The 64,908-nt window shown below is 37.2% G+C and overlaps 1 long non-coding RNA gene across 1 annotated transcript; it reads left to right on the forward strand.

Annotated features, from left to right (window-relative positions):
- Positions 1-2,908: 2,908 nt before the first annotated feature.
- On the forward strand, positions 2,909-24,569 carry LOC123000921 (uncharacterized). The gene is made up of 5 exons (XR_008960615.1): positions 2,909-4,007; positions 10,977-11,231; positions 20,173-20,325; positions 22,910-22,969; positions 24,235-24,569. It is a non-coding gene; the product is annotated as an uncharacterized LOC123000921 (long non-coding RNA).
- Positions 24,570-64,908: the final 40,339 nt, after the last annotated feature.

A 64,908-nucleotide genomic window follows, 5' to 3' on the forward strand; every position in this document is an offset into this window, starting at 1 on the left:
GCTAGATCATATCATTGCTATTTTTAGTGTTTTGTGGAACTGAAATCTTCTACTGTGGATATATATTTGTGTGTTAATTAAATGGGAGAATTCCCATAACTAATGTAATTTGAATAAATGGAAGTATATTGATGTCAATAGTAACTATTTGTGTTTATGGATACATGTTTGTATGTGTGTGTGTGTGTGTGTGTATGTACTCCCAGAGAGCTTTAAATGCTCATATTGGTGGCTTTTTTCCTAATTCTGAATGTACATAGGAATCCATGTGAATATTTTTCCTTAATACAGATACTTTAGTAGTAGTCCAGTATATTAATTTTCTTGATTCTGCTTCATTTTTGGAAAACGCTAATAATTTACTTGTCTTGGTAACTTACCGAAGAGATCAAATACCCCTCTACAGAATTAAAATAAGGAAAACTGTTACCATATGAATTGAGTCCATTCTGTCCATCCTAATGACAGAATCTCTTTATATATTCCTTCACTCCTATTTTCTTGTCTGTCATCTGCACTTATTAATTTCTCTGCTTGTTAAGCCCTACAGTCCATCCTGTATGACATTTTGGGGGCCTGTCATTCATCTGGAATATGGAGTGGTCTATTCAGCAGATCTCTTCAAGTTGCAGGAAAAGCCGAATACAATTTTTAGTCACAGTTGAGAGTCAGTCTCAGCAAATAGCCCTCTTTGACTAGATGTTGACTATTTTGGAAAATTAAAATCTTTAAGACTTCATGAAAGCAGCCTTTGTCAAACAGCACTGTTTATCTGTGGTCTTTCAGAATAGCAAGCTACAGGCTTCTTTTAGAATAACACTTTATTGAGAAAAAGCCCTTGGGGTGAAAAAAGGGGAAAATGTATAAAACTCTTTAATGATAGCAATAAATTTGGATGAAATTTGAAGAGAAATACAAACAAGTAGTGAAAAGAGTCGAAAACTACATGTAGGCATGCTTTAAAATGCAAGGTACAATACAGCTTAATTATTCTAATAAAAGGAATTAGAAAAATTGGAAAGATGAGTATACATGCTAGGGATGTGTGGACTTTATAAATCTAAACTTTTCCTGACAGCTTTTTTTAAGAATTAAATTATATTTTTGTATCATTGTTAAATGATTAAAATATACTCATGTGGGGAGCACCTGGATGGCTCAGTCAGTTAAGCCGTTGCCTTCCCCTCTGGTCTTGATCTCTGGGTCCTGGGACCTTACTGTAGGGCTCCCTGCTCAGCAGGGAGCTTGCTTCTCCCTCTCCCTCTGCGGCTCCCTCTGCTTGTGCCCTCTTGCTTGCTCGCAAGCTCTCTCTCTCTCTCAAATAAATAAAATCTTAAAAAAAGAAAGAAAGAAAGAAAAGAAAACACTTCATGTGAAAAGTAGCTTCTTTGCTGATTTTTGAGGTGGTGGTGTTTGTTTCTTTAATAAATCAAGTAACTGATTATTTTGGCATGCTGTTGTGTCTCTGCTGAAAAATGGTTAACTAAGAAATCTGAATCTTTGTAATCTTTTGAAAATTAGGAATTTTGGCCTATTTAACAATACAAAACACACAAGTAATCAACTTAAAGAAGTTTTAACAGATGAAATGGAAACATCATGCATGCCATAAATAACAAAAAAAATATGGTTTCTTTCAAATCGTCCTTACCGCAAAGTAAACACAGTTGGCCCTTGAACAATGCAGAGGTTATGGGCACCTAGACCACCCTCCCACCCCCATTCCCCACACAGTGGAAAATACATGTGTAACTTTTGACTCTCCCCAAATTTATTAATAGCCTACTGTTGACTGGAAGCCTTACTGATAATATGAAGTCTAACGTATCCTTTTTGTTATATGTATTATGTACTGTATCCTTACAATAGGTGAGCTAGAGAAAATAAAATGTTACTAAGAGAGTCTTAAGGAGAAGAAAATACATTTACAGTACTGTATGGAAAAAAAAACCTCACAAAGTGTATGCATGCAGTTAAAACCATGTGGTTCAAGGGTCAACTATATTAGATTACAAAAAAAGAATTAAGGGATAAAAAAGGAGAGAAAAATTTCATGTAGATTTGTGATGAGGAATGAACTTCTCTGTGCTTAATTTTACGATAATTTAAGAAGTATTTTTAAAAGACATTTTTCTTAACACTGATTTAAGTTCAGTAATTTTTAAAAATGCAATGTGAAATGGTAGAAAGAATCCTTAAAGAAATCACATTGTTATATATTAAGTTTGCATCTACACAGGAGAATTTTGCATTTGAAAAAGCTCAATAACTTCCAAGTGAGAAATGGACAAGTTACAGTGTGATTTTTTTTTTTTTTTGCTGAGCATTAGTGATTAGATAATTGAGTAATTGAAAATATATACATATTTGAGACATGAGATTATCTTATTAAACTTTGTTTTACTAAATTATTTTCATCTGTTTACATAATCTATAAATCTTGCCAAATTGTGACATCACAGCCCCATCTTGTGGTCAATGTAGATAACTAGTAGGGTCTAAATTTGAAACAAAAAGCAGGAACCTTAATATTTTTTTAATTTATGTTTTTAAAATTTTTCTTAAAGGCTAATATGAATAAAAATGATAACACTGGATGATTTGGGGGGAATTTCTTATTTATTTGGTAACATGATACAATATTTTAAAAGAAAGAATTAGATACCTTATTCTGAAATAAGGGATAACTAACATTATTTTCATTTAGTACTGAGGAAATAATTTGTTTTCTATTTTTTTAAAGATTTTATTTATTTATTTGACAGAAAGTGAGTGCACGTGTGAGAGAGAGTGTGCATGAACAGGGGAAGGGGGTGGAAGAGAAGGAGGGGGAGGGGCAGAGGGAGAAGCAGATTACCTTGGGGATTCCAGGTGGGCTCCAGGCAGGGGCTCCAGGCCAGGGCTAGATCTCAGGACCCTGGGATCATGACCTGAGCCAAAAGCGTACGCTTAACCCAGGCGCCCCTATTTGTTTTCTATTCTTTAACCTACTTTGTAAACTGCTAATCTATGTTCACTAGGGAATATGGGCCTAGACTAATGATAGAATCAGTGTAGAAGTGGTTAGACTCAACTACAACTGATACAGTAGTTGGTTTTGAGTAAATAAAATAACTTACATTAGGACAGTTCCTGAGAGTTTAATTGTAAAAATAAATATATTTTTAAAAACTTCGTGGTAGGCAAAGATAAATCACAATGATTTTTTCCTTCATAATCAGCCAAGGGGTAGTAAGTACATCAACGAGGACAGGATTCCTACGGTACAAAAATTAGGTGATTCGGACAAACTATGAAAGTTAATAATCTCTGTTTTGGCTTTTTGAGGATTAACGAAATGTGTTCCTGCTAAAGCTGTTGACAGGAGGTGTACTAAAATAGTGCTAATTTGCTCCAGCTTTCCTGTATTCAAATGTCGGCCACACATCCTCTCAATCGCCTTTCCTTCCATTGGGTCACCCTGTGCCCTGGCTGCTTGACTGAATTCAGGTGCTCCCCCTCTAACTCTAGAGTGACTCTATTAATTTTCACATTGTCCCAAGACAGCTTCCCTGTTGATCTTCTGTGAGCTAAGAAAAGAGGAAATTTAAAAAACATATTCATGTATTACTGGAACCTACATGACTTGGTGCCTGTGATAGCAAGTCTCCAACGGTGGTCATCAATGAGCCATGACTTCAGAATTCATACCTTTGTCCTGTTCCCTCCCACGTTGAATCCGGGTGGGTGTTCTGTGAAGCAGCTTAGCATGTTGCAAGGTGAGTCACGAGAGACCTTCTGGCTTTGATGTCTTGGAATATTCATTCTTAGGACACTCCTCTAGAATCCAGGTGCCATTCTGTGGCATGCCCGGGCCACGTGGCGAGGCCTTGTACAAGCATTCTCAAGCTATAGCTGGGCTGCTGTATGATTTGGCACCACGTGAGTGAATTATTTGGATACAATGAACCCAGTCTAATCTTCAGATGGCTGTTGTCTCCATGGTTGACTTCCTGCTGCAACCACATGTGAGTTCCCAAGAAAAATCCACCCGTTAAGCCCGGTCAACCCACAGAACCATGAGAAACATAGATAACCTTGTTTTAAGACACTGAGTTCTGTGTAGTTTGTTACACAGCTGTGGACAACTGAAACAGGGATGCCTATACTGTCTCTCCAGTTGGGCCTGCTTTTCTGAGCACTTAACATATTGCATTGTTTATTTACCTTTCATTTTCCTCAATAAGGCCATAAGCAATTTGAGGAAAGGGATTGGGCCTTATTTAGTCTTTTCTGTTTTAGACCCTAGCATACATTCTGGCATATAGTATGCACTTATGTGTGAATAAGTAATGGAGAGTTGGTTTTATGTCAGATCTTATTGTATTTGAATCAAAAGGATCCCCGAAGGGAATAAGAGTTTTGAATTTAACAGATAGACCAAAAATAAAAATAAATCTGTTTCCAATAATGTGTACTTCGGTTTTGATGTGTGAGGTAAAGACTTGAGAAAGACTGTACAGTTCATCCTTGAATAAAGTGGTATGTAGGTGGCCTCAAGTTGGGTAGAATGATATACTACAATGTTGTCAAAATAAACTGATATTGTTATTCTCAGCATTTTATGCTGAAGGACTGAGACAGGGAGTGATCAATTTATGAGTAACTGCTTTAGTTGCCATATGTGTATTAGACTTTCAATAAGTATTTTGAATTGCATGAATTCGGTTTTACCTATCTTAAAACAGTTTTCAACAAAATGCCTTAAAAAGCATTATGCTTATATAGTGACTAAAAACTCTGTATTTTATCATCCCACTTTAAACTGAAAAATATAAAATAGGAAAATGGAAAACAGTGCATTTTGAAACTTCAAGGACAGCGTGGCCTTGATGTGCATTTTCCTTGGAACTACCATTGTTACCATGGCTACACATTGCACTGCTGTTGGGTGTGGCTCGTTGATTTTGACCAAGCATCTTTTTAACATCTATTCAGTGTGCTCCTAGAAATGTGATGAATAATAGAATTAAAACTTCATAATTTCAGAAGTATGGACCCCTATGAATCCGATCAAAAAAATGAATTGTTTAGGAGAGTTGTGATGGAGATGTCAGAAAAATCCAGAACTTAGAAACTTCTTGAGTGCATATAACTAATAGTTTGAATAAAGCAGACTTGGGGAGCAGTATTTTTATACAAATATGGAAGAGAGATTTTTAACTATTTAAAATTGTTTAAGGATTGGGATGCCTGGGTGACTCAGGGGGTTAAGCTTCTGCCTTCGGCTCAGGTCATGATCCCAGAGCCCTGGGATTGAGTCCAGCATCAGCCTCCTTGCTCGGCAGGGAGCCTGCTTCTCTGTCTACCTGCACTTCCCCTGCTTGTTTGTGTTCTCTCTCTCTCTCTGACAAATAAATAAATGAAATATTTTTAAAAATTGGTTAAGGATTTGGCAGATCTGAGACATTTAAAATGTAACAAGTAGTGAATTCAAGTGTGTAAAGACTTGGGAGAGAGCAATGAGATTCAGGAGTTATAATCAATCTAATTATATTTCAAAACAAGAATGTGACAAAGGACATAAACCCACATCTAATTTGCCATGGATTAGAAGGGGCACGTCTACTAATTTGGGACATTTGTTTTGACCTTAAGATGTCAGATTATTCTATTATTTTTAGAAACTATGTTGTGTGCACTGTTTTTCAGTTTCATCCTTCAACAGACTTTCTTGCAAATATTCAGTCCAATGTTACACTATTTTTTTTGAGGTTTAAATGAGTACAGGACAAGAAGTGCAGAGTATGTACTTGTCTATGTGACATGATTAATTGGTATCCACTCTCACATGCATGTAGCCCAGAATCTAAATCTTCAATGATGGTTTACTTTTGTGACAGTTTCGTGTGCTTTACACAGCGTATACATATGCTCCCAGATTTTCCACTCGTAGGTGGAACCATGTGACTGCTTTTGGCCAGTGGCTTATGAGCAGAAGTGATGTGGATCACTCCCAAAGCCAACCATTTAAGAGCCCGCAGTAGTGACCCTTGAAGCATATATATTGAGATGTCTGGGTCCTGAGTCACTATTTGGTAGGAAGCTTGTCTTAACAGGTGCCAGGCCCACAACAGATGCATGTGAGACAGAAATTAAGTTTTATATGTTAAGGTTTCAAGGCTTTCAAGATAGCTTATTTTTACCGGACTAATAAAACCAATCACATGTTTGAGAAAATGATACATATTTTGTTTGAAGAAGATGGATTGAGGTATGTATTGATTTTACAACAATAAAAACCTAGAGTTATTATAGGGTTTGGTGATTTAATTTGCTCATCTGACAATAGAATCTCAGGATTGGAAATAGTCTTAAAAGTTAGGTAGTCCAATCTCTGCCCTCCTCCCACCCTAAATAAATCCCTTTCAAGCTTCTTTGATTGATTATTATCCAGACTATACTTGAAAATTTCACTTAGTGAATGTTTGTTAGGTATTGTTACATGCCCATTATGGTACCTGAAATTACAGACGTGACTTCAATATCATCTTTGCATTACAATTCAGTGATGGGCTCGTCACCGAATCCTGACACAGAGACAGCAAAACGTTTTCTTAACTGTACTAAAATCTGTCTTTTTAAATTTCTGCTTTAAAGTTTATATTTGTGCATTTGGGAACGATAGGGAAAAAATGCCTTTTAATATGAGCTTATCTTTCAAATATTTAAAGCGGTAATCACCAACATTCCCTCTCTCACCTCCACCCCCTTCGCCTCACCATAATATCTTTTCCACACTTAAAAGATCATATTCTCCACTAGTCCTTATATGACCACCTTTGGACTTCCCTCCTGCTCAGTGTGGCTTGCTGATTTTACAAAGTGTTAATATTCCACTTGGAATGATCTGTCAATATGTCCACGGATGTTTGATCACTCTGGCCTGCCTTCAGCAAGAATCCTGTTAGGTTGGTGTAGCCAGAATTCCCCCTTTCCCTGATGTTGCCTCTTAGGAATTTTCCATCAGCTGTCCTCCACCCCGCTCCTCAGGTATAAACTCCCACTGCCCATGCTGTGTTCCATGTTAAGCCCAATCTCTGCCCCTCATTGCAACATCCCACTGCAGTGGTCCCTATACTCATTGCAATGGTCCTGAATAAAGTGTGCCTTACTGTACTTTGATAGTGTCAAATAATTTGTCTTTAACAAAGATGTTATTTCTATCATTACACAATACTTACAACCTATGCTTAGCTTACTGCGTGAGAATTTTCAGCTAATTAATGGAACCGTGTTAAATGAAAAATGTCTAATCAATCTTCAAATGGCAATCTAATGAAATCTCAAGTTTTCTATATTGGAAGACAAAAATAACCAACTTCTCTCTAGCTTACTACATCCAGAGACCTGACCAGGGCTAAGGCAGCCATGTTGGACCTCATGTGGTCACACAAAAAAATAGTTCACGGTTATGGACAGCCTTGGTTCCAGCCAAGTTCCTGCAGTAATTGTTTCCAAAACACTAGAACACAGTTTGAGAAATTTCCTGAAACTTCAAGGTGTTCTCTCAGGTTATTAATACAACGAGAAAGAAACGATTATTTAGTTAACCTCCTTCCCATGTTGATGACAGATCACTTGGCCTCTACTTGAGGATTTTGTAGGTTGCTCATCTGTGGATGAAATGCTTTTGTTTTTTGTTTTGTTTTGTTTTTAAGATTTTATTTATTTATTTGACAGAGAGAGAGAGAGACAGCCAGTGAGAGAAGGAACATAGGCAGGGGGAGTGGGAGAGGAAGAAGCAGGCTCCCAGCAGAGGAGCCTGATGTGGGGCTCGATCCCAGGACTCCGGGATTGTGTCCTGAGCCGAAGGCAGATGCCTAACGACTGAGCCGCCCAGGCACCCCTGAAATGCATTTGTTATCAGAATTTTCCGTATATCGAGCTGATACAAGTTACCCTCTTAACTTCTTCCTGTTGGCTCTAGTTCTGCTTTCTGGAGGAACATAGACTAAGTTGAATGTCTTTTCCATGTGTTAGCAATGCAAATGGATTGTAATTTTCCTAAGTCTGCTCTCCAAAGTAAACATTTTAGGTTTTTGCAACCATCTCATCATCCTGTCCTCTGTGACTCCCTGCTTCTTTCTCCTTTGTCAACATCACACGTTCAGTGTGTCATCGGAGTAGGACATAGACTATTGCAGTGGTTCTGATCGTCTCCTTTGGCCTAGTCACTGTACTTCTAGAAAGAACACCTAAGATGTTATTAGTATTTATAGGGGTCATACCACAATGACTTAAAAGAAAATACCAGATAAGTGGTTTTCAAACCAGGCTGCAAATTAAAATCACCTGGTGAAGCTTTTTAAAAATACTGAGGCATGGGGCACCTGAGTGGCTCAATTGCTCAAGCATCCGACTCTTGATTTCAGCTCAGGGCATGATCTCAGGGCCCTGAGATCAAGCCTGGCATCCAGCTCCGCACTCAGCGGGGAGTCTGCTGAAAGAGATTCTCTCTCCCTCTGCCTCTTTCCTCCACTCTCCCTGTCTTTCTCAGTCTCTCTCCAAAATAAATAAATTTAGGGACGCCTGGGTGGCGCAGTCCTTAAGCGTCTGCCTTCGGCTCAGGGCGTAATCCCAGCGTTCTGCGATAGAGCCCCACATCAGGCTCCTCCGCTGGAAGCCTGTATCTTCCTCTCCCACTCCCCCTGCTTGTGTTCCCTCTCTCGCTAGCTGTCTCTCTGTCAAATTAATAAGTAAAATCTTAAATAAATAAATAAATACATAAATTTTAAAAAATAAAATAAAAAATACTGATGCCTAATGTTCTGGCCCTAACGAAATAAACCAGAATCTCTGGAGGGAAGGCCCACATACAGGTATTCTTTTTTAAAGTGCTTCGGTGATTCTAATACGTAACAAAATGTGTTTTGCTCTTAAATGAGGTTTCTCTCAACTTGTATGTAAATGCAATTTTTTAATTTGAATGTAAATATCAGATTTTGTTCTGTTCCAGTGTAATTATCTCTAATAATAGGATCCCCAGAATATCCAAATGTAATTTTATAAGGTCAATTTTCAACTAAATTACAATATTTAAAATTGCTATTGATGTCCATAAAGTGTTTAGAAAAATTTGGAAAGGATTTCGAAAAAGCATAAAGATTAATTCATTTCAATTTAATATTTCTTATTCTATTGAATTTCTGCACAACATAATTTGGACTGTATATAAAAGCATCCTGCCATCATAGTATGAATAAACTTGGATGATTATCAATAGCAAATGACATGGCCCAGTAAGCATGGGATAAAAGAATGGTTTTCCAAATTCAAGGTCTTTCCAAATAAAACAAGCATTAATGCTATGCTAGTTGGCTCTCTTTTTATTTAAAACACTGGGCTGTAAGGCATATCCAAATTAAACTACGTTTTAGTCCTTTGACTTTTGATATCTTTCAGCCGTTAAAAGGAACGTTCTTTCAGAAAGTTTGGCAGCAGAAAGCTTTCAGTCTGGCACATCTGAAATTAATCACATTGAGTAAGAGTTAAGAAGAACAACTGTAATTACTTTAATTTGCATCTCTGAGGCATTTGGCAAAGGCATTTTTTTTTCAAAGTTGTTAAGATTGCCTGAATATTGCAGTGTAGTGAATGAGAATTTCACAAAAGTCAATGTTATCAGTCCTTTATTTAAAAGGCCAGGAGCAGCCCTCAGGTAGTAACACCCATTATTCTTGGTATATTGAGTACATTATTGATGATGACCAACGTGTACAATTTTGAAGGCGTTAGTTCATAGGCTAAGGCATCATACAGGGATATTTATAGTATCTGTCATACCTATCTGTAAAATGAATTACAGATAGTCTGAAGGAATAGTGTTTTGTTTTGGGTTTTGGTTTTATCCAAAGGAATAGTGTTAATACCATTAAATTGAAGATACGAAAGGTCAGAAAACATTTGTAGGAAGTAGTAAGAAGTTTACGGTAATTGCACATAAAACTTATCATTAAGCGCCCTTGATAGCCAAGTCAAAAGAAGAAACATAGTGCTTATCTATGTAGTGGCCTCTTTATACTGCCATAAAGGCATTCCTCTCTCCCCAGCATCTGTTTTCTTTCTTCCTTTCTTTTCCTTCTTTCTTTCTTTCCTTCTTTCCTTCCTTCTTTCTTTCTTTCCTTCCTTCCTCCTTCCTTCCTTCCTTTTTTTTTTTTTTTAAAGATTTTATTTATTTATGTGACAGAGAGATAGCCAGCGAGAGAGGGAACACAGCAGGCGAGTGAGAGAGGAAGAAGCAGGCTCCCAGCGGAGGAGCCCGATGTGGGACTCGATCCCGGAACGCCGGGATCACGCCCTGAGCCGAAGGCAGACGCTTTAACGACTGCGCTACCCAGGCGCCCCCCTCTTCCTTTCTTTCTTTCTTTCCTTCTTTCTTTCTTTCCTTCTTTCTTTCTTTCTTTCTTTCTTTCTTTCTTTCTTTCTTTCTTTCTTCTTTCTTTCTTCTTTCTTTCTTTCTTTCTTTCTTTCTTTCTTTCTTTCTTTCTTTCTTTCTTTCTTTCTTCTTTTTCTATCCCTGTATTTATTAGGCCTTCACCTAGAGACTCAGTCTTGCTTGATTTTAACTCAATTCTAATCCTGTCTCTGCTTTAGGGGTCCCCAAGTAGATCAAGTAACAAGTTAACATTGATGCTTATTTTCCTTTGACTTTATTCAGATCTGTTAACCAAGTTTTATTTTGAGCCTGTGGAGAAATCATACACTCCATTTGCTAGAACTGGATTTGTCTTGTTCCTTTTGTCTGAATACCTTCCCAGATATCTTGATTCTCATTGCTATTACCCTAAGACTGGGATCCTGTCAGGACTAGGGGTCAATTTGTGCTTTAGAAAGATAGCAGTTAGCCTTTGCCACACAAAAGACTCATGGATCTGTGAGTCCCCTGGGCTCAGTTTAATGGGATTTTCTCTACAAATATTTTATTTCCCTCCCAGGCCTAGTGGGCTAATCCCAGCATGTGTTCCTCATGGCATGGATAGAAGCATAAGAAGGCAAAAGGAAACCACAGAAGGCCTTTCGGGGTCTAGGTTTTGAACTGGCACATCATCACTTCTACCTTATACTTTTGCCAAAGCAAGTCACGTGGCTGAACCCCGACTGAGGGTTGGAGAAATATGTGTGGAACCTTTAGGAGAAAAACTGCAAAGTTACATGGCAGAGACTGTTGAAGCAGGAAGGATTGTTGAAAGGTATAACGCGCTATTTCAATACAATAAAAATTGTGATTTCAATGTTTACAATGAATTACTGTATTCCCAAATCACTATTTTGACAGTAGAGTGCTGGTTCATTTATCAATTCATTTCTTTCGACAAATGTTTAAGGGCCCAGTGCAAATGCATCCGCTTTTTCTTCGGACTCACCACATAAAAGTCACATAATCTTAGGCAACTCACTTAAAGGTTTGTTGCTGTTGTTGTTGTTTTAACCTTTTCTGGTTTTGATGTATAGTTCTGTACATTTTAGCATATGTGTAAATTCCTGTAACCACCACCATAATCAGCATATAAAATAGCAGCAACACACCAAACAATTCCTTTTAGTTACACTTTTGTACTTAAAATCTCCCCCTGCTTCAAAATACTGACACCAAATAATCTCTTCTCCTTCCACATACTTTTTGCCTTTTCTAGATTGTCATATAAGTGGAATCATTCAGCGTGTGACTTTTGGAAACTGGCTTCTTTCCCTCAGTGTAATGCCTTTGGGATTCATCAATAGTGTTGTGTATATAAATAGTTCCTTTTTATTGCTGAGTAGTAATCTGTATGGATGAATTACAGTTTTCTTTTTTTTTTTTTTAAAGATTTTATTTATTTATTTGACAGAGATAGAGACAGCCAGTGAGAGAGGGAACACAAGCAGGGGGAGTGGGAGAGGAAGAAGCAGGCTCATAGCGGAAGAGCCTGATGTGGGGCTCGATCCCATAACACCGGGATCACGCCCTGAGCCGAAGGCAGACGCTTAACCGCTGTGCCACCCAGGCGCCCCGAATTACAGTTTTCTAACCCATTTACTTATTGAATGTCATTTGGGTTGTTTCTAGTTTTAGGTGACTATGAATAAAACTATAAATATTCATGTACATGTTTTGCATAACCACAAGTTTACATTTCTCTAGAGTAATAGCTAAGAGTAGGATAGCTATATTATGTGGTAAGTATGTAATACATTTATGGTCAGAGTACATGATTTGTATGATTACCATTCTTTTGACTCTGTTAAGGTTTGTGTTACGACACATGATGCGGTCTCTCATGGTGAATGTTCCGTGTACACATGAAAAGAATGAGTATTCTGCTATTGGTGGGTATTCTATTGGTCCAATTGTTTGATGGTGTCATTCAGTTCTATACCTTATGATTTTTTATCTACTAATTCTATTGATTACTGAGAAAGGAGTGTTGAAATCTCCAAGTACAATTGTGGAATTACATGTTTCTTTTGTCAGTTATATCCATTGTTGCTTCATGTATTTTGAAGCTCAATTGCTAGTCGCATATACTTAGTATTGTTGTTTCCTGATGTATTGACCCTTTTATCATGATGTAATGTCTCATTATTTCTGGTCATTTTCCTGTCTTCGAAGTTTACTTTGATAATAATATAATCATTCCAGTTTTCCTCTGATTAGTATATTAGTATATTATAGCTTTTGCCATCCTTTTTTGTCTCATATCATTATATTTAAAGTGGGTTTCTTATAGACCACATGTATTTGTTTCCCTCTTCTCAATCTGACAACTCTGTCTTTTAATTAGTATGTTTAAACTATTTATCTTTAAAGTAGCTATTGATATGTTTAGAGTTAGGTCTACCATTTTATTGTCTGTTTTCTGTTGTCCTCTTTTTCATTCCACTGTTTATGCCTTCTTTTGGGTTAATTAAATATGTTAAGTATCCCATTTTAATATTCATTAACTTTATGCTTATTCTACAACCCACCAGAAAATGTTATAATTTTTACTTTCAACTATTAAAAAAATGTACAGTCTACTTATACAGATTTTTACCATTTGTGTTGCTCTTCTTTTATTCCCAAATCTGTTTCCCTCTGGTATCTTTTTTCTTTCACCTAAAGAAACTCCTTTTGCAATTCTTTCATAGAAGGTTTTTGCTGGTGATGAATCCCCTTAGTTTTCATTCATTTTATAATGTCTTTATTTTATTTTGTGAATGAAAGTTATTTTTACTAGATAGAGATGTCTAGATTGACAGATCTTTTAGTACAATATCATTTTTGCTTCACTGCTGTCTTTGTGATGACAGATCTACAATCATTTAAATAGTTACTTTTCTGTATGTAATGCATTGTTTTTCTCTAACTGCTTTTAAGATTTTTATTTGTCTTTGATTTTCATTAGTTTGATTTTGATGTGTATGGGCATGAATTTTTTTTTTTTGTTTCTTTCTTTTTTGTGTGTGTGTGTGTGTGTATACTGTTTGGGGTTTACTGAGCTTCTTATATCTGTAAGTTTATATCTTTACCCACATTTGGAAAGTTTTCAGGCATGATTTCTCCAAATTTATTTTTTTCTGCACAATTGTCTTTCTTTTCTTTTTCTGGATCTCTAATGACACAAATGTTAGACTTTTTGATGTTGTCCTCAGGTCTTAAGACCGTTCGTTTTTTCTTTAAACTTTTTCCTCTCTATTGTTCAAACTGGGTAATTCTATTGATCTATCTCCAGTTTCATTAACTTTTTCCTCTATTGTCTCCATTCTGCTGTGTAGTTCATCTAGTGATTTTTTTTTAAATTTTAGTGATTGTATTTTTCAGTTCTAAAATTTCTGTTTGGTTCTCCTTTAAAATTTCTATTTCTCTATCTCTCCATTTGTTTTAAGAATGTTGCTACATTTTTGAGCATTTTATGATAACTTCTTTAAAGTCTTTGATAATTTACCATCTGGTTCACATTAATTGATGTCTGTTGATTTCTTTTCCATTGGTAAATTGTCAGATTTTCTTGATTCTTTTATAAGTTAAATAATTTGGGGTTGGATGCTAGGTATTTTGAATATTAAGTTATGAGGGTCTAGGTATTGATCAAATTCTATGGAGAATGTTTTGTTGTTTTGTTTTGTTTTGTTTTGTTTCGTTTCGTTTTGTTTTAGTAGGCAGTTGAGGCAGTTAGGTACTGGCTGCAATGTCTGAAATGCTTATGTGGCCTGTAGTTCAAATGTCCTATACTGTTTAGAGCTTTTGTTATGTTACTAAGCATTCTCCTGCCTGTGTCTCACCTGGGAGCCAGTCTGAGGCCTGGGTGGTTGTCTACCTCCTACTTCAGTCCTCAAGGCTTTTGGTATACTGTTTAGGGTCAGATCCACTACTCAGCTCAGGAGTAAGCCAAAGGGTTCATATAAAATGTTTTGGGGTCCTTTTCTTTCTCTACTGTCTTCCCTAGACTGTCTGGCTTCCAGGATTCCTCCTTCCTTGTCCCCTGCTAGTCTCCTTATACTGCATACATGTCCTGAGTCTGCTTCTGCTTCCAGATGCAAGTGGCAGGAGGATGGAAAGGGAAAAGGAAGATTTTCCTCCATGGTCCTCGAATCACACAGTTTCTCTGATTAGAGAGAAGGATTCTTCTCCCTTCAAGTATCTATCACATGGTTGCAGCTTCAGGAGTGGGGTTTGCTGGAGGTAAAGCTGAGAAAGAAAGAAAAAAGACCATGAATTTCCCCACATTCTGTCCTCCTGTTAGAGGTTCCACTTTCCAGTACTAAGACCAAAAAAAAAAAAAAAAAAAAAAAAAAAAAATTCTCTTGGAGCTCTTTTTGTTCATGCCTGCTACACTATTCTGGGACTTGTGCTGACTCAAAGACAAAAAAGATATGAGTGGAAAAAGAACAAAACAAAGAAACTTTCCATTGATTTCTTCTACTTTGAGTTCTGGTTTTCTTCCCCAAGTCAGCTGCTCCCATTTACTTAGAGTTATCGTCGAGCATTCAGTCCATGAATTCTGGGAGGGACTTTTGGTCATATTCAGATGGTGAGAGAGAGTGGAGTTGCTTACTTCATCTTCACCAGAACTGGAACCCTCACTTAAGTTTCATAAACTTTAGTTATTTCACCTTCAAAGTGGGTGTGATTAATACTTGCCCTTTGTAACTCCCAAGATATTTACAGAAATAAAATGAAATGGCAAATTTGAAAGTGTTTTGTAAACTGTAAAGTACCTTGGAATTGTGATGATGGTGATATATTGACTTTTGAATACTTGTAGGCAATTTGAAAACATTTTATCCTGTTTCAACTTTATCACTTTTGGCTATTCCCTAAACATACATGGCCATGTTAATAAATATTACAGTGCTGGAAAAATTGGGAACCCATGTTAAACAAAGGTAAACAGGTTTCCCTACAGCAGGACTTCCTAGAGTCTCTGAGAGGTCACTGTACATTTTGTACTCACAAGAAATAATTGAATTGAATAGATTTAGGGATTTGTCTATCAGCTATTTTCCTTGCTATAGGCCTTTTAAACAGAAATACATGTAGAACTATATTATAAGCCCATTCTAGAAAACTCTTATCTATAGTATCTTTAACATTGAATAAGAGCATTGTAAGTTTTGGCCAGATCTTTACTCCTTTTAATTACCCGTCAAATGGAAAGCCTTTCTCAGTGACAGACATGTGGCTATAGAAAGAAAAGATATTTGGGTGGAACGTGATGCTTTAAAGAAGCACAGATACAAAATAAAATAATGTATGTTTGGCTCTCTTTCTGAAGTTCCATTCAAGGTTTTATTTTTCAAACCATGGTTTATTATGTGAGAATAATTAGAAGGCCCTCTTAGACTCGGGGGCTGCCATGAAAAATCAGGCTGCGTACTTGTACTGTTTGTTATACTAGAGATAAAGCCCAGGTGTTTAGGAAAGTTTTATCTGAATCATTATTTACAACTCCTGCTTCTTTCAGTTAAGAAATAATTTTAAGACTTTAGGAACATAACACAATAGTAGATTGTATGTACGTAACCTCATTTTCCTTGTTGGACTCCTACTTGTTTCCTATCTTTAATGGTCAAAACTGGACACAATTCAAAATCAATTTTCTCTTTCACTTTAGGTTTTTGTGTAAATAAGTTTATGTAAACAAAAAAATGCAAGCAGAATCAATATTTATTAAAAGAGAAAATGAAGACAGTATAGCTTTACACAAAGAGGAATTTGATATTTTGAAGGTAAAGCCTGGATGTTAATTGATGAATCTATTTAAAGTCTCAAATTCACTACAAAAAGATCTAATTCTAGAAAAGGGTCATTAAAATACCAATCTATTGATTTATATGTATACTTTTAAAAGTAGTAAGAAGAGGAACTTACATTTACTAAAGACCTGAACTTTGATCAAGAATCATCTTTTTAAAAGGTAATCATTATGCATTTTATCACATTATAATCCAGCTCTAATTATGGCCCTAGTTCACCACTACTTCTTCCTAGAGAAATTTATCAGTCCCATATGCTCGTAGTCCGTGCCACGCAGACAATCCTGAGGTTCTCCATGCATGCATTTTGAGAGTACAGACTACCCTGACTTGCTAGTTTACAAGCCTAGGATAAATAAAGCATAGAGAACAGTAATTCAAACTTACCACAGTAACAGCAAAGTCACATTTGGGGTCAAGTCTAGCTATATCCAGCATCTGACCAACATCTGGCTTGTGTAATTGAGAGATCAACTGTACTCTCTAAGGAACAGCATCTGATGGACCCTAGCGTAAGGCAGTCTGCAAACAAACCAGTTTATTTTTATTTAAACAATGTACGTATCTCATCTTTTTCTTAATAAGAGTCAAAACTTTTGTGAGAGACTATATTACAAAAGGCTAATGCACTCCGTATTTGTACAAAAGTATTTCATTTATAGATTGTAAGTTTTGGTGCCTCTTTTGTATTGTCATCAAGCATTCCAGAATGTCAGTTTATGGGCAGGTGTAAGCTTTGGCTGTCTATGAGCCATTCGGATTTCTCATCTCCTGTCACTATCACAGATGGAAAGTGGAAATATTCAATTTCTCAACCTTCCCTCGGTGGAACACCACATCAACCTAGACTACTGGTCTCTGGAGGAAAAACATATTGTGGAAAAATGGAATTTAAAAAGATTGTGGACATGCCCTGGATTCCAGTAAAATTGTATCTCTATTTATTATGGAACAAAATATATGGGGTTTTAGTGTCTGAGGATTAAAGTAAGCAAGAAAAGATTGTTCTTTGGGTGGTCAATATAGCAATTGTTTTAAACAAAATCATTTCATATCTCTTTTCAAAATCTCGTTTAGTTTTAGTTTGAAACTGTTGTTCAAAAGGTAATCATCTGTGATAAGAGACCCAAGCTGTTTCAGAAAGCCCCTGCATCAGAAAGCAAGCCATGAAGAGTCGCAGGATGTTACACTCACTCTTCAGGGCAGCTGAGGAAAAGTGCTAGTGTACTTCAAGTCTAGCTTATTTCAGAGGCTTCCTGAGGAATCAGAAATCTGAGTGAGGCTAAGGGGGACTGTGCCCTCTCCAGAAAACAGCAGGAAAAGGGCACCTGGGTGGCTCAGTCAGTTAAGCGGCTGCCTTCAGCTCAGGTCATGATCCCAGGACCTTGGGATCAAGCCCCGCATCAGGTTCCCTGCTCAACCAGGAGCCTGCTTCTCCCTCTCCCGTCACCCGCACCACCCACCCTTGTGCTCTCTGGCTCTCTGTCAAATAAGAAATTAAATCTGAAAGGAAGAAAGGAAGGAAGGAAGGAAGGAAGGAAGGAAGAAAGAAAGAAAGAAAGAAAGAAAGAAAGAAAGAAGAAAGAGAGAGAGAGAGAGAGAAAGAGAGAAAGAAAGAGAGAAAAAGAAAGAGCAGGAAAATCTCAAGAGACAACAGCTGAAGAGACAGACAACAGTTGTCCTCTCATGCCTTGTGAAGACGGAGAGAAAATACAGCCAGCTAAGACCCAGGAAGTGGCCTCTCACCAGACACTGAATCTGCTACCACCCTGATATCCGGCTTCCCTCTTTCAGGACTGTGAGAAATACCTGTTTGTTGTTTATAAGCCACCCAGTCGTTAGTATTTTGTTAGATCAGCCCAAATGGATGAAGACACTGCGGGGAGTGTACTTGGTGGGTTTTTACATAGACAGTGACTGAGTAATCCTAATTATTTTCTGTCAATTTCTGCCAATTGGGAAGGGAAGGCAGGGGAGTTGTAGATTAGAAATACCAATGGAGGCAGAACTTCTGATGTGTAACAAAAATATGTCGTTCTGGGATGCCTGGACGGCTGTCTTGGTCTCAGGTCATGATCCTAGGGTCCTGGGATCGAGTCCCCCATCAGGCTCCTTGCTCAGCTGGGAGCCTGCTTCTCCCTCTGCCTGCTGCTCCTCTTGCTTGTGCTCTCTCTCGAGATCTCTCTCACAAATAAATGAATAAATATATTTTTTTAAAAGCGTGGCTTTAACTTGTTCCTCGGGGCCTCTGTTGCTGAAGGAGGGATTCTGCTTGGACCTCTCTGAAGCTGTGTTTAGCTGCAGTCACCCCTCGGCCTGTCAGAGTTTGGTTTTCCTACACAGCTAAGATGTACAAAGTACAAGCTGATGAAAACCACATAATAGTTTAATCAAAATTCACTGAGAGGTTTGTGAGTTAAATTGATACCTGAGGTAGTGATACTAAGTGAAGAAAACAACACATTTACTTACTGGGTATTTATGTTTAATTTGGTGGTTGGTAGAGATAATCGCATTTAGTTAATTGAATACAATGGTTTTTTGGTAATAAAAATATTTAATTGAGGTAAAGTTAATATACAGAGAAATCCATAGATTTAGATATAGAATTCGTAGAGTTTGGATATTTGCATATACCCATATAATCAAGATATAAAACATTGTCATCACCCTAGAAATTCTTCCTAGTCAATCGCTGAGTACTGCCAGCTACTGAGTCCTATTCTACTGTATGAATACACCATGATTTCTTTATTCACAACTGATGGACATTTGATTATTTTCAGTTTTTAACTACTAAGAATAAAGCTGCTATAAACATTCTTGTACACATTGTTTTGTGGAGATATATTTTTCATTCTTCTAGGGTAAATACCTAGAAATGGAATTTCTATATCACAGAACAGGTGCACGTTCAATTGTATAAGAAATTGCCAGACTACCTTTCAAACTCATTTACCAATTTATACTCCAGCAATGTATGAGAGTTCCACTTGTTCCATATCCTTCCTAATATTTGGTGGTATTAGTCTTTCTTATTTTAGTCATTCTGGTGGGTATGTAATGCTTTCTCATTATGACTTTAATTTGCATTTCTCCAATGACTAAGGGTGTTAAACATCTTTTCATGTGTTCTTTGGCCATTGGTATTTCTTCCTTTGTGAAATGCCTGTAAAAGCTTTTTGCCCATTTTTAAATTAGGTTATTTTCTTCTTGTTGAGTTAGAGCTGCTTATGTGTAGAGGAAATATTTTCTCTCAGCCCATAACTTTCCTATTCAACTTATTAATGAATAGAATACAATGGTCAGAAATCTGACATTTTAATGAGCAGAAATCTAAAGTTTGATAAAGTTTATTGCATTAATTTTTAATACTTCAATAATCAATACTTAAAAATAGTCTATTTTAAATAGTTTAGAATAGTTAATTTTAGATTCTGTCTAGAAAATTTTTGCTTACCCCTAGTTTGTGAAAATATTCTCTTACGCTTTCTTCTAGAAACTCTATAATTTTAGTTTTTACATTTAGGTCTGTGATCCATCTCAAACTGATTTTTCTGTATGGTGTGGAGTATGGGTTGTCCCCCAGACAATACTGAGACAATACCCATCCTTTTTTTTTTTTTTTTTTTTGAACTACTAATTTTTAAGAAAGAGAATTTCTGGGTTGGTGTAGTCAACCTAATATAATGCTCATTAGATCGCTTGCTGGAGTGGGGTCTCAGATGAGCGCGTAGCCATCCTAGAGCCCAGCAGCCGCTCGGTGCCGGCCAGTGAACGCAGTGCCAGAAAGCGGGCCCCTTGTGGTTCAATATTATCCTTTTTGTTATTTTTTAAAAAGCAGAAATCCAAATATAAGTAAAAGTCTCTCATTATTTATTAGTTGGCAATTAATTTTCTTTTCTCACTTTCTAGGCCAACACTGAAAGAGGTCAGATCTAGATTGTGACGGCAGTTTGCAAGCTCCTGTCTAGACGCGGCGGTGACTGAAGACTGAAGGCAGTTGTCTCTACTTCCTCATAGAGACGAAGTGATCAGGCTACAGGTGGACTCTGCAAGCAGAGCCTAGTAAGTATCTCTTGGATAAAAGGCCGTAGACACTTAGACCTTGAATAAGTGAAATTTGTCAAGTAAAATTCCCCAACGCTTTGCACAGTGCAAAAGAATTGTTTTGTCTTGTTGATATTGTTTCAGAGTACGCTTTTCTGGAGTGAACGTTTCCTCATTCCCTATTCACATTGTTTCTTATTAAACAAATGAAATCATAGAATCATTGGTGGTGGCTCAGAAATCACCAAAAATGCCCAAGGCTCTTTTCAAATCATAAAACTAGAAATTCATTTGTACATTTATTAATCAAATATCAATTATTTATGGAATGCCTCCCCTGTACCAAGCACACTTTCAGGACAGGAATTTAGCAGTTAAAAAACAAACAACAAACCCCAGGTCCCCATCCTCATGTAGTTTAATTTCAGGTTGTGATTAAGCCAGGACAACTACATTGATTCTGATTAATATATACCAACTGGTCGTCTACACCTCCACTTAGATCTCTCCTGGGCATCTCAAACCTACCACACCCAACACTGAATTCTTGATTTCCCTCTAACTTTGGCCCCACCATGGACTTCTCTATTTCCACACAGTGGTAACTCTACTCTGCTAGTTGCTCAGATAAAAACTATGGTGTAATTCTTGACTCCTCTCTTTCCCTCACATCTTGTGTCCCAAACATCTGCAAATACTTTTGACTTTACCTTCAAAATATGTTCCAAGAACATCCACTTCCTACTGCTTCCAACACTACATAGCAGTCTAAGCTACCACCAGCTCTTGCCAAGACTACTGACTGCAATCATCTTCCAAATATTCTTTCTTCCCCACCCTGGTCTCTTACACTCTTTTCTCCAAACGGCAGTAGTAATTCTCTGTTCAAAACTCTATAGCTTCCACTCTAGGTAAAATAAAACCCGAAGTGTACATGAGGACTGGCAATGACCTAATGATGGTGCCATCCGCCCCTTACTCATCTGCCCCTTACGCTCTCTATTCTGCCCTCACCCTTATTTTCTCCTCTGGCCTCTTGCGCCTTTTCTTGTCCTAGATTATGCTCAGCTCCTGTGTTAGGGTCTCTGTGGGTATTGTTCTGTTGTCTGGAATCCTCTTCCTCAGAAATCCATATGACTTGCTCCTTCATTTTCATGTCTCTGCTACTCTGCTGGCTTATCAGAGAAGCCTTCCCTAGTTACCATGAACTATATGTTTCTTCTTGCTCCAATTACACTATATCTTGTTACCTTGCCTTGTTCCTTTTCATGGCATTTACCACTCTCTGACGTGTATTTATTTGTTAATTTAACAGCTTCCATTGAAATATAACCCAGGAGAATGAGAACTTGTTTGTTTTGTTCACTACTAAGAGTACCTAGAATAGCCCTTGGCATATAGTGGACACTCAATAAACCACTCTTTGAATAAAGGAATATATAATTGCATTACAGTATTGTAAGTTTTAAGATAAGGGAAGTCCAGTATGCTAGTAAAGCACAAAGAAACATCAAGGGAAGCTTTCAAAGGAAGTAATATCTAAGCTGAGTTGTGAAGAATGATAAATTAGACAGTTTAGGTCAGGAGGAGAGACTGAACGAAGTGGAGTGGGGAAAAATAGTTCAAAGGATACTGAAGACTTGCTAAGGGCAATCACATAAACCGTGTAAGCCATGTATGTCTTAGACTTTACCTTAAGAGCAATGGGGAATTACACAGGTGTTTTAGCAGATGAGTGTGGTCCACATTACATTTTTTAAAGGTCGATCTCCCTACAGAAATGAATTAGTTGTAGGGGGTTTTAAAAAAATGAACAAGCCGATCCCAGTTAAGAAGATATGGCAATAGGTGATGGATAGTAAGGAGGGCATGTATTGCATGGTGCACTGGGTGTTATACGCAACTAATGAATCATCGAGCCTTACATCGGAAACCAGGGATGTACTGTATGGTGACTAACATAATATAATAAAAAATCATTAAAAAAAAAAAGTATGTTTTGAGACATAAAAAAAAAAAAAGAAGATATGGCAATAATCCAGGAAGCACATCATGATGTCCTTCAACGTGAGTATGTAAAAAGTTTGGCAGATTACAATCAAATGGGAATGCTGAATAAAACAAAAATGCATAATTGGTTGGATACAGGGAAAAGGATGAGAGAGAAGAGCCAGTACTTAAAACCAGATTTTTTTGTCTTGGGCAATTGAGGGGATGGTTCTGTCTCCTGGGACAAAAGCATGTTTGTATTCAGGAGAAGGTAATGAGCTCATTTGAATATGCTGAATTTGAGGTAACTTTAAGACAGTTAGATATATGGGCCTAAGTTCAGGAGAGAGGCTTTGCCTAAAAAAAAGATGGATGGGGGAATCTTCAGGATAAAGGTAGTATTTCCCATCATGTGGGTAGATGAAAATCCCCCTCCCCCTTCTAACCCCAAGAAGATTATTAGAGCATAAGATAAAGCAGTCTCCAGGTTCAGGAGTAATGACACAATCCAAGGAATTGTGGATGAAGGGGTCAAGTTTCTCAATGATATACCAACTGGGGTGAGGGCCCCATGTTTATAGTTATCCTAGGAGTTTCTATCCCTCCCACACAGGCTGACCGCAGGCCACCTCAATAGGAAAGCAAAGCAGAAGAAAAAGACTTCACCACAGAGGTATGATAAAAGGTATTCTGAATTTTGTAACAACCTTTCTGGAAATGAATTTGAATACCAGAAAGTTGTGTCTTTACTAATACTGGTAGAGAAAAAGAATTCAAACCTTGACCTTTATTTTCCTCCCTTCCTCAATTTTAATGGTAAATATTACACCTACATTTCCTCCCACTTAAAATGTTTGTTTTGTTGACTAAAACTGTCAACAATAGCAGACAACTCTGAAGATTTGGATAAAAAAATACAAAATACAGGAACTATGTCTTATTAAATTCTTTTGGTTGAATGCTCATGAAAGAATTTCCCATTTATGTGTAGCTCTGTATTGCTTTTATTGAAATCTCCAGGTCTGTGAAGGAGCCTTCTAATGACAATAACCACATCAGGTCCCCAGAGGAAATAGTGCTCTGGGTTCCAGGGATCACCAAGTCTTTTCCAGTATCATAAGATATTTCCCTCCTCAAATCTCTCACACATTAAAATGGTAAACATCTTTGGTATAAAAGCAGATATGATATAAATATTTATAATTCACAGTACTCCTGATTCCTAAAATAATCATGAATATTAATATGAGAATTTCTACAAGTCTACTAAGTTTCTGTGCAGAGCCAATTTTAGAGTGAAAAAGACAGACACATGTGGTGCTGAGTGATTGTAGGAGTGGGTTCTGACAGTGAAGGGGCTATCAGCTGTAGACACTTATTTTACATAATTACTTTTCAAATACTGCCTTAAAATTTCTTTTTCCTGTATATCATTGAAGGTGTATTGAAGGATCCCTTTCCTAAAAAATACCTTTTCAGTCATATTTATAATTTAATAAAAATAATATCATTCCCTAATAGTGTTAACTTCCTATTCATTCTGAGCACACAACTTTTCCCTCTCATCTTTTGTCATCTTTCCGTTCCCTTTGGCCTTTTATAATCATCATTTTATACACCATCGTTATGCTTCAGACTACTTAGAATTTTGTTTCTTTCATGGAATCTTTGTCTCCAAGGTTTACCTGCATAAATTAAGTCGGAGTACCTAAAAACAGAACAAAATGAAACTAAAACCTTTGTTAAATACTTATTCCTGAAACAGCTTTTGTATTCACCTCAGCACCAACACATTGGAAATGTTTAGTAGAAAGAAAAGACATAGATTCCAAAACATTAGGCCCAGCATGGAGTGAAGGTTTCAACTGCACTGACCCCAACTCTTAGATCCTCCATAAAACATCAGTGTTTAACCTTCTTTTCCAACTTGCCTCCCAGATTGAGAGATTTACTTGATGGACCAGAGCAACATTGGCTGTGGAGCTGGAGTTTATCTGGAAACTTTTCAACCAAACTGCTAAATTGAGGGAAGCACACAAGCAAGGCCACTGCCAAGCTCTGAAGAAACATAAGAATTTCAGTGTGAATTTGTGAAAATATCTGAATCTGCACAAACCAGGCAAGCATTGAGCTGGGGAAAAAGAAACCCTGCGTCCTAAGATGATCTCTGCTCTTCCAGTAACTAACTGTGTGAAATTGACCAAGCCCTTCCCTTCTTGTGGACCAAGCTCTTTGTCTCCTTGTCTTGGAAGTGCTGCTTGGGATCGGAACTGGTAGCCCATAGTTGTGATTTATTTGATTCACATAGTGCTCTTCCTTCCTCTCTCCCTCCCGCCCGCCCTTCCTTCCTTCTTACTTTTAATCAAAGATTCTTGAGCATTTATTTTTTGTTAAAGATTTATTATTTAGTTAGTTAGTTGTTTATTTATTTATTGAGTGTGAGGGAGGGGCGGAAAGAGAGGGAGAGAGAATCTCAAGCACACTCCCCTCTGAGTGTGGAGTCCAAGACAGGTTTCACTCTTACGACCCTGAGATCAGGACCTTAGTGGAAATCAAGAGTTGGATGCTTAACCAACTGAGGCACCCTGGTGCCCCAAAGATTCTTGAGCATTTAAACACTCCTCATAACAACAAGGAGATACCTCTACTCACGTATGAGATTGGCCAAAATCCAAAACACTGACACCACCAAATGCTGGTGAGGATGTGGAGGCACAGGAACTCTCGTTCATTGCTGGTAGGATGCAAAATTGTACAGCCAATTTGGAAGACAGTTTGGTGGTTTCTTACAAAACCTAATATACTCTTACCATACCATCCAGCAGTTGGCCTCCTTGGTTTTTACCCAAAGGAATTAAAGACTTATGTCCACACAAAAACCTACACACAGATGTTTAAGTAGCTTTATTTATAATTGCCCACATTTGGAAGCAATGAAGATGTCCTTCAGTAGGTGAATGGATAAACTGCAGTCCATTCCAGACAATGGAATATTATTCAGTGCTAAACGAAATGAGCTATGAAGCCATGAAAAGACATGGAGGATGGAAACACATATTACTAAATGAAAGAAACTGATCTGAAAAGGCTACATACTGCATGGTTAGGGACTTAGATGTCATTCTGGAAAAGGTACAACTATGGAGACAATAAAAAGATCAGTGGTTGTCAGGGTTGGAGGGAGGAAATGAAGAATGAATAAGCAAAGAGTAGAGGATGTGTAGGGCAGTGAAATTTCTCTGTATGATACTCTACAGTATGTTGTTATCCATTCGTCCAAACCCACAGAATGCACAGCACCAAGAGCGAACCTCGGTGGAAACTGTGGGCTCTGGGGGCTAATGATGACTTAGTGTCAGTTTATCAGTTGTAACAAATGTACCACTCTGGTGGGAAATGCTGGTGGTGGGGGAGGCTAGGTGTACGTGGGGGAGGAGGGCACACAGGATGCTTACTTTCCACTCCATTTCTGATCAGTTGCCATTTATTTAAGATTGCTCCAAAAAGTCAAGTTTATTAATTTAAAAAAGTTGTTGGTGGGCATTTGGAATTGAGAAGTCATTTGATGCATTGGAAATAACATGACATTTGGAATTAGACAAATATGATTTGAAGCTGTACGTGTGTGGGGGTGTATGGGAAATCTCTGTACCTTCTGTTCAATTTTGTCATGAACAGAAAACTGCTCAAAAAGCAGTCAATTAAAATAAATAAGCAAATACAAAAAGAAAACTAGGCTATTTTACATATAAATCTGTGTTTCCAGTTTCTCATGAGAGATTAGAAGATTGGCCATGCAGAGCCTGGGTTCTCACATGGCAAGACCAGCTGGGGCTTAAGTGGTGCCGCCTGGCCCTCTTCCCCGGGCTCACCTTTGCTGCTCACCACACTCGCCGCCGGGCCCTCTTCGGACACTCACATCCCTGACCTCAGTACATACGTTGGTTTGTGACCTAAGGGATTTTAGGTTTGTGATCTCTCTGATGCTTTCCTTTCATCTCAGAGAGTCTATAATTCTCAATGGCAAACCAACAATTACATCTTATTTATATTGCCATTTCAGCAGCCTGGCAAATAAGCTGGAAAACCTTAGTACAAGACCAGACTTAACTAACATAACCAGAAATTTGTTCTCCTCCAGATTTTCCTTGTAGGTGGCAGACTTTCTATACCATGTATCTTTCCACATCTTTTGGAGACACTGACTTTCTCTTTAACCACCATATCCTCATAACAAGATGATGTAATTTTAAAAAAAATGACCTCTTGTTCTCCGTTAGAACTGATTCTTTTTTTGAACTACAAAGCATGCAACTTTAAAACTCAAAATGCCATTGCTTGAAAATTTAACCAACTCCAGCTCAGGTAATTCCTCAAATGATCTCATTCATCTTCTAGAGAAATAATAGATCAAGAGGCTTTTTCCTTATTCCATCCCCATTTCCCATCTACTCCTCTTCCTTTACTCCCAGTTTTCCACCCACTACACACTTCTTCCTTTTGTTCCTTGTTCTTCCTTTCATCCCCATAATGTCGCCCCATTTTCCATGCCCCTTCTCCTCCCTCAGCACTGTCTGCCTCTCCCCTCTCCATTCTGCCTTCTCCTCTCCCTGAGTGAGGGAGGAGAACCAGGAAATAGAGGTAAGGCAGGCACCTGGAGCCTGTTTCCAAGTGGTGTTCCATGTTTCCTGTTAAGTTCAGGGCCATTGGTATATTTAATTTGTTTTGCTTTTTTTTTAAACCAGACAATGCATCCCACAACATTTTTATATCTAATTGAAATTGGAGTTATATCAAGTATTATTGAACATGAAAGGTTTTCTGTTAACGTTTTTCGAATACTTCTTATAGAAGGAATCTGCACAACCATGATATAAAGTTGGTCTCTGGAGGCAGGATTAGTGTTTGGGATCGTGAATATTGTGGGAACTTTTTTTTTTTTTTGAAGATTTTATTTATTTATTTGACAGAGATAGAGACAGCCAGTGAGAGAGGGAACACAAGCAGGGGGAGTGGGAAAGGAAGAAGCAGGCTCATAGCGGAGGAGCCTGATGTGGGGCTCGATCCCAAGGCAGACGCTTAACCGCTGTGCCACCCAGGCGCCCCTTGTGGGAACTTTTAAAATAAATGTGTCTGAGGCTCAAACCCTTTAACTGGTTTTTCTTTGTTTCTGAATGGTGATACTCTGAAGCATTGTGAAAATTGTCTATTTCCTCTTGTGAGATAGATGACTATTTTCAGTGTTCCTCTTTATTATTATGCAATACTTACCTTGTGATATCTGGCTATAATCCATTCCCTCTCCCCTTTATAATTCAGTCCTTTGCTGATCTTTGAAATAGATGTGTCTTTTTCAAAGCTAACAGGACCTGAATTTTTCTATTATTTCTAATTTACTGCCTTGTTTCCTTCTCTGGCAATGTGCTCTCTTCCTGAACAAAATTTTTGATTACAGTTGATTAATCTTCATTACTGTTCTGACATCAATAATTGTCTTTAATAAGAAATTTATATTAAAATTGGTTAAGTTTCTGATAGGGTATTGAGTTCCTCCATACAAGCCAGATCTTCAAGATCTTGAAAGGCTGTTTTCTAATATTTAGTCTTTTTCTTTTGAACAAAATTGAGTCTCATTTTATTCTCATTTATGTATGCCATAACTGACTTTAGCTTTCTACTTGTGGAAAGTCAGCTGTAAAATTAACTAGTCTGACCCCTGACAAGTCCCACTCTGCTTAAGCGTTTTGTTAGGGAGACCAGTTTAAGGGGCTGTTCCAGAATACCTTCCAGGCCAGCTTGACGAGTTTTGCAGCAGCTCCTGTAAATTGTTCCATCCCCAAACAAAAGGATCAGCTAAATTAATTACTTTTACATCAGGCACTTACTAAAAGAAAAGAGGCTTATGTATTTGGGTGTTATAAACAAACAAGAAAGTGCCATTAACTAGACTCTTTTCATTGTCTTTATCCCAGCATACATTAATTTTAGGGGGCAGGCATTCTTTTCCTTGTAACAAGTATTGATTTCTGCAGCTGCTGAAAGTGATGCCCTCTTGCCATGGCTCAGGGACATAGAGTTACATTTTCATGTCTCAGGGAGATAAGCAGAGTAGGTTTGGATCCCTGAGCAACATCTAATTAGGGGCAATGTAATGTCACCCAAAGCAACCCTGGACTCTAACTCAGGGTCATGCATTCCATCTTGCTCCAACAAAGACTACACCCATCAAAAAACCCCCAACTTTTCACAAGACTCTCTCCCCCAAGCAGAAAACATGATTTTTCCTTGCCTCCTTTCTTGATAAGGTACAAGTCTAATTACACTGACTCAGAGCTTTACCTCATAGAAGGAGACACGTTAAATAAATCTTACTAGGTCTCCTAATCAGTACAAAGATATCTGATTTGTAGAACATTTTATGAGAAAAAAATGTATAAATAATTTTAATAATTTAAAAAGGCAATATCAGGGAGTGGCAAGAGCTCAGGCTGTGGAATCGGACAACTTTGATTTGAGTATTGGGTTTATCTTCGTTGTTGTTGGGTTTTGTTGTTGTTGTTGTTTTTGGCAGGGGGTGGTGGTGGTGAACGTGTGCATGTGCCCTCGAGAGAGGATGGGGAAGGGCAGAGGAAGAGAGAGATAGAGAATCTCAAGCAGGTTAGTGCAGAGCCTCGGGCTTCATCTCAGGACGGTGAGATCAGGACCTGACCCAAAACCAAGAGTCGAACTCAACCAAATGGGCCACCCAGGAGCCCCTCTCTGTGGTTTTAATATGGGTATACCTACTTAACATGTGTAATCTTGAGTAAGGAACCTATCCTTTGTGGACTTGAGTTTCCAAACTTTTAAAATATGTATAATAATACATTCATATTTCATAGGTTTGCTGTAGTGATTAGTTGTGTTAATTCATGTGAAGGACTTAGAACAATGCCTTAGCATTAATTAAATACTAACTCTTGTTATTTCAAACCACTCTGTGGTTTAGCTTACATTTCCTTTCTGTATGTTTTAATATTGTCCTTTTAGATGGCTAATGCCTACTAATATTTTGAATGTATCTAGGGTGAGTGCTGCAAGTAACATACTGTGTATTTCTTTTGCCTCAGAAGACTTGCTCAGCTCCTTTCTGTGATTGGAGCATAATTAAATAACTGCAACCTTTCCCTTCCCCATTGTTGCTTATAGCTAGTATTTGAATTACCTAAACATATGGGATGTTGAAGAGGATGCATACGGGGGACCAAGATGACTGGAGCCTGTTAAGCCCAAGGAAGGCTATTTTTAAAAAAATATTTTTTATTATTTATTTGTCAGAGAGAGAGCACAAGCAGGGGGAGCAGCAGGCAGAGGGAGAAGCAGGCTCCCTGCTGAGCAAGGAGCCTGATGTGGGGTCTCAATTCCACAATGCTGGGATCATGACCTGAGGCAAAGTCAGACGCTTAACCAGCTGAGCCACCCAGGCGCCCCTCGAGGAAGGCTTTTGTAGAGTAATTGGCTGAAGTTTTATATCCCGGTACACCAAGAACACTCAGGAAAAAGATATGATTTCCAGAAAGGACTTCTGAGAACACTGTGACCTGAAGATGAAGGTCTTGGACTCATTTCTCCAGCTTCTCTTGCAAAAGGCTCCTACCACTTTTTTTGGAATGCAGATTTGTAAAGGTGATGAGAAGGTATTTAGTCAATTATGTTCAACTGTGAGTGTGGATTTTTATAATAAAGCTTTGGTTAAAGTTTGTGCTCTTGTGAGTTGCATTTGAGATGGTGAATCTGTTGCTTACTTTCATTAAGTTCTTTAAAATTTCCCAAGCTAGATTGAGCTCTCTGTTCCCTACTCTGAAGGAAGTTATGCCACTGAGTAGTGACTGCAATAATGGTACTATATCTAGTAAAATAAAATTACTTAATATATGTAAAAGAGCATGATAAATTTTAAAATCTAAGCTGACAATTATGGATACTGTTTATTAATGAGCTGCCTTTATACAATGGCTTCTCTGCACCAATATATGTGCTAAGGGAGGGACTTTGCCCAGGTTATTTCTTATCTATACCCTCAAACCTGCAAAATAGAAATGAAAACACTATTTTACAGATGAGAAAACGGAGACTCACAGAGGTTGAAACAACTTATCCTGAACTTCCTTGTAATTATTTTACAATCATTTAGGGATATTCTTTTCAAGTACTATGTATGAAAGTGACTGCTGTTAGACCACTTTTTCCACGATCATCTGCATATGCATAAAACATTTCCTTGATATTGTAATTTCAAAAAAAGAGAGTGTGATGGTTTTTTAAATCTTTTAAATTTTTATGGTTTTTATTTTTAAAATATCATTGTCCCACCCCCTCCCATTTTCTTTTTCTCGATCCAGCTTGATCCCATCTGATGACTCACTGGTTCTTTTTAGCCTACTTAACCTGGACTCTCTCACTTACACAAATTCAGTCCAGAAGTCCAGTAGAGTTCCTCACAGAATCGGGCTTATTTCTCTCAGGCACCCTAGACTACAAAACTGGTAAGCACTTTTATTCTTATCCTAATTGGTGGGAAATATCCTTGATTTTTAAGCTCACCACACCTCCCAGAAATCCATCAGGGTTTATAAATTGTTAGCTTAGAAAATACCTGATACCCAGTAAGCAAATCACCTTGGAATGTCCCTGTAATTACTGGCCAGATGCAGTGAAATAGCTGATTCGTCATGATGTTGCTCCTTTCTCTGAAATGATTGCCCGCCCACAAGACCACACAGTCATCTAAAGTTGGGAAATCTCTCCAAGGAAGAACTGATCTATGGAAGGAGGAGTTCAAATCTGATATGATCACTTAGTGATGCTGCTGTTCAGATTTCTGAGACTGACTGCTTATTTTAAAACTTGTGCTATAGGAGTATGATTTTCCTATCTCTTTTTAAAATATCCGAAATACCATATTATGGCTTTTAGTCCATAGGAGGGCAATGTTGAGCTGCAGGAAAATCCTTCCAGTTTTGTGCAAAATAACATATAGAACTGATTAATTTAAAAATTAATGAATTGAAACAAATTAACTAATTTAAACATACTGCAAGATGACAGTTATTTAATAATATCACCACGTCGAATACCAACTGGCTTCATGTTTGTCATACTGGTGGTTAATTTGTAAATTGATGTAAATTATCCTTGTCACTTAAAGCCAAATGATTGCTGTCCCTTTGGAGAAGCCGGGGCTCTCCTTTGTGTAGCTCTCTTTTTTTATTTTAGATAGTGGAAATTCTTAAATTCTTTACAAGTAGAATAATATCCGTTTTTATTTTTATGCATGGTCTGCTGATGATGGCTGTGCTTCAAGAGATAAGAATTCTTGTAAGTTCAAATTTCTCATAGAGACCTTTCCCTGGTTGAGAATTTGAGGTTGCCTTTAAATGCCAACCTAAGGCTCTCAGAGCAAAGAGTTAACCAAATGTAATATTTAAAGTGAGCTAGAAAGAACAAGACAAAATTAAATTTCGCCCAAATTTTAAGGTATAAAATTTGGTCATATATCAGAATTATTTCCATCAGAGGAGTCATGGACGAATACAATGCATTGTCATTTCAACCTGTGTTGAAAGCAAGTCTATTTCAAATTTTTAAAGCAAGCATTGTGAAGAGAATTTCAATATAATTATATATTTGTGTGGGAAAGTAACAAATTTTATGTTGCTGTGAAGCTTTATCTGACTCTCCTACATTGAAAAAGCAATTTCTCTTGCCCCTGAATGGCTGTATGTCCCATTTACCAGAGCGTAGTGATAGCGGTCTGCTTGTTGCCGCCTTAAGGCATCATCAGGCTGCAGGAGGGTCCTGCATCTTGCTGGTGATTTAGTTCCTGAGTCCAAGGAAGCAATTAACAGAGGCAGCAAACCATTAGATCAGTAATAATAGTCAACATTTATTAAACGCTTGCTATATATCAAACACTGTCATCTAATATCTAACATTTAATACCATCATTTATTTATTTAACCCTCATGAAAATGCTGTAAGTTCTATTATTAACATCATTTACCAGAGGAGGAAGCTGAGTTGCAGAGTGAGTAAGTTGCTTGTTTAAGGGCAGAAAGCTTCTTAAGAGACACAACCAGGCACATTCCAGGGCGCTTGCTCCTCATCACCAGTTCCAGGTTAAAAATAGAGTGGGTCAGAGGTGCCTGGGTGGCTCAGTTGGTTAACCGTCTGCCTTTGGCTCAGGTCATGATCTCAGGGTCCTGGGATCGAGTCCTACATCTGGCTCCCTGCTCAGTGGGGAGCCTGCTTCTCACTCTGCCTTTCCTCCTTGCTCATGCTCTCTCTCTTTCAAATAACTAAATAAAATTTTAAAAAATAGAGGGGTCAAAGACTAGGAGAGGTGATACATACAGCCTTTCAGAGGAAAGGGGGAAACATATGAATATTAGAAAACATTTAAAATAACCTCATTATCTTTTGTTTAATGTGGTACTTCTTTAGATTTGGGTAGATGGGAAGGGGCAAGGGTGCCAATGAGGAATGTCATCATAACATTTACTCTTTCAGTCTACCTGTATGTCTTCACATTTATGATGGCAGAATTGTGTTCTTTTTATATCATAATAATATGATAAATGAATGATGATTTCCTGGAGGGGAGAAATTGCATTTTACAATCCTCTGTGTCTTCCATTACACCTAATTCAATAGCGTAATATGGGCATATGGTAGATTTGGGAAAATAAATAATTGATGACCAAAAATATTATGTAGGGCTAAAGGCAGATATCTGTAATGTCAAATGCAGAAATCATCGACTCACAATCTTTAATCCATAGTTTAGATCTGAGTAATATCTTTGGGAGATTTATTCTTCTTATTTACAACAAGGAAGAATTGTTTGGGTCTGAACTAATGTCTGGATGGTTCACTTTAACCTTACCAGAGAAAGTAGATTTTATATAATAATCGGTAGGTATGTTTTTCTATCTAGTTTTTTTACTTTAAAAGATGACCTCTGATTTGCCATTCTGAACTTTAAGACATATGGTAATTTGAACCTAATGCGATTTTCTAAATGGACATGGTTGGGATATATGCAGAGAACTATTTGACTAAGTGCTTTTAATTTCTCATCTAGAAGTAAGTAGCACTATATAATTCCCGCAAAATTGTAGCCAAACACTGAATGTTCACTGTAGGGCATATATTTTTTCACTTTATGAGATTTAGAACATTATGTTAACTAGTATTTTTCAAGTAATTATACACAGGGAGGAGTGACTAGTTTAGTATAGTAAAGAAACCCTTCACAGGGAGGGGAATATTAGTGCACCTCTGGGATGTGTGTGTGTGTGTGTGTGTGTGTGTGTGTGTGCATGTGTGTGCATGGTAATTGGAAAGGAAAATAAATGGAGAACACCACAAAGTAAGGGATATGGATTTTATAGACAGAGGATAAGTAAAGAGAAAAAATTTAGAGACTAATCAGGGAAGGCACAGCCAAAGAGGACTGGATGGATTAAAGCAATTTGCACAGTAATTTTCCCATTTCCCTGTTCATCTTTGGCCCATTAATAAAGGGTTCTAATTGAATATGTGCAATGATAGGGCCCATAGGTCATTTCAATGACTCTGCAGCTGTGTGAATACACAGTACAGGTAATGCTGTCACTGGGCTGGCCCTGCATCACATGGGGATATAGGAGTATGTTTGCACATCCCACTCCATCCCACCCAACAGTAGGCACCCAGGCTTCCCTGGAAACCTCTCATACTCAGGTTTCTCTCTAACACATGAAGAACTATGAGAAAAGTGCCAAAATTAAGAGAGAAAGAGAGAGAGAGAGAAGGCAAAGGGAAAAATAAAGGAAAGATAGTAAAAACATTTTTAGTTTGAAATTTGAACTTGGTTATATGAGAACAAATGGGGATTAAATCTATGTATAAAATCCTAACCCATATCACATTCCTGGCTTGCACACTGTATGTATGTTATAAATCAGTTAATAGGGACTTTGAGTGGAATCATTTCCATCATCCAATTTATTCCGAATCATGGATTGAAACTCATTCCTTTACATAGAAATAAGTAAATTTCTTATTCAAATATGATTAAATCCAGGACCACTCAAAGCTGAAGGGGTCAAGCCTAATTGAAACTATTACCAGTGTCATTTTGAAGACCAGGAAATCTCACCTGACTGAAGGCTCACGTACTGTCTTCAGGAAGGAAGCCTTCCTTACTTGACATGGTCACCCTCTGAGAAAGCTGGTCAGGAAAAATTGCTAGGAGTTGTTCAGGATGTGAAAGACCCAAATCTTGACTCAGCTCTCTCACAATTAAAAGATGAAGACATTTTTTTTTAAGTGGTTACAATCTTTTTTATATCTAAACAAAATTTTTATTTTAGAAAACTTTTAGATTTACTGAAAAGTTTCAAAGACAGCACACAGAGTTTCCATCTGTAGTACACTGAGTTTCCCTATGATTACTATCTTTTACTACTATTACAGATTGGTCACAACTAATGGACTAATATTGATATATTATTATTAGCTCAAGTCCATACTTTTATTTTTTATTAGTTTTTCTTTAATGTTCTTTTTCTGTTCCCAAGTCCCCGCTAGAATACCAGATTATATTTTGTCTTTATGTCTCCTGAGGCTCCTCTGGGCTGTGGCAGTTCCTCAGACTTTCCTTGCTTTTTTATGACCTTGACAGTTTTGCAGGGTGCTAATTAGATATTTTGTAGAATGCCCCTCAGTTTGGGGTTGTCTGATGTTTCTCAGGTGAAGTGGGTTATGTTTTTTTTGGGAGAAGACTACAGAGGCAAATTGTCATTCTCAACATTATACATGAAAGGTATATACGATCCACGTGATGTGAACCATCATCACCTAGAAAAGATAGCAAAGGTGATGTTGTTCATTATCTGTCCCTTCTGCCCGGTCAGAGAAATACCATTGTCTCTTCTACCCCATAGCCGCCCTAACCATGTCTGGATAGTTTCCCTGGCCTTTTGCTGGAATTTGGTAGGTATATCAGTAAGCTCAGTGGAAGTATATTCTCTCATCATGAACGTTTCCGGAATTGGGGGCTGCCCTGTTGGCTGGAGTTGCTGTTGCTGTGCTTTTGCTTTCCTTTACACTAACGGCAGATGGCACGTGGCGTTTGGTCTGTTTCACTGTCAATCACCACAGTATCTTCCTCTTCATCCCATTCCCAGGGATTTCACCTGTGAACCTCCCAGTCAAGTTTAGTCGCAAGCGCCTCAATCCATGGCAGTTTGCGCCCTCCCCGCTTTAAAACTGCCGGGCTGAACTCTCCAATTTATCACCCTGCTCTCCCACCTTGTCTGCCAGCCCTGAAGCTAGCACAGTAGCGAACACTAGCCTATTCTCTAACCCCAGCTCTTCTTCTAGCTCTCTAGGTAGACCTTCACCCTCGGCAAGCCTTTGCTGTCCTGCTGAACGGCACACAGCTGACGCCGGCCCCCGGCGCAACCACGTTTCTTCGCTCTGCGCAGTGCGTCGGCGCAGTGCCGTCTGCGCAGTGCGTCGGCGCAGTGCCGTCTGCGCAGTGGCACAAACAAGCGCATTAGACCAGCCCGCGTTTGCCTGGCGTCCTCACGGTAAGGCTTGCCTCTCCTCACCCGGAGGTCCTGGGCTGACTCGGCATTTCCCCTACGATGCCTCTTTCCCAGGGACCATTTCTTTGGTTGCCTGGCTGGCTGTCAATTGTTTGTCCACAACCTGGGGGGGGCCTCCGAGGTATAACCTGAACCCCCCCTCCCCGGAAGGCCAGGGAGAGACGGAAGAGAGAAGACCACTCCAGACTGGTAGGTGGCAGGTTAAAAAGCAAGGGGACTTATTTACTTGTCTTGGGTGGCTGCAGCATGGGTAGATCTCTGTAGCAACGCTAGATCTGAAAAGCTCGTACAGAGGCCTTAACTGTTTTCAGCCATGTGTACTGTTCAGATGGTCGAGCACCACATCATTATCTCAAGGCCGTGTCCTTGGGGCTGCTTGTGGGAGTGGGGGAGGCAAGTAGAATGCATATTCCAAGGACAGGGGAGGGAGGGACAAGGAGCCTCTGATTGCTGGAGTCCAGCTCTGGGGTGAACTGGTGGTCACATCCTCTGGGTGACCACCCCCCCCCCCCCCCGCCCACGTTATGATGCAACTCCAAACTTTGGTGGGTTAAAACGTTAGAAGTTTTTATCTGATTCAGACTACATGTCTGCAGTGCCGGTGAAGGGGCTCTTAGTCAACTAAGCAGCCAGGAAGACACAGGCCCCTTTACAATGTCTGTTTCTGTGGTAACAGCAGCTGGGAAGTAAAACTCACAGACACTTAAAGCCTCTTCTGGGAAGTGACATTTGCTGCGTCTCCTCATAATTTCTATAATTCTCCTCATAATTGACCAAATCAAAGGAAGCCTCTTGGCCACACTTAAACTTAAAAGAGAGTGTGGGAGTGCTGTCCAACCAAGCCCCAAAAAGGATGGAAAGATAGACTTCCAGGCAAATATGATTATCTACCACAATAGTATGTGTTAACATTTTTTCCAATAGAAATATAATGGAATTTACATATGTGATTTAAAATTACCTAGTATCAACATTAGAAAAGCATGGAGTAGGTTAAATTAATATTAATAATATACTTTATCAACCCCCAATATGCAAAATATTATCATTTGACATTAGTGTAAAATATTGATGAGATATTTTCCTTTCATCTTTTTTCATCCTAAGTCTCTGAAATCTGGTGTGTATTTTGTAAGAGAGGAAGAGAGAATCCCAAGACAGCTCCATACCAAGCACAGAGCCAAATGTTGGGCTTGATCCCACAACCCTGAGATCAAGACCTGAGCCGAAATCAAGAGTCAGATGCTTAACTGACTGAGCCACTCAGGCGCCCTGGTGTGTATTTTATATGTAGAGTACATCTTCAGTTTGAACTAGTCACATTTCAGGTGCTCAGTAAATACGTGGGGCTAGAGATTGCCGTTTTGGACAGCATCTGTGCACATAAATACTATGTCTGCTACACAGTAGGTATTCTACAAATGTGTATAAAATGTTGAATAATTGTCAGCCATAAGTATTCTTTTAAACAGTTTTACTTTTTTTTTTTTTTTGTATCATACTAATAGTGCTACCTCTTGGTTTTTGTCTTCTCCAATTCTTGTGTTTCTTTAGGGCAATCCTAAATTTCAGGGATATTTGTGAAAATTAGATTTCAAAACTTTCTTCAGAAAGTCATTACAAGTGTCTAATTTTTACATATCCCTGTGCGTTTGCTGTAGGTGTCTTATATCTATATGATTTTTTATATCTATATGATTTATATCTATGTGATTTCTTGTTCTATTCTCTGAATAACATTTTTGTGTGTTTAGGGACCACAGGGCTTTTCAGCATTATATCAAAATTTAAGCCGAGCTAATGAAGTTTAAACATAGGGCCTCCACGCAAATTGATGTTAAAATGTGAGGATTAAACGCAGAGGTGATATCTAGGAGAGTATGAATGCCGAATTGTAGCTCTAAGGGCTGGATTTATGTCTACAATTGTTTAGTAAAATTGTGTAATATGAAATAGTTCTCTATTGCCACGACACCCTCCTTTTTATCTTTCATTTTCCAAAATGTAAACAGTCTGCCTATTCTTTGTATATGTTTATTTGAGAAAGTTTGACACAGCATTTTAAACAAATACAAACATACTGAGTGAAAAATTAAAGTTCTGAAGTGCTGTGGGCCACACATAAGGAATATACTTGAGAAATCTACTTATTAGATAGACCTATGGTTCACCATATTCAGCATTGTCTCATAGTGCCAGATATGTGGTCAGAGATTTGATAACTAATAACTACTTATACAATAACCACTCCAGAAAGTTTCTGAAGGACACACTTCCAGAAATCTTCTTTATATTAAAAAGGGTTTAACTTAATGTAGTGCTCTTTCCTTTTGAGTTATGAAAAAGAAAATAAAGGCCCAGTGGTCTGGCACATAATGTCTTCCTGTTACTACATGCAATTTATAAGAAAGAGTTTGTTTTATTGTGATTCTGACTGACAATATTAAATAAAGGAAAAAAATGATCTTGGTGTTGGAGCAGCTGTGAGAATATAGGTCTTGCTTCTGTGCATACAGGGGTAAAATTGCTGAGGGCCCCCAGCTGCCGGGCTCTGAATTCCATCCCCTCTTTTGTGCTCTTCCCACACTTCCCACAGGCTCTTTGCACCCAATAACAGCATGGTAGGGATGGGTACTGAAGCAGAAAGATTTTTGGGCGTAACAGGACTCCTCTGATAGTCTGCTTTGGTGTGAGGACCCCTTGATAGGTTTGCTGAGTTTTCCTCAGACCCTTCCACCCAAATTTTCTCGTCTATATTTTCACTTGGAGTCAGACTTCTTTGCGCTCCGGTTGCTCTCCCAGGCTTGTCTGGCTACCTTCCTATTTTATCTCACACAGTCATTTCCTTGAATAAAATTCTTACATATTTAATCCAGTCTTGGCGTCTGCTTCTTGGAGGACCTGGGCTAATATAAGTGCTTTGGAATCACTTAGCTTTTTGGCTTTCGAATGAGGATATGCTGTTAGCAGGGTGGTGGAGGCTGAGCAGTGTGAGGAGAGTGCCCTGTGGGTGCCACTGGCCTCAGCCTGGTATGAGGTGTTGGAAGAAGAGCAGGGCGAGAAGAGCATTGGCAAAGGAGAGCAGTGGTGGCTGCAGGGGTTCAACATCACGTGTCAAAATCCAAGTGAGGGAGGAGAGGCATTAGGGATGAAGGGCAATGGAAGCATTGGGGCATTTGTTGCATACAGGGTGAATTGAACCAAATATAAGAATAATGAGAGCCAGGTTTGCCATTGCCAGAAATGAGAGTTGCAAATATGGGAAGAGTTGCAAATATGAAAAATATAAAACCTGTGGTTTGGGGTTCGAATGGTATCAGTGAAAACTGATGGTTTTTAATGTGAAAGTAACTGTTATATATATATAATGCATACTTCCCAGTTCTATCTGGAAATACCAATAATAATGAGCATACCTATCACCCAGATGTTGATTTCTATCAAACATTATTCCTGAAAAGAACTGGAATTTCATGAGGAAATAAATGACTGCTTCTGGGACTGGAAAGGGAAAGCATAAGATGAGCTTGGAACATTATTTTGTGTCAGAAAATAAGGAAGTCTCAAAGGATAATGGGGGTCATCATGGCAAAAGGACACAGGAGATAACTTCAAGAGGTTCCCACTGACCAAACTGGGACAAAATTGATAATAATAGATCATAATCAATGGAATAAAATAAGAATCCATGGGTCCACACTAATATAAATAGATTTTCCTTCATATAATGTCGACTAATAAGTATAGAATAATAGAAGTAGAAAAATCACAAACAGCAATCATGACAAATAATTAAGAAATAATTTCTTAATAAGAAATATCACTGGATGCTAAAACATTGAAAAAAAGGAAAAAATTGTCACAGGCGTATACTCAAACTTGATTTTCCCATTTGCTCTGGAGAAATGAGAAAGTGCATTCATCAGGTTAGGTTCATTGGGTTGGGTCAGCCAAATTTTCCCAATGACGGTGTCTACAGCTGCCCAGAGATTTTTGTTCTTTCTCTAAGTGAAGAAGTTAATATATCAGGAACTCTCCCATATTTGTAGAAAAAACTCCAACTCTATGTGACTAAACATCTTCCAGGCTTAAATTTAAAATCTTAAAAATTATTGGGAATTGATTCATGCAACAGAAAAATATTTTTAATGCTTTTTGCATTTTTGTTATTTTGAATGCTAAAATCCGTTAGGTAACAGATTTGAAAACAACTGGAAAACACAGTTTTTTAAAAACCTCAACTAAGTTTTCTCTCATTTCCTTCCCTACTTTCATGGGCATATATTACAAGAGGAAAGAGGAAGGAGAGAGTGCACAGGAGGAGCAGGTGGGGGAAGACGGGGAGAAGGCAGAAGTAGCAAAAGAGGCAAGAAAATGAGCAGAAAAGGAAGAGGCAAGGGAGTGGAAGAGGTGGGGGGAGGAGGAGGAGGAAGAAAGAAAGAAAGAAAAGGAAAAAACAGTTAAAGGGTGCTTCATGCGCAAGAATGAAACTGACGCTTACTAGGGCCAGGCACTGTTTCAGATGCTTTTTATATTGTTTAGCAAGTGAGAAAAAAGCTAAGAGTAATTAGGAATCTTGCTCAACAGCTAGTAGATTGTCTGTTTTCTTTACAGCTTTATCCTAAGTGATGCTGGTAAATAGTTAAATTAGCTGTATAACTAGTGAAATAAAGGGTAGAAATGTTCCACCAGATATCAGCATCTGGGTGCTTTAATGCTTTCTTTCAATATAGTTTTCTTATTTAAAAAAATGAATAAATACCCAAAGCAGTCTAAAATGAGTTGAATTTTACAGACTTTAAAATACGGTCCATGAAAATTTTACTGCCTTGGCATATTATCAAAGTGATGTCGATGTTTTTATTAATTTTTTCCCCAAGCTTCTTAGTACATTACTTTAAAAATCTCAGTCAAACAGAATGTCCTGAAATGGCTAATGAATAGTATTAGTTTTGTCAAATAAAGTAATATTAAAAATTGTATGACTGAAATGTCCTTGGATACTTTTTAATTTTTTAAAAGTCAGGCTATTATTAATTTAGAGTAAAATGCTCAACTATGAAGTGAATGGTTCAATTAATCTTAACAAATGTGTACACATTCACTCAAGACACAGAACATTTCCATCAGTAAAAAAAAGTTCTTTTGTACTCTTTCCTGTTCAGTTTCTACCACCTTGAAACTAGCGGCAAATACTGATCTAATGATTAGTAATAAATGATACTATGATTCTATCATTGTAAGTTAGTTTTGCCTATTCCAGGACTGTATATACATGGAATCTACAGAATGTTGTTTCTGGCTTCTTCCACTCAGCAGAATGTTTTGATATTCATGTTTGCGGAGGTATCCGTGGTTTGTCTCTTTTGATCGTGAGTAGTATATGATGTATAAATCTACAACTGTGGTTTGCTTATCCATTGTCCCATTGATGCACATCCAGGTTGATTTTGGTCAGTGTGAATAAATTTGACTGAACATTCTTATACAAGGGTTTTTGTGGACATATGCTTTCAGTTCTCCTGGATTGGAATTATGGGGTTGAACGGTAGGTATGTATTCAGCTTTTTAATTAATTGTCAGATAACTTTCCAAAGTAGTCATGCTATTTTATACTCTCACTAGCACAGTGTATGAGAATTCTGGTTGTTTCAAATCCTCTCCAACATTTGGTATTGTTAGCCTTTTCCATTTTAGGCATACTTTTGGCTGTGTAATGGTGTGCTTCTGAATACTATCAACAAAAGCTGAAAAACAGGACATGAGGGATGCTGTACTAGTCTTTAGGGCTGCCACAAATATTTCAGATCTCTTTTTCTCTGGGTTATGTGATAAAACTGCATTTGTATATATCTCAGGATTAATATTTGATGTACACAGTAAACACTCCCCCCAGACCTGTACTGAACATGTAATAGATGTAGAAATAATCTTTTTTAAGACTTTGAGATACAGGTGTCATTTGTTACTATAGCATAACCTGATCTAACCTGAAATGTGGAATGTGATTCTGAATATTGCTTGCCTCTCAGGATACATTTTAGCCATCAATGCATGTAGAATAACATGTTAAGAGAAGTCAGAATTTATTAGAAGGAAATAATTTATGTTTTATGAGCACTACCCATGTGAAAAACAATCTATTAGGTACTTAAGGTATTCCTTTGATAAATCTATTACCTTGAAATGTACTTTATTTATTTTTTAACTCAAATGAGGAAACTAAGGGTTATTGTCAATGACGGTATTGGATGGTATTGTTTTGGCCTGTACCATCTCTTGCGTGGATGTGAAAACAAATGTAAAAATAATGCAATTCTTATTCTAAAGGTAGAATAGTTGTTGACAAAATTGTCAAGACAGAAGTTCAAATGGTCTGAGGACACATTTTGTCAGCCAGTGTCTACCAGGAAATATAGCTATAAATAAAATGGAATTTTGAAGTGCAGGTAAGGAATCTATGTCCCAAGGTGCTATCAATGTGACTCTGGGAAGCTCAGAGACAGAATTTGCCACAGTGATAGATCATATAGACAGAATTTCCACTCACTTTCCAAAGGTCAGAGGTGTTTGTTACATTGCTGAATGAGAATAATCTGCATTCATTCTTTCAATAATTCCAATTTGCCCAAGTGATAGGAGCACTATAGCTTATAGGACCTGTTATAGAATGATAATATACATATAGATACACAGAGTGCGTGCACAGTTTTCATTATGGTTACATTTCTAAGCAATATTTTTTATTTATATATGAAAGAGGTAAAGAACAAAAATTAGAAGATCCCTGTTTATCTCTTGAAAAGAGGGGCATGATTATTAATTTCTAGATATTTTTGAGGCTTCTTTATATTTTACATTTAAGTTTCCAAAAAATTCCAAGGATTTAAATAATATAGACTATATTCTCTGACAAAAGTGAAAATAAGCTAGAAAAATAGATGATCCCTAAACATTTGGATTAAGCAACAAGCTTCCAAATAATGGATCAAAAAGGAAATCAATAGAAATTAGAAAATATTTTAACAATGAAAATACAGTATTTGAGTTTGGGGAGAACACAACTAACGCAGTGCTTTGGAGGGAAATTAGAATGTGAATGCATGTATTAGAATATAACAAAGAGAATAAATGATGTATACTTCCATTTCAAGAAGCCATAAAAAAACAGTTAATGTAACCCAAAGAAATAAGAGGATGCAGGAAATAATGAAAAATACATACAAATACATAACAGAGAAATTTAACAAAACTAAAAATGTGTTCTTTGAAAAGACTGGAAAAATGGATAACACTCTAGCAAGACTGCTAATGGGCAAACAGAAGGAAAACACAAATTACCCATCTGAGAAATGAAAAAGGCAACATCATTACATCCTATAGACTTTGAAAACACAATGAAAACATATTATGATTCTCAGCATCATTAGTCATTAGAAAAATGCAAATAAAAACCATAATGAGATACCACTCTACAACCACTTGAATGGCAGTTTTTTTCTTTTTTTCTAAAAGGTAAATAAGAAGTGCTAGTGAGACCGTAGAGAAACTGGTGCTTTGGCAAACAGTATCTGACAGTTCTCCAAAATATTAAACATAGAGTTACCATGTGACTTAGCAATTCTACTCTTAGGTATATACCCAAAGGAACTGAAAACATATTCACACAAAAACTTCTACACAAGCATTCACAGCAACAGCATTCACAATAACCAAAAAATAGAAATGACTTGAATATACGTGTAACTGATTAATGGATTCATACAATGGAATATTAGTGAGTCATTAAAAGAAATAAGATACTGATACATGCTACCGTGTAAATCAGTCTTGAGGAGATAAGTGGTTGCCAGGGGCTGGGAGAGGGGAATGGAAAGCCACTGCTAAAAGGAGCTTCTGTTTGGGCTGGTGAAACTGTTCTGGCATTGATAGCGGTGATGGTTGCACAAACTTGTAAACATTCTAAACCCACTGAATTGTATACTTTAAAATGGTGAATTTATGGCATTGCTTTACATCTCAATAACAAAAGAACATATGAATACCTTCATGCTAAGATGTTCGAAACATAAATGAAAAAAATTCTGGAAAAACACCACTTGGCATCTAGACGAATAGAACATTTAAATATAGCCTTATGTTTGCTAAAGAAATTGAAATCATAATTAAAGCCTTCCCAGACACACATAAACCCTTCAAGCCTAGGTAACTTCACTGGTGAATTCCTACAAATATTTAAGGATGAGATAATCTGCATGATGTCAATCGTGCACAAACAAGTTCAGAAAATGGAAGAAGGAGGGAACAGCTGCAACCTGTGTTATGAGACCAGGATAACCCTGATCCCAAAATTATACAGTAACTTTGCAAGAAAACCAAACCCAAACAAAAAACTATGCTTAAATTCTTTCCTGAACACAGATGCAAACATCCTAAACAAGATAATACAAGTGAGGTTTATTCCAGGAATGCAAGATTGGTTAAACATTGGTGCATCAATCAATAGACTTTACCACTTTTATCAAATAAAGAAGAAAATCATACGATTAACTCTGTAGATGTAGAAACATTATTTGATAAAATCCAACATCCATTTAGTATAAAAACATTTGAGAAACTAGGGATAGAAGGGATCATCCTTAATCTAATCGAGGGTGTATAAAACAATGACAGCCTACAGCCATCATCCAACATAATGGTAAAATACTGAACATTTTCCTCCTGCAATTGGAAGCAAGATGAAGATGTCCACTATTAGCTTTTCTATTTAATATTGTATTGAAGTTTCTAACTAGTGCAATAAAGAAGAAAAATAAATGAAAAATATTGTTTTGGCAGTAAGAAAAAAGCTGCCATTTGCAGGTATAATTATCATTTGTGCAAAAATCTACAAGCTACTAGAAGAAATAATGCAATTTAGTTAGGTCACTGGTAAACATGTAAACTACATTGTACGTTTATACTAGTAACAATTAGGGAATTAAAACACCATTTTTCAATTTACGATGAAACATTATATTCATTGAATGGAAGATTCATTTTTGTTAAGATGTCTTTCTGTCTGTACTCCATGAAATCTTAATAAAAAGTCCAACATTCTTTTTTCTTTGTTGATGTTGGCAAGTTGATTCCAAAACTTAGAAGGAAATGTAAAAGACCTTAACTATACAAAGAAATACAAAGTGCCATCCAGGGTAGTTATTTTAAACTATAATAATTAAGACAGTGCTTTATTGGTGCAAAGATAGATTAACCAAGGGAACCAAATAGATCTGAGAAACAGAATTACGCTTCTACAATAACCTGATTAAAGCAAAATTGCAAGGCAGTGCAATGATGGAAGAATAGTTGCTTTAATATATGGGGCTGAATTAATGAGCTATCCATATGGAAAAAATAAATCTTGACCACTATATACACAACTATTATTCTGAGATTGATTTTAGACTGAAAAGTGAAAGGTAAAACAACACAGTTTCTAGATTAAAATATGGGAGAATATATTCAGGAACAGACAAAGATTTCTTAAGCGGTGTTCCTGTAAGCACTTGCCAGAGAAGACTGACAAACCATTAAGTTGGGCTTGATTAAAAATAGGGTGAGGAGCAGCTGGAACCTTGACATATTGCTGGTCAGAGTATAAATAGGCATGACCACGTTGGAAAGCCGGTGGTATCTACAAAAGCTAAACATGCTTATGCCTATGACCCAGCGTTGCTACTACTGAGTATGTACCAAGCGAAATGAACATTTATTTCTGTCAAAACGTATTTATAGTGGTGTTACTCATAGTAGCAACTGAAAACAGCACAAAAATCTGCTGCATTCATACAATGGAATTCTACATAGCAATGAAGAACTACTGCTATTTGCAACCTAAATATCACATATATCATGATGAATGAAAAAAATATTGAAAGAATAGTAATATATGATTCTGTTTATATGAAGATCGAAAACAAACAGACTATAATATTCAGTGACAGAACAATGGTAACCCTTGATAGGGGTTGTCACCAGGGTGGGAACACCAGGAAAGTCTGCATTTTATGACATATTCAGCACAATATTTACCCTTGTTACCTCAAATTTGCACTGTTAAATAATGCAGAAAGGTTTTTTTAAATTTTTTTTTACAGTTAATTTTGGTTGGTTTAATTTCCCCCGAGAGCGGAATTAAATAGCATGAATCCGTAAGGAGAAAGAATGCTGACATTCTAATAACTCATTATGGAAAATGTTCGTGTTTTAAAAAGTAGAATCTCAGACATTTTAGTTAAGTCTTAGTTGGTGTTATTGTCATGTTTTGATGGCTGTGTCTGGTATAATAAGAACTCAAACACTAACTGGCTATCTCTCCTTGTATGAATCTATTAAAAGTCTATCACTCAAAAATGAATGATCATAAAATAACATTTATATGTGATTGTAAAACAATCCTTCACAAATTTGACCTAAAAAAATAACTGACTGAAACCCTAACAGAAGTTTTGTCTGAGTACCATATATCCCTAAGAGATGAAATAAAGTAAAATATGTGTGTGCACTTGGGCACACACCACACACATTGTAGATCTTAAAATAATATAACTTTTCAAGTTATAGGTACAAGGTTCTACAGGAATGAATATCAGAGTATGTGGTAATTTTTTCAAAGCCCTTCAACGAGTTTAGCAAAAATAGCTCAGAAATCAGGTAACACGGCTTAGAAGAAAGCAGTATTTGAATAGCTCACTCAGATCACATGAGTGATTATTGTCTTAATTTTAATCATCATTGAATCTACCAAATAAGCTAATACAGTCGGTCCTCACTTTTTTACGGTACCATGTTAATGGAAATGCATGTTGTGAGAACCGTGTCCTCAGTGCACGTGGCTTTGTGGTAGCTGAGACTGGTTACAGGGCAAAGCAAGCGCACAGTTTCAATGTGAACAAGTTTCACTTAACCCAACGCTGTGCAAAGCAAAGGCTACCTCTAATTATTAACCTCTCTTTTAGTGTGTGAAATTATAAATTAAGGGAGGTGGATAAAATTTATATTTTCTGCTTTAGAGTGTCATATTAGAAAACAGTTCCTTTGTGTTGATATTGAAAAAAAAGTACAAATATCTTATACCAATGACTTACAGATATTTTTTAAAGGTGATTATAAATTGTCTTTTAAAATATCTTGTTATTCCCTCTGAATATTCTTGTCCTCAGTATACTTGTAAAGTTTTCTTTCATTTCTAATAAATGATAGAAAAGCTTTTTTTGAGGCTATTGATGTTGTCATCACATTTTTGGCTCTGAAAATCAAATATCTCCAATGTAGCTGCTTAAAGTTCACTGCTTTTTACTTTTTGGTATTTGCCGTTTTATTTTCATGTTAGTAAATTTAGAAGTATAGAAAAGAAGATTATACAAAGTGTCTTTACCATGAACATTTAAATAACTGTTGTCAAACTTGTAGCATATAATTTTCCAGACAGTTTTCCACTGGGCAACTTGTTTACAAATGCCACGTAGACTGATGCTTAGGGAAAAACTCAGGAGAGAGTTATAATAATTTGCCCTTGGAGAAGACTCTATTTTCTTGGAAAAGAAAAGCCTAAAAGATCATTTAAATTAGTGATTGAGATAGGTATTATTACTGATGTAAATATTATAAGAAGCACTCCAAGTATTAAATATTTACCTTAACTTTTAAATTCTAAAATCCTTTGTTTCTGTAAGAATTCAAGGACCCCATGTTTTCACCTCTGTCCTCACTAGAAATATGTTATCAGGTCCTACAGAAAAGGTGTGGAATAGGAGGGAATTTTCATAAATCTTTGGTTTCCTGTCTTCCCAGAGCTACCTGTCAGAGTGACTGCAGAAATAGGCCAACTCATTTAATCTTAACAAAATTTTTAAAAAGTCTATTTTTATCATTAAGCCATCTGAAATATACTTGTGTATTCCAGAGAAGGCAGGAATCAAGCATACCATTTTCTTTTAATGGAGAGTCAATTGTCTTAATCCCTTCATAGAATAATTCAGCTTTTCTCCATTAATTTAGTTGCCATTTTGTGATGATCTAAAGTGGCATTAATACACAGATCCATTCTTTCTATTATTTTCATTGATCAGTATGTTTACCAAAACCACAGTAGTTTAATTACTATGACATTGTGGTACATTTTGGAATTTGGTTGGACGGCTTCCCTCACTGTCATTGTTCTTGACCCCAGGCTACCATAGGAGATCAAAATGGATAAATAATCCTTTGTCAGAAAGGGGATTACAAAACCTAAAATTATCCCTTAAAAATAGTGTGAAATCCTTATCTGACCTCTTTGAACTTAGTTTAAGTATTAGGATCAGCTACTTAAGTTTCATTCCTTCTCTTTTGTAGACTGTTTACTGATTTTTTTTCAGCACCTTCTCTTTTGCTTCTTGTCCATATCTCTTTCCCTCTTCACGTTAGAAATATTTTTTAATTCCTTCATTGAAATTTTTTATCTTTTTTACTGACATATAATTCATATACTAGAAAATTCATGCATTTAAAGCATGCAATCAGTGTGTTTTTAGTGTATCCACAGAGTTGTGCAAGCATAACCAAAATCTAATTTTAGAACATTTTTGTCTCTCCTAAAAGAAACACTGTACCCATAATCAGTCGCTCTCTCTCTCTCTTTTTTAAAGATTTTATTTATTTATTTGACAAAGAAACAGCCAGTGAGAGGGGGAACACAGGCAGGGAGAGTGGGAGAGGAAGAAGCAGGCTCCCAGCAGAGGAGCCCGATGTGGGACTCGATCCCAGGACTCTGGGATCATGCCCTGAGCGGAAGGCAGACGCTTAACAACTGAGCCACCCAGGCGCCCCAATCAGTCACTCTCTAAACCCGCACCCAACTCCCCTAGCCTCAGCAACTGCTGATTTACTGTCTACTTTTCTGATTCACCTTTTCTGTACATTTCATACAAACCGAATCGTACACTGTGTGACAATTTGTGTCTGACTCCTACTTAGTGTAATGTTTTCAAGATTCATCTATTTTGTTGCAAGTCAAGTGTCAGCACTTCATTATTTTTTATGGCTGAATATTATTTCATTGTATAGATATACCACATTTGTTACCTGCTCATCAGTTGATGGACATTTGAGTTGCTTACACTTTTAGGTTATAATGAATAATGCTACTATGAACATTTGTGTACATGTTTTTGTGTGGTCATGTGTTTTCTGTTCTCTTGGTATCTGTCTATGGGTGGAGTTGCTGGGTCATATGGTAACTCCATGTTTAACTTTTTGAGGAACTGCCACACTATTTCCCAAAGCAGCTATACAATTTTGCATTCCCACCAACAAATGTATGAGTCCCAATCTCTCTACACCCTTACCAAAACTTATTATTTTCTTTTTTTTGTTTTGAAAAAATTACCGCCACCCTCATAGGCTAAAGTGGGTATAAAATATGATCTCATCATGATTTGGATTTACATTTCCCTCATGATTAATGACGTTGAATATATTTCATATGCATATTAGCCATTTGTATGTTGTCTTTGTAGGAAGATCTATTCAAATTCTTTGTTTTTAATTGGATTGTATTTTTTATTGATGATTTATGAGTTCTTTTATAGTCTGTATACAAGACTCTTATCAAATATATATTTGCAAATATTTTCTTCCACTCTGGATTGTCTTTTTAATTTCTTGATAGAGTCCAATTATGCTCAAAGATTTTGTTTTGATGAAGTCCAATTTACCTATTTTCCTTTTTTTCTCTAATCTTTAGGTATCATATCTAATAAACTACTGTCAATCCAAGATTATGAAGATTTACACTTCAGTTTTCTTCTATGATTTTTATAGTTTTAACACTTATATTTTGTTTCTTAACTCATTTTGGGTTAAGTTTTGTATAGGGTGTGAGGTAGAGATTAAACTTCATTCTTTTAAACATGGATATCCAGTTGTCCCAGCAGCATTCACTGAAAGGACTGTTCTTTCTGCATTGAATTGTTTTGGCACTGTTGTCCAAAGTCAATTGTCATGAAGGTATGGGTTTATTTCTAGACCCTCATTTCTATTCCGTTGATTCCTATATCTGTCTTTATGCCAATATCATACTATCTAGATTGCTAAAAAGCCTAAAGTTTAAATTTTTCTTTATCATGATTGTTTTGGCTATCAATGAGGAGTGATGTCAGTATCATAGCAACATGAGATGTCCTCATTTTTGTCTCCTATACCCAACAACAGAACTTCAGCATCTATCCATGAGCAAAAATATTTTGGGGGGTTGTGGGATCCAGCACTGTATTCCAAGGAATGTGGTAGAAGTCTTGCTCATATGTGCATTGGGTAATAGGCAAACCGAACTCAGTCCTGGCTGTGGGCCCCGTAGTGACCCACGAACCAGTTCCAGTCCCTCTCCTCTGTTGTCTGGGTGTCCCTGGAGAACACTGACTTAGCCAATCACTGGCAGACAAGAGAGCCTTTGTGGAAGTCCAGATTTCCAGAGGAGAAGTCACAGAAATCCACTAGAGCAAAAACATATGGGTTTAGAGGTATTGGAGTAGGTAAGATGAACAGCTGGACTTTACCCACGCTTCATCCAACTTAGCACAACTTAGGGCCAAGGGACAAGTTCTTGGCCTGTGATTTCATCCATGGAGGAAACGAAGAGTGTGTGAGTGAACATCTGGCTTCTCCAGCTGGGCAAGACACTGCTGAAGAAGCTCATTTCTCTTTCGTCCCATCCAGAATACTCAACTGTGAGCTCCGTGACTGAGAGGAATGAAAAGTTTGAGAGAATGGCAGATAGGACTCACAGAGGGCATTAAAGGAATATGGATCCTAGTGACTATGCCATGGACTCCATCAAGAGCCTGCCATGAACCACTGGGAAAGGCTCATCGGTAGGTCCACCCTTGTGGCTGACAGGCACCCACAATACCCTGTGTGTCTCACCCACACCCTTTTTACTTCCCATGGCAGGCTCCCTGTGTATGTTCCTGAAGGCCATGGTGAAAGCAAGTTTTGGAAGACAGCTAGTGAGCACATGCAGAAGGCAGACTCAAATGTGTAGGTCAAGGAGAAACCACAAGCTGTAGTGTCACACAGGTAAAAACAAAAAAGAGGCTGTCAGCACTTGGCCTGGTGCCACCAGGATCCAGAGAAGGTATAGAAGTTTAAAAATCCTGCTACATGAAAAATCTTTTTAAAAAAAGGGGGGGGAGGTTTGGGGTGTGCCTGGATGGCTTAGTTGGTTAAGCATATGACTCTTGGCTTGGGCTCAGGTCATGATCTCAGGGTCTTGGGATCGAGCCCCATGTCAGGCTCCATGCTCAGCAGGGAGTCTGCTTGAGATTCTCTCTCTCCTCTCCCACTCCCCTCCCCCTGCTTGTGCTCTTTCTATCTCACTCTGTCTCAAATAAATAAAAAAGAATCCTACCACAAGAAGAAGCAATAGGCATGGAGCAGATATATCCATAGACTATCTAGAAGGGCTGATGAAAGGTAATCTTTCCCTGAAGAAGGAATGATTAGATTATTGCCTTAAGATCTTTCTTCTTTTTTTTTAATATAGGAATTTACAGTTCTGTATTTTCCTCTTGGCACTACTTTTGCTGTGTCTCATAAGTTTTGGAATGTTATATTTTTGTTTTGTTCATCTCAAAGTATTTTATAATTTCCTTGTAATTTCTTTGGACACAGTGGAATGTGTTATTTAATTACCTCATATTTTAAATTCTCCAAATTTGCTTTAGTTCTCAATTTCTAATTTAATTCCATAGTGCTTGTAGAACTCTAATGATTTCAACCCTTTTCAATTCTTGAGGCTTATTTCATGGCCTAACATATACTTTATCCTAGAGAATGTCCCATGAATATTAGAGAAGAAGATGCACCGTAATGTTGTAGGGTAGAGTGGCATATTCATATCTGTTAGGTTTACTTGGTTTATAATGTTTTTCAAGTCTTCTCTTTAAGTATTAGTCTTCTCTCTAGTTATTATATCCATTATTGAAAGTGAGATACTATAGTCTACAGTTATTAATATTGATTTGTCTATTTCTCCCATTAATTCTGGCAGTTCTTCCTTTATGTATTTTAGGACTCTGTTGTTAGATGCATGTATATTATATAATTGTTATATATCCTTGATGCACTGGTCCTTTTATCATTATAAAATGCCCTTTTTGTTTCTACTACAGTTTTAGTTTTAAAATCTATTTTGACTGATGTGAGTATAGTCACATTAGCTCCTTTTTATTTATTTATTTATTTTTAAAGATTTTATTTATTTAGTTGACAGAGATAGAGACAGCCAGAGAGAGAGGGAACACAAGCAGGGGGAGTGGGAGAGGAAGAAGCAGGCTCCTAGCGGAGGAGCCTGATGTGGAGCTCGATCCCATAACGCCGGGATCACGCCCTGAGCTGAAGGCAGACGCTTAAGGACTGCGCCACCTGGGCGCCCCCACATTAGCTCCTTTTAGTTACCTTTCGGTGTATGGTATACTGTGTATCTTTTTATATTCTTTACATTCACAAAAGGATTTTTGTGTCTTTGAACTTAAAGTGTGTCTTTTATAGACAGTATATAGTTAGATCATGTTTTTTATCCATTCTGCAACCTTTACCTTTTATTACAGTGTTTAACTCACTTAAATTTAATATAATTACCAATAAGGTAGGATTTGGATCTGCCTTTTGGCTATTTATTATTTTTTATGTATTATGTGTTTCTTCCTCTGTTCCTCCATTATTGCCTCCTTTTGTCTTAAATAGATATTTTTTATTGTACCATTTTAATTCTCTTATCACTTCTCTTACTATATTTTTTGAGCTACTATTTTTAGTGGTTGCTTGGAGGTTACAGTTAACATTTAATTCATAACAATCCAGTCTGCATTAATACAAGCTTAATTTCAGTAGCATAGAAAAACTTTGTTTCTATATTGCTATGTTCTTCTCCTGCCTTTTTGTGTGCTGTTATATACAGATTATGTCTTTATACAGTGTATGCCCATCAACACACACTTAACAATTATTGCCTTTTAACAATTGTCTTTTAAATCACACGGGCAAAAAGAAGTTATGAACAACAAAAAATGTATTTATGCTTTTTAGAAGTATTTACCTTTGTAGTTAGAATCGCTGGTGCTCTTTATTTCTTCATGTGGATGTAAGTCACTGTACGGTGTTCTTTCATTAAAGTCTAAAGGTCTCCCTTCTGCATTTTTGTGTGGAGGTTAGTTACTAACAAGTTCTTTCATTTTCTTAAATATGAGAATGTCTTAATTTCTCTGTCATTTTTGAAGAATAATTTGGATATAGAATTCTTGGTCAACATTCTTTTTCTTCAGCACTTGGAACATTTCATCCAGCTGTCTTCTGGTCTGTGGATTCTGGTGAAAAATCATCTGTAAATCATATTGAGGATACTTTTATGTGATGAGTTGCTTCTCTCTTGCTGATTTCAAAATTCTCTCTTTTTTTGACTCTCCTGTTAGATTTTAATATCTCTCGTGTGTGGTCTTCTTTGGATGTATTTTACTTGCAGTTTATTAAGCTTCTTGGATGTGTAGATTAATGTTTTTCATCCAATTTTGGAAGTTTTCTGCCATTGTGTCTTCAAATATTTTTCTGTTCCTTTCCCTCTCTTCAACTTCTGAGAGTCCCATTGTGCATATGTTGCATGTTGGTATACTTGACAGTTTTCTTTCAGGTCTCTTACGTTCTGTTCATTTATCTTCATTCTTTTTTTTTTCCCCCCAAACTTGATAATATCAATTGATGTATCTTAATGTTTGCTGATTTCTCATCTCCTCAATTCTGTTGAGAGCCTCCAGTGAATTTTTTTTTTATTTCAGTTATTGTACTTTTCAACTCTGGAATTTCTATGTGGTTCTTTTTTTTTTATAATTTCTCTTTATTGATATACTTTATCTGTCAAGAAACATTCTCCATTTTCCTTTAATTTTTTAGACATGCTTTTCTTTAGTTCCTTGAACAAATTTTGAATAACTGATTTAAAGTCTTTGTGTAGTTAAGCCAAATCTCAGGGACAGTTTCTGTTGTCTTCTTCATGGATATGGGTCAGATTTTCTTGCTTCTTGCATGCCTTGAACATTTTTTGAAAAAAGAGAAAAAAAAAAAAGAAAGAAAACCAAACATTTTAAATAATATATTGTTACAACAATGGAACTCAGCATCTCCTCTCTTCCCAGGGTTTTCTGTTATTACTGTTTTTGTGTCTGCTTTAATGATTTTTCTGAACTAATTCTATAACATCTATCCATTCTTCATCATTCGTGACCACTGATTGGTAAGATCAGTAACAGGTAATGACTGAAGAAAGATTTCCTTAATGCCTGGATCCAGTAAGGCTCCTAGCTTTTGCCGAGGGGTTCTGTTTGCTTGTTGGGCATGCCTTCAGCACTCAGCCAGAAAGCTGACAGCTCTGCCTTGGTGTTTGTTCACTGCTCTCTCAGAACCTCAAAATCAGCCTGAGGTTAGAGCTTAGAGCCTTCTCAGGTCTTTCCTGGCATTTGTACAGCCCTGGGCATACTTGCAGTCCTTCCAACATGCATGGGCTTCTAGATTCCCAAGAATATGTCACCGTTTTTCTGTGGTGAGATTAAACTTAGACTTTCTAAGCCCTTGTGAACATCTGTTCTACAGATTTTTCTTTTAAGCCTTTTAGGTAGCTTATATTTTGCCCCAACTTTTATTTACCACCTCACGCAGTCACAAAATAAAATGATTGCCTCTAAATGTTTTTGGCAAGCTTCCTTGGAGAAAGCACTTTTTGCATTGAGTGAGTTCAGAGGCTGGTCAAATAAAGACCGCTTTGCAAGCAGTCTTCTAAGGAGCCACAGTCCTTTGACAATGAGATTCTGCAAGAGTTCCAATCCCATTCTGCACCCAGTGGTGGCTGCCTGCTAGTTTTCACCATGATTGTGAGCTATTTTTAAGGCTATCAGAGGGCTTCAGAGTAGGATAGGAATAGGGCAAATTAAAATGCCACAAAGCCGGGGCGCTTGGGTGGCTCAGTCAGTTAAGCATCTGATGTTGGCTCAGGTCATGATCTCTGGGTCCTGGTGCATCCTGGGGGGTCCTGGGATGGAGCCCCACTTTAGCTCCCTGTTCAGCGGGGAGTCTGCTTCTCCCTCTCCCTCTGCCCCTACCCCCTGCTTGTGCTCACTCTTTCTCTCTCTCTTTTCTCAAATAAAATCTTTAAACAAAATAAAATGCTACAAAACCTGCTCTTTTTACTAATATTCAGGTACATTTCTTTTTTTTAAATAATTACTTATTTTTATTTTTATATTTTTTGAAGTATAGTTGACATACAATATTATATTAATTTCAGGTATACAACATAGTGATTCAACAATTATATACATTATGAAATGTTCACCAAGGTGTCTGTCACCACACAAAATTATTACGATATTACTGAATATAGTCCCAATGCTATACTGTTAACCCTTGTGACTTATTTATTTTGTAATTGAAAGTTTGTAACTCTTAATCCCCTTCACCTATTTTGCCTATCCTCCCACCCTCCTCCCCTCTGGCAACCACCAGCCAGTTTGTTTTCTGTATTTATGAGTCTATCTCGGTTGTCTTTTTAGATTCCAGGTATAAGTGGTATCAAATGGTTTTGGCTTTTTCTGTCTCACTTATTTCACGTAGCATAATTTCCTCAAGGTCCATCAGCATCGTCACCAGTGGCAAGATCTCATGTTTTTTATAGTTGAGTAATATATATACATACCACATCTTCTTTACCCATTCATTTATTGATGGACACTTAGTTTGCTCCCATATCTGGGCTGTAGTAAATAATGCTGCAGTAAGCATAGGGGTGCATGTATCCTTCAATTTAATGTTTTTGTTTTCTTTGGGTAAATACACAGAAGTGGAATTACTGTTTTGTATGTTTCTATTTTTACTTTTTGAGAGACCTTCATATTGTTTTCCACAGTGGCTGCACCAGTTTACATTCCCACCAACAGTGCACAAGGGTTACCTTTTCTCCACACCCTCACCAACACTTGTTATTTATTGTCTTTTTGATACCAGCCATTCTGACTGATGTGTGGTGATCTCTCATTGTGGTTTTATTTGCATTTCCTTGGTGATTAGTAATGTTGAACATCTTTTCTTGTGTTTGTTGGCCATCTGTACATCTGCTTTGGAAAATGTCTGTTTAGGTTCTCTGCTCATTTTTTAATTGGATTATTTGTTCAGTCACATTCTTTGAATAAATACTCCCCAAATTGCTGCAAGCCTTTGATTAATGTCCATTAGAACCCTGATGTCCAGGGTTCTAGTGATTTTTTTTTTTTCCAGTTCCTCATTCCTTTCATGGTGAAGGGAATTTTCAGAGGTCTTATTCCACTGTTTTCACTGGTTTCATCTCTCTAAGATAAATTTTATGTTAGTATAAATTTTCATTGTTCCTAACATAGATGTCAATGTAGAAAAGCTAAAAGAGGAACCCAGGACTTAGTATGGTTAAAGCCATTCAGATGTTGGCCCAAGGGAATAGTATCTCAGTGGCTGCTTTTTACAAGATCATAGATTTTCCTCCATTCAACAATATTAGCCCACAATGTATTTTGCAATCTCTTCTTCATCCATGCCTAGACTAGGATCCTTGCAGCTAGTGTCATTCCTGGACACACATATTCCTGCATGGACCAGGCATGTGTAGCATCCATAATGGTCCAGTAGGGAGGCTGGTCCACATGTAATAGCCATGAATTTTAAATGAAATTTTACATGGGTTCTTTTCCAAATTTTGGCTTCAATAAGCAGAAATTTCTAGGAGTGGGAAATGCACCATGTTGTACATTGTGGGTGTAAAGTGGAGTCCTCCTTTTTACTCCCCTATTCCTACATTGTACATCAACGTGCTTACATCTGGTAACTTATTTGAAATATTAAGTTTTTTAAAAATTATAGAAGAAAACTTCACATGCATTTATAAATGTAACAATTTACTTCATTTTGAGCACTTTGTCTAAGGTGTTTGTATTTTGACAGGACGCAAAAAGTGAATTTATTACTCTATGATTAATCTAAACATGCTGTTACCAAAATGCAAAAATGCTATTAGGGAGTGTTGTTTTCATATAAATTCAGGTGTGGAAAAGATTTAGAATAATAAAATAATATTGTGAATGATTTGGTTTGAGAAATTGTTATGTCACAGTATTTAATAAGTAGCATTGCCAATTCTAAGGGCAAAATCCAAACTTCTAAAAGCACTCCTTGTTTTTTAGCAATGATTTTGACTATTTTCATACAGCCTTAATGAACAGAAATCATCTGATTTAATCTTGAATAATTACAACATTCCAAATATTGAATATTTCAAGATTATCTGGAGTCCTTGAAAAGAAACTCTGGTATCTTTCATTTCCAATGCACTTATGTTAATTTCAACTGTTGCTTGGTTAAAGCACTTGTGGACTTCTTTAAGGTTAAATTTTTCTAGCAGGTTTTTGTAATGTCTGGATTCAGTTTTCAGTATTACATCTGGTACATTTTTGGAAAGAGTAAACACAAGGTAGCTTTTACAAATGCTACCAGACTGTTTCCCAGTTTTGAACATTATGTATAGCTTTTACTATTATTAAGATTTCTTTAGTCACCTGGAGGTTAAATCAGGATAGGAATCAAGAAAAATAGAGGTTGCAAGATTGTATTGGCCTAGAAAGTGAAAGTCTGAGGATAAACATGAAGTTTCTATTATCACATGCAAGGAAAATACACAGTGCTCACTTAGGCTGCTTTTCCAGACTTTCTCATCTGAACCACAAATTTTTTGGCCTTCTGGTTTATAGTTTAGTACTTCCAGCCAAAGAACAGTATATTTATTTTGAAAGGAGAAAATGTGCTTCGTGATGTAGGAAAAAGAGAGCAACTGAAATGAACTGAGTTCTACTACCATTTTAGGTACTTTCATGTTTCTCATTCCAAGTTGTTCCTGTCTTAGTCTGTTTGGGCTGCTATAACGAAATACCACAGACCGGGTAGCTTATAAACAGCAGAAATTTATTTCTCACAGTTCTGAAGGCTGGAAGTTCGAGATTACAATGCCTTCATAGTTGGGTGAGGGTCCTCTTCCTGATTGATAGCCTGTGCCTTCATGCTGTGTTCCCATATGGTAGAAGGGGTGGGGAATCTCTGTGGGGTCTGTCTTACAAGAACATTAATTTCATTCACGAAGGCTTACCCTCATGACCTAAGCACCTCTCAGAAGCCCCATCTTCTAATACCATCACATTTGGAGGTTAGGATTTCAACATAGGAGTTTTGGGGGCACACACTCAGACTGTTGCATACCAACCTGTTGACTAGCAAACACAGCTATTTAAGAAACGCTTTTATCCATGGGAACTGTGTTATATTGCTATATTGGGCAAATAAGAGTAAACTTTGGTCTCTGGATAACAGCTTAAACAGACCTTCTAATGAATAGCATCCTCACAAATGAAATTGAATCCTTCGTAGTATAAGTTCTTCCATAATTTTAACACAATTGCACAGCACTCTTACAAGATTTTTATTGACGTTCATGTCAATTTGACTGCAAACTTCTGTTCTTGAAGTGTGTTGGTAAACTAGCTCTGTGGGAGAAAAAAACCAAATCTGATTTGTAGTGTTTGTCAATTTCCATATTCTGAATATCCCTATCACAGCTGATTTCAAGCTACCAATGCAAAGCTGGGAGAAAGTACACAGTTTGTTATCTGGAGCCAGTGTGAGTGAACTATAATACACTATCTATTCTTACTATCTTTCTTTTCAGAGCTCAATATTATTACAATCTTGCTCTTCTGTGAATCTCTGAGAAAACTTGGAACTGACTTGTATCTACCGACTTGAAGCTAGGTAGGATTGTTTTTTTACCCATACTTCTGTGGAGGCGTGGGAACCTTTGCATGCATTCTGATTTCCAGAATGCAGTTAACTAACCATACTGACTGGCTTGCATGAGGAAAGGGAAGTATTCATGTCCAGGTATATACATTTTTGTATATTTCTTATTTCTTCTTACCTAATAAATCCTCCACACCAGTGAAATTCTAATCAACAGAAGTAAAATGTATATACATATGAAACATCCATCCCCTGTGGATTAGGTGACCTAGAGTTATCCAAGGAGAGTGGTAAATCCCCACTGTAACCTACACACCCTGGGGTTTACTCATCAGTTGTTTCTTGAATGTTTTTAGTGTTCTTATCTGCATTTGGAAACCTGTTTCCAAATTGCTCACAGATTGTAAAAGCACTAATTGGTAATGCTCCTTGTTTGGTTCATTGACTCCCACATTCTCTGGCAATTCTTGGTATCAGTTAAAATGTGAACCTACTAAAGGTACTGTTTTTAACAAATGTAATTTAAGCAGTGTTTTCTTAACCAGGGAGCTTATTTTAAGCTGTTACAACATCAGCGACTCCTGGTATTAAAACAGCCTGTATTAAATTTTATAGGAATTACTGAATTTAAATTTTAGAATAGCAAGCACATGACTAGATGGTTCAGTGAAATGAGGCTTGCGGAAATTGGAACTAAGGAAAACATGTTTCAGAATTTACATTTCCTCTTTGTTATAAATATGCATAGATATGCATAATTGGGTATATACCTGGAATGTGAAATAGAACAACATCCAGGAGTCAGCAAGAGCACTGGATGTAAAATTAGAAGTTACATTTCACTTTTGAACGTTTCCAGGGATATAGATCAGTTATCTGTAATAAAATGGGTGTAACTGTGTGTGTGTGTCTGTTTCTGTGTTGGCTTAAGAAGGTTAAGGGTAGAAGCAAAGTGAATAAAAAAGAATAGGTCTGATGACCTTCATTTTGTAATTCTTTAGTACCTTTAGATGTTCTTACATTTCTGGTTTAGACGCTTGTGTGAGAATTGTCTCTTTTGAGGTCAAGGGAGATACGGGGAGCTGGAGAAACTGGGAAATTTCTCAAACTGGGGAATATCAGTAATTAGGAAGGTAGTACCTATAATACAGTAATATAAATACTGAAAGGGGAAAGATAAGGACAATTTTAGCAATTTCCGTAACGTAATCTCTATAGAAAATTAACTGAAAGGCTTCCATTTTCAAACAAAAAAGGGACACACAACTTTGGATATTCTATCATGAAAGTTATAGTGTAGAACTGTCTAAGGAATGTTTGAAGTGATCATTTATTCTTTTGCATCTACCAGATTTTAGATTTTCTTTCAGTATTGTTACAATGAAAAAGGAATGTATAGTTTTATGTACTTGGCCATTTCTCATTTTCCCCCAATATTTTGACTTGGAAAAGACATATATGCCTGTATATACTCCTTCTTCACTTGTAACTTGTGCCAAGCTAATTACATCATGTATGTGTTCCCTCTTCCCTTCAGTTTCCATGGATTTTTGTCCCGTTTTATCATGCTCTGGTTTGAAAAATACACAAGTAAATTTATTTGTGGAGCTACTAACCTTTCTTTTCCTTCTTCTTTTTTTTTTTTTTAAGCTAGAAATGTATCTACTTAGTTTAGCAACAAATCTGGGAATGTCAGTGTAATCAAGCTAATTACTTTATGGGAAGTCCTGGATTCTGGCTTATAAAATGAGGAGGAAACACTTGGAAGCAGGTTAATTTGGTGCCATTAATTAACCTGCTTTTGGCCTAAAAATTATCTCCTGCAACTATTTTGAATGTTGTTACATGATCAGCGAAGGGTAAGGCAAAAATGTTCTGACTGGAGGAATCTAGCTGGCTTCAAAGATTATCCCTAAAAGGCCGTGGTCCTCAACTTTGGATGCATGTTAAAATCACCTGGGATGCTTTAGAATTCCAGAGTCCAGACTTCTGATTTCTGCTTTGGAATGTAGAAAGATAGGAAGAGTGTCACTTATAGTCTTTACTATAAAAAGAGATGAACATACTGCAAACTCAGATTTCCTTGAAACTGTCAGAGTTGAGGTTGCAGGGCAACAGACTAGCCCAAAATATAAAAAGAGGCAAAAAGGATAGGTGAGTTCAGAGATAGATAGGACCCAGGCATTTGCTTACTTGGGGAGATGTAGTAAGAAGATACAAGTAAGGAAAATGCAGCTAGAATAGATAACAAATTGGTGGAGTGTAGTCTGGCAAAACATTTGGAACCTCCGGGGACCAGAGATATAAGGCACAATCTCATTCCCTTGCATATTCTTCTCCACAGATCCCACCAGGTTCAAAAAGATTGGTGAGAATTCTGATAAAGTATTCCTGATGGTGTAAGCCTGGGGAGGGGTCATAATGGCTGCTGTGCTATGGCACAGAATTTCAACCTGGTCTCTTCTCTCCTTTATATCTTATGAAAAAAAAAAAAAAAGCCTAATTTGCCTTAAGTCACTGGAGAAAGCCATTGCGTCACAGGAGAAGGAGAAGGATAGCTGGTAGTGAAGCAAGAACATGGGGAAATCTATAGCCCTAAGACCCAGGAACACAGTGCCTTCCTAAGACTTAGTCTTAACTAGAACAAAATAGAGCACCCCTTCATGCCCTCTACCACCGGATCAGCACGGTCAAGTAACAAGTCAGACTGCAGTACTCCTGAGAGTATTCAAGACTGTAAAGACATACATACCCACTCTAAGGCACAACATAAAGGGAAGATTTAAGGTGATGTTGGGCAAGATGGTCAAAAACCTTCCAGCAAACCAGCTCTCACCTCCAAGCTATTTCTAGAGAAATTTAAAGCATATGGCTTACTGATGGTAACTATAGCTACAACAAACCTTAAACTCAGATTGAGCTCTGACTTGATTAAAGCAGATCCCACACTAAAGGTCTAGTGGAAAGAGGGGGGTATTCATTGCTAGGCATAAAATCTATTTACCTCAGCCTGTATTATCTTTCACAGAGGACCATTTTTAAACAAAACAGCCCTGTTTCTCAGAATAATTTTATCAGCGTATCTGAGAATGCAAGCTTGGCTCAACCAGATGATTTCAATATGGATCTAAAATAAAGAATCTCTGCTAGAGTTTCTATTTTTTGGTGAGTTTATTATAGTATAAGCATTGATTCCTAAACTTTATTGCCCATTGGAATCACCTGGGATCTTTAAAAATACTGATGTCTGTCTCTCATCCCCAGGCATTCTGTTTTAATGTGCAAGACAAAATATGGCCATCAGGAATTTTAAAAGCTTTCCTGATGATACTAGTGGGCAACAAAGTTTGGGAACCACTGGTCTAGAGCAGTGATTCTAGCCTATATCAGAATCATCTGAAAGGCTTGTTAAAACAGATGATTAGGCCCCAGTTCCAGAGATTTTGCTTCAGTAGATTTGGGATGGAGTGTAAGAACTTGCATTTCTAATAAATTTTCAGTTGATGCCGATGCTTCAGGCCCTTTGACTACTACTGGTCTTAGACTAATGTTTCTCAGTTGTTACTGTGCATAAAGTCACTGGAGTCAAAATTCTAATCAGTTGATCTGGAACAAGGCCTAATGTTTTGTATTTCTAATAAGCTCCCATATGATGCTGTTGGACTGAAGACTACGCTTTAAATAGTAAGGGTGTCTAGATCCTTACATGACTTACTGAGTAGTACTAGCAGCAGCTTCTGGTGATTTCTGTGTATATTTAAAGTTTGAGAAGTACTGCTCTAGAGGTCAGTGGGTATTAAGCATTGTTTTCTGCAACCTGACTTTCTATTTGTCAGCATACAAAGCTTTGATCTATCACTCAGAAGATCGACTTGCCTACCTACATGCCTGACAATTTATTAATTCTCAATGGAAAATACAAGAGTACACAGGCAAGTTATTAGTTTTTCAGGGCCAGCCAGTGTCACTGTAGTATGGAAACTACAGAAAACCAACCTATCAAAAGATGGGTTAATGAGCGAGAAGCATAATGAAAGAGTTCAAGTGATTTTATGAAGTGTGTCTCAAGATTCTGATTGGATGTTTTGTTTCTGTCTAGTATAATGTGTCCTTTTGGGGCATTCCATGTCATAGGCCAGCTAATGGCCTATGCATAACTGTCTGCGGGTCAGCCTCCTCTCCCCAGTTCAGTCAGTTGTTCTCAGGAGAGAGGTCACCTGTTATAGAGCATGTTGGTGGTTTCCTCCAAAAAGCTGGTGTGGCTGTGGGTAGCCAAACACCATAGGCTTTTCTTTAGGATAAAAACCCGTAGAAATACAAATAATATTATCATAAACAGCTTATGATAAAGTCAGGCTTCTAGAAGAATAAAGCCAAAAGTAGATGAAAGAGTGCTGACTCTTAGGATTTTAAAAAATTAAATTTTAATTTATCATGACATAGGTAAAAAAAAGAAAAAAATGACCTGCAAATCTTTCTGTGTTTGCATATCCTAATGCATCTTTACTTCCTAAATGAAAAGAAAGAGCACTCTGTTTTATATAGAAATCAGTATTTTTCGACCAGCTTAGAGCTTCTATAATTAAACATTTACAAAGTAAGCTGAACTTTTCTTTTTCTTCTTTTGATGAGTAAATCAGTTAAGCTTTTCCATGTTTGGAGTCATAGTGACATGGTATGAGGGAAATGTTTAAGCCACTGGGCCAGATTATTTAGAAGAGTTGTGGTATGGCCATTTTAAGACATTAGCAGGTGTTAAATTTAGGGACATAAACAGTAATCTTGGTGATTATCTGTAGAATTTATTTCTGCACGTTTATTTCAGAATCAATTTACGTTTTTCTTTTATCCTGTTCTTCTATCAAAATAAACACAACCATGAATTATGATGCTTGATTACCATATAATAAACACACACAATTCAAGGTACTGGTTTTTGAACAGCCCAAAAGGAAAAGTGCATTATAGATCTTCGTAAGTCGTATTAAATCATACTGTGGAAACAAACTGGTAGCCTCCCAGTTTACGTATTGGTCACAAATATTGAAAAAAATTTTCAGCCTGCCTGCACAGTATAATTACCAATCCTTCCCCCTACCCCTCACCTCCATTCTCATTTTACTGGTCTGGGTAAAGCTTGGGATTTTAATCAGGTTTTGTTTTTGTTTTTTTTTTTAACTCTTTAAAATGTTTTTCAAGTGAGAGGGAAAAAGACTCAAAACACTTAAAGAACAGTTAACTACTTTATGTGTTTAATATGCAAAAGACAAGCCTGACCTCCCACCAATTGTGATTCAAAAGCAATTCAGAACTTGTGTGTCCTCATAGTTCCATATTGGCATGTTTATGAATTTGCAGAGACACCTCCCTAGTAATGCCAAGGGGCCACCTTGCTGGAGCACACATGTAGTAGCAATGAGTCTTCTAGATATTTTGACTTGGAAAGGGCAGCCTGAGGGAACACATTGAAGGAAATTAGATAAGATCAATTGTGCCAGTCTGTCACATTTGCCTCTCTTTAAATCTAAAAGTTTTCTTTTGTTATTAAGAATTAGTAAACTCTGATAATTACTGAAATACGAGTATTACTGTAAGGGGAAATTTAAATCCTTAAAATGCTTCTTGACTAATTCTTTAGATTAAGCAGACCCATGGGAATGACTGGTTTTTCGATAGTTATGGTACATTGAGGATAATATATTGTCTGACTTGTGGTTACTTGGGTCAGAAGAAACTGTGTAAGAGCATTCAGTTCCATAATCAGGAAGTGCTCCATAAGGATAAGATGAAGTTTCAGGGTTCAGCTCTGTATCACAACATTGCCAATAGGCTAACATTAAGGAAATGGCAGAATTGCAATTGTCAGTCAAGGAAGTTCCTTCTTTCCTGTTTTCTATGTTACAACAGAACTCTTTGTTTTTTATTCAGTAGTAAAACTCTCTGTGAGGCCTGTAGAATATGAGTACATATCCAGCTGAACAGGAGCCAGCAGCTACCCACAAACAATCTTCTGATACCTTTCACAGTAATAGAATTGCCGATGTTTCCCTGGAGCACATTTTGCAGATGCAAGATTGTTTCAGTGCTGTGATCGACAGTA

The sequence above is a fragment of the Ursus arctos genome, unplaced genomic scaffold (genome assembly GCF_023065955.2).
Source record: "Ursus arctos isolate Adak ecotype North America unplaced genomic scaffold, UrsArc2.0 scaffold_20, whole genome shotgun sequence".
Classification (NCBI taxonomy): Eukaryota; Metazoa; Chordata; class Mammalia; order Carnivora; family Ursidae; genus Ursus; species Ursus arctos.